A 70,760-nucleotide genomic window follows, 5' to 3' on the forward strand; every position below is an offset into this window, starting at 1 on the left:
TCCCTCGGTTGGGGAGAGAAAGAAATGGCAACCCGCTCCAGTATCCTTACAAATCTCAGGGACACAGGAGCCTGGCAGGTAAAGTCCATGTGGTCCCAAAGAGTCGGACACAACCGAAGCGACTGAGCACGCAGGCACCCTCTTATCAAGTTTCCAGCATACAGTGCAGTTTTGTTAACTATAGTCACAGTGTTATACATTAGCTTTCCAGAATTGCTAAGGGGTTGATATCCGTAATAGGCAAGGAACTCATACAATTCAACAGCAAAGACAGTAAACAGCACAATTAAAAAATGTACCAAGCACCTGAATAGACATTTCTCCAAGGAAGACACACAGATGGCCAGCAGGTACAGGAAAAGCTGCTCAGCGTCACTGATCATCAGTTTAGTTCAGTCACTCAGTCATGTCCGACTCTTTGTAACCCCATGGACTGCAGCACGCCAGGCTTCCCATCACCAACTCCCAGAGCTTGCTCAAAAACTCATGTCCATCAAGTCGGTGATGCCATCCAACCATCTCATCCTCTGTTGTCCCCTTCTCCTCCTGCCTTCAATATTTTCCAGCATCAGGGTCTTTTCCAATGAGTCAGTTCTTTGCATCAGGTAGCCAAAGTATTGGAATTTCAGCTTTAGCATCAGTCCTTCCAATAAATATTCAGGACTGATTTCCTTTAGGATGGACTTATTTGATCTTGTAGTCCAAGGGACTCTCAAGAGTTCTCCAACACCACAGTTCAAAAGCATCAATTCTTCAGCACTCAGCTTCCTTTATAGTCCAACTCTCACATCCATACATGACTATTGGAAAAGCCATAGCATTGACTAGATGGACCTTTGTTGGTAAAGTAATATCTCTGCTTTTTAATATGCTCTCTAGATTGGTCATAACTTTTCTTCCAAGGAGCAAGCATCTTTTAATTTCATGGCTGCAGTCACCATGTGCAGTGATTTTGGAGCCCCCAAAATAAAGTCTCCCACTGTTTCTATTGTTTCCCCATCTATTTGCCATGAAGTGATGGGACCAGATGCCATGATCTTAGTTTTCTGAATGTTGAGTTTTAAGCCAACTTTTTCACTCTCCTCTTTCACTTTCATCAAGAGGTTTTTTAGTTCTTCTTTGCTTTCTGCCTTAAGGGTGGTGTCATCTGTGTATCTGAGGTTACTGATATTTCTCCTGGCAATCTTGATTCTAGCTTGTGCCCCATCCAGCCTGGCATTTCCCATGATCTACTCTGTATAGAAGTTAAATAAGCAGGGTGACAATATATAGCCTTGACATACTCCTTTCCCAATTTGGAACCAGTCTCTTGTTCCATGTCTAACTGTTGCTTCTTGACCGGCATACAGATTTCTCAGGAGGCAGGTCAGGTGGTCTGGTATTCCCATCTCTCAGAATTTTCCACAGTTTGTTGTGATCCACACAGTCAAAGACTTGGGCGTAGTTAGTAAAGCAGATGTTTTTCTGGAACTCTCTTGCTTTTTCGATGATCCAACGGATGTTGGCAATTTGATCTCTGGTTCCTCTGCCTTTTCTAAATCCAGCTTGAACATCTGAAATTTCACATTTCATGTACTGTTGAAGCCTGGCTTGGAGAATTTTGAATATGACTTTGCTAGCATGTGAGATGAATGCAATTTTGCAGTAGTTTGAACATTCTTTGGCATTGCCTTTCTTTAGGATTGAAATGAAAACTGATCTTTTTCAGTCCTGTGGCCACTGCTGAGTTTTCCAAATTTGCTGGCATATTGAGTGCAGCACTTTCACAGCATCACCTTTTAAGTTTTGAAATAGCTCAACTGGAATTCCATCACCTCCACTAACTTTGTTTCTAGTGATGCTTCCTAAGGCCCACCTGACTTCACATTCCAGGATGTCTGGCTCTAGGTGAATGATCACACCATCATGGTTGTCTGGGTCATTAAGGTCTTTTTTGTATAGTTCTGTGTATTGTTGTCACCTCTTCTTAATATCTTCTGCTTCCCTTAGGTTCATACCATTTGTGTCCTTTCTGTGCCCGTCTTTGCATGAAATGTTCCCTTGGGATCTCTCATTTTCTTGCAGAGGTCTCTAGTCTTTCCCATTCTATTGTTTTCCTCTATTTCTTTCGCTGATCATCAGAGAAATGCAAATCAAAACTCACACCTGTCAGTATGGCTATTATCAGAAAGAGGAAAGGTCACAAGCCTTGGTGAGGTTGTGGAGAAGATGGATTGTTATTGCTTTGCTGCTAGGTCGTGTCCAACTCTTTTGCGACCCTATGGGATCACCAGGTTCCTCTGTTCATGGGATTTTCCAGGCAAGAATACTGGAGCCATTTCCTTTTCCAGAGACTGTCCGGTTTGCGATGTCTAAATATTTACTATCTGGTCCATGGATCTAAGAGCCTGGCAGGCTACAGTCCATAGGGTCATAAAGAGTCAGACATGACTAAAGCAACTTAGCACACCTTTACAGAAAAGTTTGCCAACCCCTCTTCAGAGCCTGAAGGGGTCTGGTGGACAGTGACGGAGGACTGTCCTGTGCCTGACCCAGACCTGTGCCCTCCACACCATCACCACATATTAAAGAGGAAGGGTGGGAGCAAAGAGGCATTCCTGGGTGAGGACTGCCTGCCATCCAGCACCCTTAGGATATTGCTGAACAAGGAGCATGAGATCTGAGTTCCCACCCCCCCAGTGGGGCATCCAGGTTGGGTGGGCTGGGGATTTTCCACTGCTGCCTCTTTCATGACCCAGCTGTGTTCAGCTCTTTTTGACCAGCCATGGCCTCTGCTTATCTACCCGGGTAAACAAGAGCCCTGCACACAGCCCCTAAAGAAGGAGCCGAGACAGCCAATTCTGGGGTTGACAAGTCACACAGTGCCCGTCTTGCCATGTGAACACAGCATTCAGTTCTGATACTTCAGTAGAAAGGGAGGCATTGTAGCTACTTGGCAGGGGGAAGGACCCCTCATTCGTTCATTCACCCACTCATTCGTTCATGCATTCTTCACTTGTGGAGTGCCTGCTGCGTGCTTGGCCCCACGTAAAGGACACAGTAAAGGTACTGTCCTCCTCTCTTGAGTCTGACAAATTTTGGGGTGACTATCAAAGAAGGAGTGATCACCCTAGGGAAGCCTAGGGGCAATTTGAATCTGAAAGAGGCACTTAACCTGTCCTGGGGTGGGTCAGATAAAAGACACTAAGCCCTGTTCATAAACCATGAATCTACTCTGTTCCCCTCCTTTTAACAGAAGTGCCTTTAAACCCTTAGATCCATCCCTAAATGCTCTGGCATCAAATCTATGCTCTGAACTTCATATCTCCATGAGACAAGCCCTCTGCTCCTGAAACTGATCAGGAACCTGTGGAGCCTTCCTCGAGACAGACCACCCTCTGTGTCCCCTGTCTCTTGTAGAAAAACTTTAGCCTCTTAGGCCCTCCCTAAGTTCCAAAGAACAAATTTAATCAGAGAAGTGAGAAAATGCAGAAACAAATGGAAATAGTCAAACAAAACCAAACCATATAGTTTAGCTGAAACACAAAACCAAGGATCTTAATGTCCTTGAATTATTTTGTAGCTACTAAAACCCACACCAGGTAGAAGAAGTTAACTGCATGCTGACCACCAGCACGTGGACCCCAGGATGGTTGGAACCAGGTTGATCATGTTGACTCCTGAAATACAACATGGTGACCTCACCACCAGTCAGTTAGGGGAATGCACACGAGGTGATCAGACACCCTCAACCCTCTCCTTCAACTTGCCTTGAGAAACCCTTTCCCGAAAACCCTCAGGGTAGTTCCATCTTTGAGCACAAACTGCCTGTACTCCCTGCTTGGCACCTTGCAATAAATGCTGCATTTTCTTTCATTGCAACCCAGTATCAATACATTGGTTTTGCTGTGTTTCTGACAAGTGGACCTAAGTTTGGTTTGGTAACATCCCCACAGCCTTCCTCCTGTTTCTGTTGCACAAACCATGAGAACACCAGGCTGCTTGCAGTGACTGAGTTGGGTGGGTGCAAGGTTGCAGATTCTGTGATGTCACCTACTCCAGGCCCCCTGCTGGCTGATCCTCCTTCCCTTTCTCCTGGCCCATCTCAGTCTAAATCAGCTTTCCCAAGGCCATCACAAACACTTCCTCACCTGTAAAGGGTGTCGGTAGTATGGGTTGGGAGTAGTTTTGGTTGATTGTTTTATGTGGGGGCAGTTTCAGGACCATGCAGCCTTCATCTCTGGACTCTTTACAGGCTCACCTGCACCATGCCTCCCCTGAGGTTCTCAGCAAGTCTCAGAAGTGAAGGAATGAGTGGGCTCCCAACACGATAGATGTGAAGGACCTAAGGAAGCAGGTGTTGTCCAGTTCTTGTTCTTTACAGCTGACTGACACCTTACAGTTTGCAGTGTACTTTGAAATCTTACCTCTTTAATCCCCCAGATGTTGTGAGGTCAGCAGAGTAGGTGTTATTTCTCAGAATTCTTCCGTGGCAAGCAATGGAAGGCCTTCCCTGGTGGCTCAGATGATAAAGAATCTGCCTGCAATGCAGGAGACCTGGGGTTTTTTTTTTTTGTTTGTTTGTTTTTGAGACATGGGTTTTATCCCTGGGCTGGGAAGATCCCCTGGAGTAGGAAATGGAAACCCACTCCAGTATGCTTGCCTAGAGAATTCTGTGGACAGAGGAGCCTGGTAGGCTACAGTCCATGGGGTCACATAGAGTCAGACACGACTGAGCTGCTTTCACTTCACCTTCAAGCAGTGGAAAATGGCTTTGGCTCATTAACTCAGAAAGGACAGGATAGGGGAGCTGACTGATTTAGTGGAAAACTGAAGGACCAGCTCTCCAGAAGGACCCTCCAGAGCAGGAGCAGGGCTCTCTCCAGGGCGGCCCTATAGATTGAATGGCCCTGTGTCCTCTACTCAAGGCTCCAAGTCCAGGGACGGTGTCTGATGGGCTGAGTGAGGACAGGTGCCCCTGAGTGAGACAGTGTGCTGGACAAAGGGCCCCATGAGGTTCACAGGCATGGCTGACTCACAGTGTCCAGCCCTCGGCTCATTCTCTCCACCTGCTCTGCTTCCCCAAACAGTTTGCCAGGTCTGCATCCTCCCCCGGCCTTTTCCCAGTTCAGGTATTGGTACCTCTGTCCTCCTGGCTACCCACACTGGGAGTGGGGAGCCCTCCCTCTTCTCTTCCAGGCCTCCAGCGTGGTGCTGACTTCACCTCTTTTGCCCATGACCTTCCTCTCCATTCCTACGAGCACAGCTGAAGTTCAGGCCTGTGGCATCTTTCCTTCTGCTGAAGGCTCGGCCCTCGGGTCTTTCCCACATGCAGCCAGCAGCAGGGGCCTCTTTGAATATCGCAGACCTGATCCTGTCACCCCTGTCCTTGCTCTGCTGTACTGTGCTTAGTCACTTCAGTCAGGTCTGACTGTTGGTGACCGTGGGATTTTCCAGGCAAGAATACTGGAGTGGGTTGCCATGCCCTCCTCCAGAGAATCTTTCTGACTCAGGGATCGAACCCTCATCTCCTGTATTGCAGGTGGATTCTTTATGGATGAGCCGCCGGGGAAGACCCTCTCCTTCATAAAGCTTCACATGGTGCCTTTCTGCCCACAAGCACAGCTTTCAAAGTTCTATGACCTTGACCTACAGGAAGAAATTTATTTTACATTGCAACTGATTTTACAATGCACTTATTTGTATAACTGAGGCAACATTTTCAAGAGTCATTATTTACCTGAGTTCCCATATCACTTTTAAAACTTCTGGCCAAGACCCACTGAACTGATTTCACCATCCACTAGTGAGTGCCATCTATGGGGTCGCACAGAATCGGACACGACTGAAGCGACTTAGCAGCAGCAGCATCAGTGAGTTATGATCTGTTTGAAATTCACTGGCTGGGAGAAACAAGCAGAGCTCCCTGGGAATGGCACAGAAGGCTCTTCAGTGACCCATGTCCTGCCCAGCTCCCAGGCCTCACCTCTCCCCAGTCCTGATGCAGATTCTTGTCGGTCTCTGGTCTCCATTTCTTTGAGTTCCTTTGTACATCCCATGCTAGGCCTCACTCTGGTGCTTTTTCTCACGCTACTCCCTCTGCCTATATCGTCATCGTCCCTGTCGTCACCTGCCCCCGGCCCTTGTAATTCAAGCCTCAGCTCATCCCTGTGTATTAGGTTTGTTAAGTCAGAGCCTCCTCTGTGCCTGCAGTGTACAGGGTCATGGCACCTGCATAGGAACCACTGCCTCAGCATCATGAATGTTCCCCATCATAGGCTGATTGGATCAGAGTAGTGTGGCCTGTCTGCATTGTTACCTAACTACCCGGGTTGATTCTTACGCATATTGGCATTAATGTTTGACAACACTTTCTGGTCTGGAGACCGTCAGTTCCTCCAGGCTGCAGGCTCTGTTGCTCACTCACATACACCCTGTGGAATTGGCCGTCCAGCACCTCCCCCTCCATATGTTTGGAGGATTTTTGACCATCTTGTCCTGATAGAAGACAAAGCCCACTTCCCCACAGAAGCTGAAAGACCCAAGTCCTGCCCTCCCTGGCACAGGGACATGGGCATGCGGACTCAGCCAAGCAGTTTCACTCTCCTAGTAATTTGAATTGGAAGCTAGTGACCTGAAGAAGCAGGGATGGGGGCCGGAGTGGGGGAGGTATTTGGGTGGTGGCCCCTGTAGAGGCGATGGTGAAGCAGAGCAAGCTGGGGAGTCCGGGCTTCCGGGGACAGAAGTCATGTGACCTGCTCTTTGGCATGATTTTGGCTCAACCTCCCTCTGAGCTGCCCATTCCCAGAACCTGGCTTCCAGGGCTCATGGCCATTTCACTCAATGTCCCCTCAATAATTACTTTTCTCCTTAAATAAACCAGAATTGACTTCTTTTGCCACTTGTGTGTACAAACCCTCACAGACGCACCAGCACCTCTCAAATAATAAATATTTGCTGATTTGCTTTCATCCTCATCTCTTTCAAGGCCATCCTTGGTCCTCACCCTGAGCACTCGGTGATCAACCCTTGACCTTGGCCATCTTTCCAGCCAGTGAGCCCTGAGGTCGTCAGAGACAGAGCTTGTGTGTCTTTCTCTGGGAGACAGGGTTCATCCCAGCCTGTCCTCAGTGATGGCTGTGGTTAAGGGTGTGACAAGCTGGCAGGCTGGTGGGGTGGGGAGAGTGCTCCTCCCCTTGGAACGGGGATAATGGATTCAGGCTTTCAGATTCCCATGCAAAGCACAGAAAAGCAGCAATTAGAGTGTTCTCTGGCTCTGGCTTGTGAGCGGAGTGGATCTGATTATCCTTTGGGGGCAGGGATTCTTGCAGAGAAAACACATTTTCTCCTCACTGATGATCATCTTCCCACTTGCAGAGATCACAACCCAACCAGCTGAGAGCAGTGAATAACGCTTAGGGGTCCAACAGAGAGAGAAAGAGCCCAAAAGTTGAGAAAGACTCCCTGAGGTAGTGGTCGGGGGACAGTGAGACGATGAGGACAATGGGAGTAACAAGACAGTATCTGCAGGTCTGACCGGAAATGATTATGTCACCTGTGGGGCTTGTTACAGGGAGTAGTTCCCAAGGTGTGAGCAGCATTAAGAGAAGTCAGTGGGGAGAGTCAGTGAAGCCCCCAGGAGCATATCCCTACCAACCCCGGCCTGAGAAACTGGAGAGGGGCATTGTGGGAGAGGGGCATTGTGGGAGAGGGGTATTGTGGGAGAGGGGCATTGTGGGAAAGGGCATTGTGGGAGAGGCCTACAGGGGCCATGGCCTTACGTGGAGGGACTTGGCTTGGTGGCCACGCAGGACAGAGGGGGATCACCAAACACCCTGCCCTGTCTCTGCTCCCACCCTCCGGCTCTGTGTCAGCACTTCTCATTGGTTGAAGCCAACAGGAAGCCGGAGGACAAGGGAACCATTGATGTGGTCCACAAAGGCCAACCTCCTGGCGGACAGAGTGGGCCAGAAAGAGTGGAGAGTGGGGCAGGAGGGGCTGACAGAGGAAATCCAGCATGGGAGCTTCCATGTCACTTCCTACGAGCATTATGAGCACACAGTATACAGAGCAATTCATGTTGGCATGTATGCAACTGGTGAAATTCTCAGAAATTCTAGGGTCACACCATTTTACAGATAAATAAAATGAGGCTAAGTAATTTAGTCAAAGTCAGTGTGGGAGTAGCTGCAACTCAAATCCAGGCCATCTGAACAGGCTTTTATGTTCTTTACCACCACATTGAGTTATCCAGTGAGGTGGCCAGTAGCTACACATGGCTGTTTAAATACAAATTAGTTGAACTTAAATAACATGAAAAATTCACAAAGTCCCATGAGCCACATTTCAAAGACTCACTACCCACATATATCCAGTAGCTACCACATTGGACAGCACAGATGAGAAACACATGCATCCTCTCAGAAAGTTTGGCTGGAGAGCTCAGCAAAGCCCTGGACACTGTGACCCGGACCCTTTCAACCCCCTAATCCCTTGCAACACACATACACACATACACACACTCCTCCCAGTAGCTGTGTATTTCTGGGGCGGACATGACAGGGGTCACACTGATTTGAAAAATTTTAGGCCATTTCATTGCCCTTTTGATGGCTGTCAGATAATGTGGCCTCAGCACAACTCAAATAAGAGATAAATTTGAGATGGTTTGATGTAGGCCATGCCCTTTCTCACATTCTAAAATCCCTTTTCTGTTCTGCCCCCTATTATTGCAGTACCCAGGACATCCCATAATAAGCAGCAGCATTTATATCAAAAGAGGCAGGAGAAATGGCTGGCTCTCAACCCTGCCCCATTTCACAGATCCTTGTCCTCAGGGCTTACGCGATGCTAGCTTGCTGTGATCTACAGCATCCTTCCACCAGCTCCCATGAGACAATTCTCAGTTGGATTTAATGATCTCCACATGTTGACACCAATATATCAGCTCCTAAAGGTCCAGAATTAGCAGACAAGATGAATCCTGAAGATGATATAAATCCTACCTATCAAACAGGCTAAAGGTGAAGTCTAATTCTGTCTGGACTGTCGGGACATTGTGAAAAGGAATGTGAGCCATATCATATGGCTCATATCTACACATAAAGAGATACAGGGTCTTGGGAGTCTACAAAAACACTTTCTGGGAGAGAAAGCAAAAAGGTATAACTCTAAACCACCTGGAATTCTACCTCCTAGCAAACATTAGTACTGGTGTTATATATATTTTTTCTCTCACGTGATCCATTATACGTTGACATGAATGATTTTGCTGTGGACGATCTTCTTTGTTCAGTGTACTTGTGGACATTTTTGCATCTCATTAGATATATAGTATATAATATAGTGGTAGCTACCCTTGATTGCTGCTTATTATGTGCTGAGGTCTGTGCACTTGACATGTATTATCTCAGTTCTCACAATAGTGATTGTAAGTTAGGCATCATTATTGTTTTTAATTTACAGATGAGGAAACCAAAGCACAGAGGGATCAAGCATCTTGCCTAAGGTCACAAGACTAGTTTACTGGCAGAACAAGGACTATAACTAGATCTGTTTGATTTCCAAACTCATGTGATTTCTGCCAGGATGCTATTCTACAACAATGTTATGCAAACTTCTTTAGCCCTGGAATGCATTCCTTCAGGGACTTCTTCTGTAAGCCTAATATGTAAAACAAAATGGACTATACTGAATAGGAGTGGGAAGCTCTCAGTCTTACCTGTTCCTGTCCCTTGCTCCTCCCTGGCTGATAGTCCCCCCATACAACCCTCACCAACCAGAGGCAACTGCTGAAGCAGCCCAAGGAACCCCTTGGAATTGGGAAAGACCAGTTTGGAAAACACAGTCTGCATATTCTTTTAACAGACTTCACGGGATTCACTTTTATGGATATAGCATCATTGATGCAACCAGCTGCCTCCTGCTGTGAAAAGCAATCTTGATGATGCATTTTATACATAATCATGATTTTTTTTTCCTGGATACATTTCTGAAACTGAAATGTTTGGGTCAAAAATATGCCAATTTTGATACCAAAACCCCCTTGGGAAGATAAAACCACATAAATTCCCATATGCAAAACCAGGTTCTGCACATTCTCCCCACAACTAGATGCTACTGCTTAAAGCCAATTTTTGTCAATTGTATATGCAAAGGTACATTGCAATTGTTTTAATTTACATTTTTTGAGTTACTGAAAATATCAGACATTTTAAAGTTTGTTGACTAACTTACTTTCCTTCTTTTGTGCATATCCAGTTCATATTCTTTGCCTTTTATTTTTCCTCTACTGGGGCAATGGTCTTTTATTTTCTAGTTATAACATCTATTTTTAATGTAGCAATATATTAATCCTTCATATGTCACATAGAATATAAACTGTTAATATATTAATATACATATAGAATATGTCACATTGAATTCTACCTTTTATTTATGCTGTTTTTTTTAATTTAAAAGTGTTAATTTTTAGACCATAGGAGCAGATAAACATTCTTCTATATGTTTTAATTCTTTGATTTTTAAAAAATCTGAATTCTTTAGTCTGCTTGAAATTTAATTTGTTACATTATATAAGGAAGTGAACTAACTTCCTTCTATAACTAACTCACTGTATTTAATTTTCTTGTCTTATTGCAATGATTAGAACCTACTAGACTTATACTATATAAACTGCGTTGCATTATATATATTTTACCTGCAGAGATATGACTTGGTGTGGTGGTTCTCAACCTTGAGTGATGTTACCTCCTCAGGGGACACTTGGCAATGTGTAGAGACATTTTTGGTTGTTACAACTGTGGTGGGGAGGAAAGTGTGTGCTACTGGCATCTAATAACTGGTAACCAGGGATGCTGTTAAGCATCCTACAGTGAACATGACATTCCCCCACAACAAAAAAATTACTGGCCCAAAAACGTCAATAGTGCTGAGGTTGAAAAACCTCATGTTAAATAATAGCAGAATTAGCAAATCCCTTTTGCTTTTTGTACTTACTCCATTGCAAAGCAGAGTTTTACTTGTTAATGACAGCCTGCCTTATGGTCTCTGTGATGATCCCTCCGGAATGCCTCTGTAGATTTACTCTCTACCTACAGAAGAGAGATGCAGACAGTGCTATGAAGGATGTAGATGCCTCGGTCAACGCTGAGAAAAGGAGAAAAAAAAGCAATGCAGTCACGAGTAACACATGAGCAGTGTGTAGTGTTGGTTTTCTGTCTTGAGACCTCTGTGTTCCTCTGACAAGGATGAATAAGAGCCTCTTCAACTACCCTCCTGTTGGTTCTCTCTAGGGACTCACAACTTCCATCAGTTAGAGATGCATTCTTCACCTTTGTGTAGATGCTCTTCATGAAGACCTGAGTTCAAAACCCCAACCCCCTCACTTGCTGGCGGTAGGTATAAGACCCTGGGCAAGGTCCCTTCTTTGCTGAGCCTCTGAGCCTGTTTTCATAAAACATAACCTGGGATGCCATGAGGTGTACTTTCAACTTTATAAGTAGATGTCTGGCTCAGTATCTAGAATATATGTATGCGTGTATTTAGTCGTTAGGTCATATCTGACTCTTGTGACTCTACAGACTGTAGGCTCCCCAGGCTCCTCTGTCCATGGGACTTCCCAGGCAAGAATACTGGAGTGGGTTGCCATTTCCTTTTCCAGGGGATCTTCCTGACCCAGGTGTCAAATCCATATCTCCTGCATTGCAGGCGGATTCTTTATCATTGAGCCTCCAGGGAAGCCCCATCTGGAATATAGTGAATGCCTATTATACCTCCCCCTGGAGTCCCAGCCATGGGCAACTAATGCTGCTGATCTCTTCGTTCTTGGTTCTGAGAAAGGCAAGAAAAGCAACCTGTAGGCTGGTGCTCTGGCACAGCCCCTGGGACCCCAGAAGCCAAGAGGGACAAGTTATAAGCACTTGCACAGAGTGTTATTTTTTATATCTTTGCTGTAAACTATGAGATATGTCATTTCATTATTACCCTTTTCCAGATAAGGAAACCAAGGCACATAGAGGTTAGTACTCTGGCTAAGGTCACTGAGTCCTTAGATGGGGAAACAATGGAAACAGTGACAGACTTTATTTTCTTGGGCTCCAAAATCACTGCGCATGGTGACTGCAGCCATGAAATTAAAAGACGCTTGCTCCTTGGAAGAAAAGCTATGACCAACCTAGACAGCATATTAAAAAGCAGAGACATTACTTTACCAACAAAGGTCCGTCTAGTCAGAGCTATGGTTTTTCCAGTAGTCATGCTTGGATGTGAGAGTTGGGCTATAAAGAGAGCTGATGCTGAAGAATTGATGCTTTTGAACTGAGGTGTTGGAGAAGACTCTTGAGAGTCCCTTGGACTGCAAGGAGATCCAACCAGTCCATCCTAAAGGAAATCAGTCCTGAATATTCATTGGAAGGACTGATGCTGAAGCTGAAACTCCAATACTTTGGCCACCTGATGTACAGAACTGAATCTTTGGAAAAGACCCTGATGCTGGGAAAGATTGAAGGCAGGAGGAGTAGAGGACGACAGAGCATGAGATGGTTGGATGGCATCACCAACTCAATGGACATGAGTTTGAGCAAGCTCTGGGAGTTGGTGATGGACAGGGAAGCCTAGCGTGCTGCAGTCCATGGGGTCGCAAAGAGTCGGACACCACTGAGCAACTGAACAGAACTGAAGGTCACTGAGCTAGTGAATGGTGGAGTTGGGTTTTTATAGCTTGCCCATAATCAGTGGTAAAGAATCTGCCTGCCAACGCAGGAGACGTGGGCTCGATCCCTGAGTTGGGAAGATCCCCTGGAGAAGGGAATGGCAACCCACTCTAGTATTCTTGCCTAGGAAATCCTGTCGATAGAGGAGCCTGGTGGGCTACAGTCCTTGGGGTCGCAAAAGAGTCAGACATGACTTAGTGACTAGACAAGACCACATAATCACTTAGTCACGCTGCCTCCCCACCCTTCGTAGCTCCCGCCCCACAGCTGCTGGGCTGAAGGACCCCAGTCCAGCTACCCTGCCTCCAGGGTTCTTCCCATGACTCCTCTGGAGCCCCGAGCTTTTAGCCTGAAGCTCGGGAGCAGTGCTGAGTACGGGGTGGCTGCTAAGAAGAAGAGGATGGCATTTCATCTGAAGTCCTTGCTCACAGCAGCTGCCCGGGCTGCCACCAGTTGACAGAAAGAGTCCTCTGCTCAAGCGCCATCACCAGAGGGCCTTACGCTTCCCAGCACCCTGGAATGGCCCCACAGAGCTCTGATGGCAGCCTGCCTGGCTTCGCGGTCTCGGAAAATGTACTTAAACGCTCCATGCCTCAGCTGGCGTCTGGGAGGAGATTCAATTACATGGTAATGAGCCTGAATCCTGCAGAGCCTGCCTCTTAATCACCAGCTGGAAAATGCAACCATCTAAGACACAGGCAGGACACCCTGGCCACGACCTCACTAACCTAATCCTGTTAGCCTCCTCCGCTCCCCTTGGCTCAGCTGCAGGACTGCTAGGGTGACCTTCCAGGACAGAGGTTTCCTTGTCCAGGGATGCTGCATCTGGGTGGGCCGTGCTTTGGGCGTGGTGCAGGCCTGGCCATGGCAGGGATGGGTGGGGCAGGAGCTCTCCTGGCTGGACCTAGAGAAGGCCAGGGAGAAGGCTACATGCCCAGGTGGTACCAGCCTCCTTTTCTGCAGGAATCCCATTGTAGGGTGCTGTAGGGTGCTGTCTCCCTGGGTAGGGGAGTAGAGGCTGAGTTGGAACACACAGCTACCCCAGTCCCAACATCACTGGCTTCAACACAGGTGTGCAAGATGCCAGACAGGTGAGGGAGATGGGAGGTATCTGACTGTAGACTTGACTCTTAACCCAGTCTCCACCAAGCACAGAAAATGTTGTGTGATTTACCAGGTGACACTCTTAAGTTCAAGAAATCCAGTTGTTCCAGCTTTCTGTGTGGATGGCTCTGTGGTAGCCTCTTCCCTTGTGCCATTAATGGCTTGACCTGAGACCTTTCTGGATGCTGTAGTTCTCTGAGCTGAGAGAGCAGGAAGTGGGCTGGGGTCTGGCGGGTTTCCTGAGTTCTGATTTCTGCGATGATTTCAGTAAATGCAGAGGAGTCCCATAATCCTGGAGGGGCTGTAGAAAGCTGGGAATCTCCTGTTTAGGTTTGGGTATGAGTTAGTTGGAAAAGGGGAGAAGCCAATGACAACCCGCTCCAGTATTCTTGCCTGGGAAATCCCATGGACAGAGGAGCCTGGTAGGCTACAGTCCATGGGGTCACACAGAGTTGGACACGACTGATGTGACTTAGCAGTAGCAGTAGCAGTAATTGGAAAAGAGGGCAGGTACTAATGTGTTCCTTTGTTATTCAATTGTCAATTGTGTCTGACTCTTTGCAACCCCGTGGACTGTAGCACACTAGGCTTCCCTGTCCTTCACGATCTCCTGGAATTTGCCCAAGAATACATCCCTTATATTGTGTCAAGTCATCATACGTGTGTGTCTGTGCCTGTGTGTGTCTGGGTGTGTGTGTCTCTCTGCATCCCTGAGTATGTGTCTGTCTGCAAGTACCTGTGTGTGCTGAGGAGAAGGGCCTCAGAGGGCCGACTCTGGCCTCTGTGATGTTCAGAAGTCTTTGGTGTGTCTGGCGTTCTAGTGGCCATAAACTCTCTGAGATTGAAGCATGATGGCTTTCTCTCCTGCCGTGTCATTTCTCTAATGCCGTGGTTCTCAATCCTGGCTGCACGTTACTTCACCTCACCTGGAGAGCTGTGTAAAATACCGATTCCCCGGGTATCACCCCACACTGGTTAAATCAGAATTTCCGGACTCAGGACCTAGGCCCCACTGTGTGTCTGAAACTCCGCAGGTCACTCCAGTTGCAGCCAGGCCTGGGCTCCCCGGCTCGGAAAGCAGGGGAGCTGTGTGTCAGGAGGCTTCAGTGAGACAGGGGGACACAGTTTTGAACTTGGAGCCGGGACAGAGAGGGGGGCTGCCTTTCAGAGCTGGTTCCCTCGTGAAACCATCTAGGCTATTTTGTCTTTCTGGTCCTTAGTTTTTCCTTCATGGTAAGACAGGGATCATTACAGCTTCCTGCCTGCCTCCTCTCTGTGGTTTGAGGTCATTTATGTGAACGGGCTTTGAGATTCTGAAAGGTCACCCAAATGCGAGGAAACATTATTAGCATTATTTGTGTTAGCCCTTTGGAGAGATCGAAAGAGTGAGGCCAGAGGTGGGTGGGCAATTACAGCGAGATTGCAGTGAAAGAAACACTGCGGGCATGCACCCAGGTTGCTCTGTGATTTAGCTTTGCTGTTGTTGTTTAGTCGCTAAGTTGTGTCTGACTCTTTTGCAGCCCCGTGGACTGTAGCCCACCAGGCTCCTCTGTCCTCGGGGTTTCCCAGACAAGAATATGGGAGTGGGTTGCCATTTTCTTCTCCAGAGGATCTTCCTAAGCCAGGGGTTGAATCCGAGACTTCTGAACTGGCAGGCAATGCTTCACCATTGAACCTTGGATTTGGCTACTTGCAAGGCTTCGCTGGTGTCTCAGATGGTAAAGAATCTGCCTGCAGTACAGGAGACTCAGGTTTGATCCCTGGGTCAGAAAGATGCCCTGGAGAAGGGAATGACAATCCACTCCAGTATTCTTGCCTGGAGAATTCCATGGACAGAGGACTCTGGCAGGCTACAGTTCATGGGAGGGTGAGGGGGGCGGTGTCTCAAAGAGTCAGACACGACTGACTTGCTAACACACACACACACACACACACACACACACACACACACACACACACACACACACACACACACACACACACACACACACACACACACGGGAAGCCTTGCCAAGTAGTCAAATCCAGTTAACACCTGTGCTTATAATTCCAGGAACTGACACTAGGTGGTGCCTGATCTATGAGGTGAACAGGGAGGGTGTCATTTAGGGCTGGGTTTTGCCCCCTTTGATTACATTTACTGACATAATCACACCAGGAGAAGGGCTTGAATGCCCTTCTCATACTGTCATTGCACAATCAGGTGGTGGTCTTCAGTCTGCCCAGAGGCGCCTTCTTCGTTTCCTCCTCTCCTGAAACTTCTGGTAGCTGCAACACCGGCCCTCATTCCAGGGCCTGGAGTTGGCTCTGCCTGCCCGCCCAAGCTTCAGAGCTACATCAAAAAGCTTCGCTTGCTGGCAGCATCCCAGGGAGAGGCCCTCTTGGCTCCTGTGCAGACTTAATTAGCTCTTGAGCTGCTCCCCTGTCAACCTGGCCTTCTCTGCTCCTCCCTCCCCGCTGGCATTCAAGGGGGGAGAATCTTATTTCGTCTCCCAGGGGCCCGTTCCTTGCAAGTCGCTTTAGCTTCCTTTCCTCTCTGTGATCAGGAGAGCAGGATGGAGGTATCAAGGCGGTAATTGTAGAAGCTGACTGACACTTCTTCCTGAAGTTAAGGAAGAGCGGCTTTGGAAATGAAGTTACATCTCTCTTTCTCCCTGTGGTCTTTGAGCCTGACCTCTGGGTACCAGTTACTTTGCATAAAATCACTCAGTCCTTTCAGACAGCCAACCCAGTGACTTCCATCCAGCTTTCTTATAGGAACCTAGGTTGTTTGGGCTCCCCTCCACTCTTTCTTTAACAGTTTGAAAACACATCTGAAATCCACATTTGTGGATGTTACACATAGCTCGGCGTGGGTAAAAACACACAAAAGTTTTGGAACAGCACACTTGAGGCTTCCCTGGGGGCTCAGACAGTAAAGAATTGGGAGACCCGGGTTCAATCCCCGGGTCAGGAAGATCACCTGGAGAAAGGAATGGCTACCCACTCCAGTACTGTTGCCTGGAGAATCCCTTGGAAAAAGGAACCTGGCCCCAGGAGCCAGAGGAGTACATGGGGTCACAAAGAGCCAGACACAACTAAGCGACTAACACTTTCATTTTTCACTTTCACAGTGACTGCCTCTGGGGAGGGGACTATGTGTTCAAGCTCGTCTGTGTTCTCTTGTGACATCTCCCATGACAGGAAGGCTCGGGGGTTCTTTGGCTGATTCAATGCAGTCTTACTTCACTCCATCAGACCCTAAAAAAATAGAAACAGAAGGAAGAGGATGCCCCTTAATCCACTGTGTCACTCCCAGCCCAGATCCCCTGTCACCCTGCTCTTAGGCTTATGGGAGCTTGGAGGCACAGAGCGTGGTTTTTCCAGATGAGAAACTCTGATAGGGACAGAGGTGAGAGGTCACTGGGAAACTGCTGGGTGCGGTCAAAGTGAATTCCTCGCTGGCACCTGTGAGAGGAACAGCCCGGGTGGAGGCAGGGAGCCTGTGCAACCTCTGGAGTCCACGAGACCTTTCACAACAGTCTTTGCCAGGTTCTCTCCCCGCCCCCAGCTCTTCCCAAGTGCATGCAGTCTCTGTCTTGGTCAAATTCCCCGGGACCTCGCCCAGCTTCCTGTCAATCCCCTCTTTACTCCTGCCTCTCCTCCCTTCTTCCTCAAACCTCCTTCAAAGTCTGTGAGGAATCCTTCCTGTCTCCAAAAAGTCAAGTCTTTTCACTGTAGACTGAGATGGCCCATCAGGCCTGATCCTCAGTCAAGGAAATTTCCGATTTCTGGACCGTAGGTCTTCTCAGAAGGCAGAGATAAGGAGCCAAAGCAAAAAAGCATTAAAGTTTCATCTAACAGTGATCTGGCCATTGATGAACTGGTGATTGAAACCTCTTTGTGTTTAAACACAAAGTGCCATTGTTCAGTTGCTAAGTCATGTCCAACTCTTGGAGACCCCATGGACTATAGCACACCAGGCCTCCCTATCCCTCACTATCTCTCCGAGTTTGTCCAAGTTCATATCCCATTGAGTCAATGATGCCATCCAACCATCTCATCCTCCGCTGCACTCTTCTCCTTTTGCCTTCAACATTTCCTAGCATCAGGGTCTTTTCCCATGTACTTAACAGAAGTACTTAATGTATTTAAACAGAAGTACATATGAATAAAATAGAAGGCAGCCCAGTGTGCTGAAGTCCACGGGGGTCACCAAGAGTCAGACACAACTTAGTGTTGGAACAACAAAAAAGTCAAGGTTCACTAGCTCTGCCTTTTGTTCCAGCCACAGCGGGCATTTCTCTGCAGCAGGCTCTGCAGCTCCACCTCCAGAACTGGGCATGCACTTTCCCCTCTGCCTGGAGCACATTTCACTGCCTCTTCACTTTTCTGACCCCTGTTTTTTTTACAGGGATCCCTTTGGGCATCCTGGCATGTCTTCATCCCATAGAAGCATCATAACTCTGACAGAGTTATTTCTTAGCCTGTGCCAAACTTTCATTCAACTCATGAATGAGGTGTGTGTGGTAAGTCATTCCAACAAGGTCTCCAGTTCATCCACGCCTCCCCATATCAGTACTTCCCACCCTGCCATATAACAATGACACGATAGCAAAGAAAATACTAACAGAGACTGGAAAAGTATGTGCCTAGCAGTGCTTGCCCTCACTTGCTGCTCTTGGAATCCAGCCACTGCCGTATGAAAAGCTGGGCTTAGTCTGCTGGGTGACTGGAGACACAGTTACGGTTGTCCCTCTTGCTCCGCTCAGCAGCTGGCCAATCACCTGGCAGGGAAGCAAGGACATTTTAGATCACTCAGGGGCCGGGTCCCATTTCCATAGTATAGTGGTTATCAAGTTTGCCTCATACTCAGGGTAGGCAATGGAGAAGGCAATGGAAACCCACTCCAGTACTCTTGCCTGGAAAATCCCATGGACGGAGGAGCCTGGTAGGCTGCAGTCCATGGGGTCGCTAAGAGTCGGACACGACTGAGTGACTTCACTTTCACTTTTCACTTTCACACATTGGAGAAGGAAATGGCAACCCACTCCAGTATTCTTGCCTGGAGAATCCCAGGGACGGGGGAGCCTGGTGGGCTGCCGTCTGTGGGGTCGCACAGAGTCGGACACGACTGAAGCGACTTAGCAGCAGCAGCAGCAGCAGGGTAGGCAAATGCTGTAAGGTGTTCTGCCAGCTAACTATAAGCACATAATCATGTCCAGTAGAGACCACTTGTCCATCCCAGATCAGAAGAACTTCCCAGCCAACATGCAGAATGATGAGTGAAATAAATGGCTCTTGTTTGAAGCCATTCAGTTTGGAGTTTTGTTGCACAGTTGAAGCTACTTGATACATGAGGGGATTAACAGAAAGAAAAATGTCTGGTTCACTAAAAGATATGAGAAATTGGGATTTATACAGTCAGTGGGAAAAAAAAAAATGCTGGAAGAAAAGTACCATTTCACTTTTTGCAATTCAGTGTAAAACTGGTTAATATTCAACCGGGCAATAAAAACATCACCCATTATCTTCCATCAGAGACTCAGAGATGATAGTGTTTAGGAAATGAAAGAAAAAGTTTACCATCAAAGATGTCAGGGAGTGAGACTTCAGAAGCGCTGACTTGCCAAATATAAAACATAATGAGCCCTTAGAGAAAAAAAGAAACCTCTGTAAAATCACCAAGGTTATCAAGTTTAAATTAGCCTTTTCATGATGAAAAACACCAACTTTCTCCGATCATTATCATAATCTCAAAGGTTAGAAAGTGTAAGTGATTTTTATTTCCACACTTGTGACTTCTGTGGTGGCTCAGATGGTAAATATTCCTCCTGCAATTCGGGAGACCTTGATTCGATCCCTGGATTGGGAAGATCCCTTGGAGGAGGAAATGGCAACCCTCTCCAGTATTCTTGCCTGGAGAATCCCTAGGGTTGCAAAGAGTTGGGCATGACTGAGTGACTAAGCACAGCACTTATTTACTGGACAGAAAAAAAAAAAAATTGTGTCTCTGTTTTATAAAAGGTAACTTCTAATATTATGCATGAGTTCTAATTAAGAATTTGTCATAAATACATTCTCTTAGAGGGTCAGATGACCCTTCAGCGGACTTTTTTGGAGAATGCTCCATTGCTAAACAATCTGCCTGCAATGCTGGAGATGTGGGTTCAATCCGTGGGTTGGGAAGATCCCCGGGAGAAGGAAATGGCAACCCACTCCAGTATTCTTGCCTGGGAAATCCCGTGGACAGAGGAGCCTGGGCGGGTACAATCCATGGGGTCGCAAAAAGTTGACACGACTAAGGGACTAACACATACCAGCATCGCTTTAAATTCCAAGTCATGGATAATTTTCCCAAACACATAAGTCTCTGATGCACAAGTCCAGGTCAGGTGCCCTTACGAGTGTTGTCACAGCACCTGGACCCACTTATCACAGTCCACTGTCATATTGTAAAACCGGCTTGGGAAGGCTCCTCTAGACTCTGGCCTTCCTGACGGTGGGGACTTTCCCAAAGTCTAGCACAGGGCCTTGTTTAAACCTTGTTGAATGAATGGGTCAGCAGATTGTTTCCTCAGAGACCCAAGGACAGTGTTCCCCGTACTTGGTGGCCCCAGAATTGCCAGGGGTGCTTTGCTAAGCAGCTCCCCAGATGATGCCCATGAAGTGATGGACTGGAGTCACCTGGTTCCGCCTGGTGAGCGCTGACTCTGGTGAGCACATTTCCTCAGGACTCTGGTTCAGTGACGTCACGTTGGTTGTCTGACTGGACCTGGTGGGAGCATTTACACCGTGAAATTGGCAAAGGCTGCCAGTGAGGGTTTTGGTTTATGACAGCCGGCTTACCAGCATGTCACTGACCTCCTTCCTCTCTGGTCCAAGGACTAATGTTTGAGAATCGTTGACCTAGGATAGGGTCAGTCAATGGCAGCCAGTGGGCTAAATCCAGCCAGCTATCTACTTTTGTGCTGCCCATGGCTGGAACAGTTTCTACACCTTTAGAAGGTTGTCAGAGGAGGAGGAGAATAAGAGAAATAGGAGGAGGAGAGGGAGGGGAGGAAGCAGTTGGGGGAGGGGGGTGTGTGGATAAGATTCTATATGGCCTGCAAAGCCTAAAATGTTTCATATCTGGCCTTCTATGGAAAAAGCTTGCTGACCCCTGACCTAGAGAAGCTTCTTAGCCCTGACTGCACTTTAAAATCACCTTGGAGACTTTTAGCACGTTTTAATGCTTGGATCCCATAACACCCAGAGTGGGATCTGGGTGTCTGTGTATTTTAACAGCTCCCCAGGGGACTCACATTTTTCTGTCTGGAGTCCCAGGTTTCCTGGCTGTTTCCCCACCTTGCCTCTGTTCCCATTTCCAACCTCCTCCCAGCTACCCTGAGTGTTCCCTGTATCCCAGGGGAGGGTCTCTTTAGGGTTGCCTGGCATCTGAAAGGCATTTCTTTTGCCTGGAAACGAGTGATGGGGGTGGGGCTGGGAGTGGGCAAGGCTTCCAGGTGAGCGCAGCTGAAGACTAGAGGTGTGAGGAGGGTGCTGACAGCCGAGCTGTTCTTCACTCACCATCTTATTCCCACTCCAAATCCTGGAGCTCGCCAAACACATTGGGCAGAAATATTATTCCTCGTTTGGGGTAAACTGGGTGGGGGAGAAGTTGTTAATCTTCTATGTCTGAGTCAGGGATTTGACTTGCCCTCTCACGCTCACTGAGCATCCTTGAGAAGGAAGGGGATGCAGGATTCTGGAAGCTGCACCCCTCACCTGTCACCCAGGTGTCTGCTTGCTTTGAGGTGTGACTCCAAAGGAGTGAGGTGGGCGATTGTTAACCAACATACTGGCTCCAACAGTACATCTCTGGGGCCTTGGGTAGAACACATCATCCCAGAAGACTGCCGTTACCCAAGCAGTTGGGAAACTTTCTTGGGAGTTACTTCCAGAGCCTGCAGCAAGTTCTTCTGAGTTTATTCTGTGTTGGTGATTTTCTTTGGAGGAGAGCTTACTTTTTAGGAATCACTAAGATCCAATTGGAGTAAAATGGATCAATACAACTTGAGGTTAAAAAATAATCCAACAATTTGTACAAAAGAAAGAAATTGAAAGTACCAATAGGTGGCCTAGCTTCATGGTTAAGAACATGGGATCTTGATCATTTGGGTTCAAAGCCAGCCTCTACCACAGCCACTGCTAGCCCCACAAACTTGATCAGGTTGCTTAAACTTTGTGCCTTACTTTTTCTCATCTGTAAAATGGGATCCTACCTCACAGAGTTGTTGTGAGGATTAAATTATACGTTAATACAATAGAAAGGGCTCAAATCTTCATTGTTAGTGTTGGAGTCCTTGTGCAGCCCGTACTGGCTTGGAGGCTATTAAAAAAAAGTTCTAGAAATGTTTTGGACCATGGCAGTGGCATGATAATATCAAGCCTACAGCTTCCCAACTTGGCTGTTTCAAGTTATGTATTTGGATGTATATATGGGGCTTCCCTGGACGCTCAGAGGGTAAAGAATCTGCTTGTAATGCAGGAGACCTGGGTTCAATTCCCTGGATCAGGAGGACGCCCTGGAGGAGGAAATGGCAAACCATTCCAGTATTTGAGCCTGAAGAATTCCATGGACAAAGGAGCCTGGTGGGCTACAGTCCATGGGGTCAAAAAGAGTCAGACATGGCTGAATGACTAACCCTTTCACTTTCACATTCATGGTTACTTTAAAGTGGGTTTCCAAACTTTACCTTCTTCTGATCACCCAAGGAGGATGCTAGCCTAGCCCGTTTTCTCCCCACTGTCATTGCAGGTCCTCCCTTACAAAGTTTCTTTTGAATTTTGTAAGGCCAATTGGGAAGCAAAGGGAGGGAAGGGAGGTCTGAGGGCAGTTTGTTGTTATTTAGTCACTAAGTCACGTATGACTCTTGCAATCCCGTGGACTTTAGCCCACCAGGTTCCTCTGTCCATGGAATTTCCCAGGCAAGAATATTGAAGTGGGTTGCCATTTCCTCCTCCGGGGGATCTTCTTGGTCCAGGGATTGAACCCACATCTCCTGCATTGGTAGGTTGATTCTTTACCACTGAACCACCAGGGAAGATCCTGGGGGCAATAGCCTGCTCCATTGTTTCCGTGTGGGAAGAGCTTAGGGGTGCCAGAATGATTGGAAATGGGAAAAATGAACCTGTACTTGACATTGGACATGTCTACTGCCAATGCTAAAGACTGAGGGGAAGTTCACATTCCCCTGATCCCCCTTGGCACCCGCAGAGGGACGTTTGGAGTACAGTTCTATGACTTTTAACCCATGAATAGGTTTGTTAGCCACCACCACAATCGGGGGTGGGGGTGGGGTTTCCAAGTGGCTCAGTGGTAAAGGGGCTTCCCTAGTGGCTCAGACAGTAAAGAATCTGCCTGCAGTGCAGGAGACTCAGGTTCAGTCCCTGGTTTGGGAAGATCACCTAGAGAAGGGAATAGCAACCCACTCCAGTATTATTGCCTGGAACATTCGGGGTTGCAAAGAATTGGACACGACCGAGTGACTAACACTTTCCCTTCCCTTCAGTGGTAAAGACTCTGCATGCCAATGCAGTAGGTGCAGGAGACATGGTTCAGTCTCTGGGTTGAGAAGATCCCCTGGAGGAGGAAATGGCAAACCGCTCCAGTATTCTTGCCTGGATAATCCCATGGACAGAGGAGCCTGGTGGTCTGTGGGGTCAAGAAGAGTCCGACACAACTGAGCACATGAGCAGCAACAATGACCATCAGGATACAGTGCGGTTCTATCACCCGAAACCCTCCCTTGAAATTCCTTTGAAATCACACCCTCACCTCAGCACTAACCCTGATAAGTACCTATCTCTTCTCCATCTCAGTGGGTTTGTCTTTTCAAGCTTTATCTACAATCACACAGCCTGTAACCTTTGAGACTGGCCTTTTTCACTCATCACAGTGCCTCTAAGATTTAGCCAGGTTGTTTCTGTAACATGTTTCTTTTTTTACTGAGTAGTATTTCACTGTATGGCTGTACCATAGTTTGCTTATTGATTCACTCCTTAAAGGACATTTGAGTGGTTACCAGTTTGGGACCATTATGAGTAGAGCTGTTATAAATATTTGTGGTTTTGTGCGAACATAACTTTCCATTTTTGTAGGGTAAATGCTCAGGAGTAGGTTTTTATCTGGAAAGTGTGTGTTTAACTTTATAAGAGGTTGTCAAGTGTGGAAAACAACTTATGGTTACCAAAGGGGAAAGGGAGTGGGGAGGATAAATTAGGATTATGGGATTAACATATAGACACTACTATATATAAAATGGGTTTCCCTGGTGGCTCAACGGTAGAGAATCCACCTGCAATGCAAATGAGGGAGATGCAGGTTTGATCCCTGGGTAAAGAAGATCCCCTGAGAAGGAAACGGCAACCACTCCAGTTTTCTTTTTTGCCTGAAAAATTCCATGGACAAAGTAGCCTGGTGGGCTACAGTCCAACTGGTTGCAAAGAGTCAGATATGACTGACTAAGCACATAGTAATAAGTGTGTAGTAATGTCTTGAAGTGGATTTAATTTACACTTTCCTCAGGCCTACTGATGTTGAACATATTTACTATCATATGGTGAACTTTGGTGAAGTGTCTGCTAACTCTTTGCCCGTTTTCAAATTGGGTTTGTCAACTACAAGTGCCATGGGTGCTTGCCATCTGCCTCCACAAGGATTAAATCAGATGCTGCTGCAGCTCTGGATTTTCAACACCCCTCACAGGAGTTCAGGGTGAAGAGCAGAAATGTGCTGGGGGAAAAACTGGCAGAACAGGTCTTCAGATAGATATTTTCAGGAGCCTACTTTGTGAGCTCAATTCTTGTATCTCCTCATATCTCGAAAAGCATTAAAAATCCTTCATGGTGACAACTGCTCCTCATGACTCACAGCAACCTTGTACAAAAAATACGTGCTTGATTGCATGTGCTCTCCCTTCCCCTAAATCACCTGTATACTGATCTTCCCCCCTGCCTCTTTGGAGCAGTTTCTCAGAGCTATCTGAAATGCTGTCTCCTAGGCTGCAGCCCTCATTTTACCCCAAATAAAACTTAACTTGCGACTCTCAAGTTGTGAATTTTTTTTAAGTTGACAGGTTGTTTTCTTATTACTGAATTTTGAGAATTCTTTATATGTTAAATTCTTTATATATTCTGGATGCAAATGTTTTGTTGGATATGTGATTTGAGAATCTTTTCTTCCCAGTCTATAGATTCTCTTTTCATTTGTTTAATAGTGTCTTAGGCAGAAGAAAGGATTATAATTTTGATGAGGTCCAATTTATCAATTTTTAAGAATGGATCATTCTTTTGGTGCCATGTCTAAGGATTTTTTTGTCTAACCGGCCTCGCATTCCTGGGATAAGCACCATTTAGTTGTGGTATATTGTTCTTCTGTATTGCCGAAATCAATTTGCTTACATTTTACTGAAGCTATTTGCATCTATGCTCATGTCACCGAGGCCTCTCTGTGTGTAGTCTGGGCCTTCAGAGACATGTCAAAGCAGCTGGTTTTAGTTTTAAAAAAACAACTCACCTGAGATTTGCCCTCAGAAGCTTTCCCTTCCTGGTAGGTCTCAACGCTGGCTACACATTAGAGTCACCTGGATACTTTAGAATATGTGTGAACATGCTGCCCTCTCCCCCACCTCCCATCAGAGGTTGATTCAATTGGTCTAGGAGGTGATAGATAGGTAGATAGGTAGGTAGATAAAACCACCAAGAATTGTTCAAGTAAGAATTATTTTGGTGGCAGAGAATGCAAACATGCAAATTGAGATAAAAGCACCCAGTAACCGAAAAGTCCATATCCCCCACGTCTGCTTCAGAGGATTTTGTCCTCTCACGGCTGTGCAAAGAAATTCCCCACACAGCTTTCTGTCAGCATCATTTTCAAACATACACAAAATAGAGATAGCCCAGTTCTGATGATTATCAGCATTTCATCCATCTTGTTTCATCTTTTCTGCCCCCACCCCGTTTTTTGTGTTGGATCATTTTAAACAAATCCCCAATATCATGTTATTTTTCACTGGCTTTTAAAAAAAAAAATCCTCCCCAAGTGATTTTAATGTCAGCTGAGATTTGAAATGCATGCAGCAAAGCCTCTTAAAATCATGGGCAAATGTTTAAGCCATTTAGGAGACCAAATCCTTCACAGTGCGTGGTAATCAAATAAAGCCTCAGAATCCGGCTGACACGAATGTAATGCATGTGTAGCTTCTCATGTGCTGAGTAATCCCGCATTAACGGTAAGTAGCTCATGTAAGTAGGTAATTAGCACCATTTAGCTAAAATGAGTTTTCATAAATTTTTCTCCCTGCCTTTGTTCTCCAAAATCTATAAACAATATTAATGCAGTTTAATTTTCATGACATACTCATAATCACAAAAACACACCACTCTACAGACCTTTCTCCCCAAAAGCCAGTGCGGAGGGTCCCTGGACCTGCCTGGGACCCAGAGATCTGGTCCTTTCTATTTAAACCCCTCCTGTCTCCCCTAGACTCCATACTGCCATGACCTAAGGTTGTAGGTAAGATACATCCAGTGGCTTCCAATTTACCTGATTTGAAATCATTTGCAATACAACAGTAGGCTGTGAACACATGATATTAGATTGACTCTGCTCTCAGTGGAAAAATAGCTAATAAACAATGGAAAGACAAATGGTCTTTTGATGGGAAAAAAGAGAAAGAATTATTTAGAATGTTAATCATTCATTCCTTCCGTGAGTACTTGCTGAGAATCTGTGCTGTGCTTAGTCGCTCAGTCGTGTCTGACTCTTTGTTAACCCATGGTCTGTAGCCCTCCAGGCTCCTCTATCCATGGGGATTCTCCAGGCAAGAATACTGGAGAGGGTTGCCATGCCCTCCTCCAGGGGATCTTCCTGACGCAGGGATTGAACCTAGGTCTCCCACATTGCAGGCGGATTCTTCCGTTTGAGCCACCAGGGAAGCCCAAGATTGCTGGAGTGGTAGCCTATCCCTTCTCCAGGGGAACTCGCTGACCGGAAATCAAACTGGGGTCTACTGACTATCTGCTGCTGCTGCTGCTGAGTTGCTTCAGTCGTATCCGACTCTGTGCGACTCCATAGATGGCAGCCCACCAGGCTCCTCTGTCGCTCGGATTCTCCAGGCAAGAACACTGGAGTGGGTTGCCATTTCCTTCTCTGATGCATGAAAGTGAGAAGTGAAAGTGAAGTTGCTCAGTCTTGTCCGACTCTTAACGACCCCATGGATTGCAGCCTACCAGGCTCCTCCGTCCATGGGATTTTCCAGGCAAGAGTACTGGAGTGGGGTGCCATTGCCTTCTCTGACTGAGTATCTGCTGTATGCCAAATATTGTTCTAGGTGTTTGGAATATATCAAAGAGCCAAAGAGACAAAGATCCCTGCTATCAGGGTGCTTACCAAAGGAATTGTATTGCACCTCCCCAGAAAGAGCCCCACGATCTGCCTTGCCCACCCATCAGCTTTGTTACTCCTGTAGTCAGTTGTTGCCAGCACATTCCTGTCGCAGCCTCCTTGTTCCAGGAGGCCGGCACCATAGAAAGCATCTATAGCAAGGGGAGGTGGGCAAGATGTGGAAGGAAGCTGGACTTGGGATGGACTGACACTTGGGCAGAGAGGATGAAGAAATTAGTGTCAAAAGCACAGACAAACCCAACTGATCAGTTATCTGATGGTGGACCAAGGAGAAGGACTTGGGATGAAGTTGGTGGGTGTTGTACATATCTGTAAATTGCAGGAAAGCATTGTGATCAACTGACAATATCTGCTGTGGACTCTGGAATGGGGTGTAAAGGAGGTAATTACTCTCATAATCCCTGTGCTAAAAATTTGAAATCCCTCTCTCCCTAACTCCCTTCCCTCCTGCCTTGCCTCCAATGATCTGTTTTCTTTTCTTGTGGCTTAGTTTTCTTGAGTTTTATACAGAGGAAATCATACAAAATCTGTTCTTTTATAAGTTCATCAGTTTATAAGTTCAGCAGTTTATAAGTTCATCAGTTATAGGTTTCTTTCACTCCGTGTTATAATCTGGAGATTCATCCTCATCGCTGACTGTATCAATAATTAATTATTGCTGAGTAGTACTATTCTGTTGTATAATATGCAACAATTTGTATCTCTGTTGACCTGTTGAAAGATTGATGACTATTCCAGTTTGGGCTATTACCAATAAAGTTGCTATAGTCATCTGTGTACAAGTCTTTGTATAGATGCAGATTTTCTTTTCCCTTGAGTAAATATCTAGGACTAGAATGACTAGATTACATGATAGGGGTTTGTTTTACTTAAGAAGCAGCCAAGTGTTTTCCAAAGTGGTTGTACCATTTCACATTCCTGTCAGCAATGCACGAGACTTGCAGTCACTCTATATCCTGGCCAATGATTGGTGAGGTCAGTCTTTTAAATTTTAGTTCTCTGAATATGTGCCAAGGGATATTTAAATCAGTATTTTAAAAACAAAGTTTAGGTTAGTAATCTGAGACTTTCTTTTCTAATACAAGAATTTAAAACTATAAATTCCCTCTGAGCTCTGCTTGAGCTGTATCTCACAAATTTTAAGTTGTATGTACTTTTTATTTAATTCAAAAATGTTCTGATTTTCCCTTTGAGTTATGGACTCTTTACAAGTGTGTTACTTAGTTTCCAAATATTTGGAAGATTTTCTAGATATCTTTGTGTGAACGGTTTCTAATTTAATCCTATTGTGATGAGATAATATGCTTTGTATAATTTCAGTCATTTAACATTTATTGACACTTGTTTTATAGCCCAGAATATGATTTGTCTTGGTGAATGTACTATTGTTGTTAGGTGGACTGTTCTATAAATGCCGGTTGGTCAAGTTGGTTGGTAATGTTCCAGTATTGTATCTCCCTGCTGATTTTTTCTCTCTACATTTTTTTTTATCAACTATTATGGCAGGGTGTTGAGATTTGCAACTGTCACTGTGGAGTTGTCTCTTTCTCATTGCAGTTCTATTAGTGTTTATCTACTACATGTTGAAACTTTTTTATCAGGGACATATGTGTTTAGGATTGCTATGTTATGAATCCATCCATTTACCATTATGAAATGACCTTCTTTATCTGTGGTCATATTCTTTGCTCTAAAATCTATTCTGTCTGACATATTGTAGCCACTCCAATCTTCTTTTGAATAGTGTTAACATGGAATATCTTTTCCAACCTTTTTGCTCTTAACAATTTGTGTCCTTAAAGTACATTTCTTGTAGGTGGCATATTTTGGTCTTTTTTTTTTTTTTTTTTTTAATCAAATCTGACAATCTCTGCCTAGGAGGTGTTTCAACCATTTATGTTTAATTTGATTGTTGATATGGTAAAGTTTATCATCTTATGATTTGTTTTCTATTTGGCCCATCTGCTATTTGTTTTCTTTAGCTTTACTTTTTCTATCTTCTTTTCAGAAAATTGAATAACTTTATTGCCCACTTACCTTTTCTTTGCTGGTTTATTAGCTATAGTTAGTTCAGTCGCTCAGTCATGTCTGACTCTTTGTGACCCCATGGACTGCAGCACGCCTGTCCATCACCAACTCCCAGAGCCTGCTCAGACTCATGCCCATCGAGTCAGTGATGCCATCTAACCATCTCATCCTCTGTCATCCCCTTCTCCTCCTGCCTTCAATCTTTCCCAGCATTAGTGTCTTTTTCAGTTATTAGCTATAAAGTCTGCTATAAAAATCTATTTTCAAGTAGTATCTATCACTTCATGTATAGTGTGATTATACTTTAATTTGTCTCCTCCTGGCCTTTATACAATTTTTGTCATGTATTTTACAAGCAGGTAAAGTATATAATTTGATCATATTGAATTTTGCTTGTAAATTTGTTATGCAAGATCAGAGTAGTATTTAGTCTAGAACTAATGCTCTCCACTACTGAGGCAAAAGCCTTCTGAGTACTCTGCTTAATGCATGACTTATGTGAGTTTTCAAAGTGGTTTGTGGGTCCAGGCTCTGTCAGTTGCTGGTGGCATGGCCTTGGACGAGTCACTTAGCATCCTGGACCTCAGCTTGCTCACCTCTGCCCTGAGATGCTTCAGTTGACCAGTGTCCCAGGCAATGAGAGGCAGGCCCATCCAGCCCGAAGCAGTAGGACAGTCTTAGTCATCAGAGGGGAAGAGGGATCCATCACCGGCCTTCGTCTCCAGTCTCCCATGAATTCGTGTCTGAACAGGGGCTCTGTAGGCAGCAATAGGAGAAGTCATTTCTTTCTCACCTAGAAACGCAACTGGGTTCAGAGATGACCTGACTGAGGGGAGTAGGCGATTATTCCACAACTCTGTCACAGCTGTCCCCTTAGCCTTGCAGCTTGTAGGGGCTCCAGTGTGTTTAACGGTGGAGACTGAAGATGACTCCAGTGTTTGCAGGAGGAGGAGGGTCTGGGGGTCTGCCATGGTGGGGGTGGGGTAGGAGGGAGCAGAGACCGTAGCTACTGGCCAAAAGCCTCTCTGGACTAGGGCTGGCTTGTTCATGAATCTGTAAGACGCCCTTTGAAGAAACCCAGAAACAGGGGTGGGGTGGGGTGGAGTTCCCGGAGGGGGCAAAGTCCTGAGTGACTGCAGCAGGAGCCTGCAGGCGTGTTGTTGACTGTCTCACTGTTTACTCCTCCTGCCTCTGTTCACTCCGGCAGCGGAGGTCCGGGATCTCTCATTTCATCTCTTCTTCCCCAGGTCCCTAGGGGTTCACAGTGGTTGTAATGGATTGTTTTAAATGTTTCAAAAACTCTAATGGAAACCATAATACATCTGTTTTCTGCTTTTTGCAGATCCAGTTATGGATGCGTTTGATTAATAAATAATGGGGAAATGAATTAATTATTCCTTAATGATTAGTCTCTTCAGCAGACAGCCTATGTATCAAGACAATATGGGAGAAATGGGAGAAAAATAATAAAGCAGGGTCTCAATATTGAATCGGTCAGAAAGTAACACAGGCTCAGAGGCTCCTTAGGGTTCTTTCCAGGCCCAAAACCCTTCTAGAAAAAGGCTGCATGGTCCAGAACTGCCCAAGGCTGGTGGTAGCAGTGGTCTGGGGGAGTGAGGGAGGAGAAAGGCATGTTAAGCTATTTCTTCCCATCTCTGCAAATCGGGAGGTTATTAGGCCAAGAGTTGGTATGTATGAGAAGCATGTCAGGACTCTCTTCTGAGTCACCATATCCCAAGCAGAAATTCAAAAAAACACTGAAACTCAAGATCAAGGCGAAGTCTGCCTGCTATACTAGGTTGGCCAGAAAGTTCATTCGGATTTTACTCTACTATCTTATGGAAAACCTGAACGAACCGTTTGACCAACCCAATAGAAATATTCAGCCCAGTGGTTCTCAAGCTATAATGTGCATCACAGTTACTAGGAAGACTTTTTATTTTTCCTTCTCTTCCTTTTTTAAAAAAAAAAATTTATATGGGAGTATAGCTGATTAGGGCTTCCCTAGTGGCTCAGTGGTAAAGAATCTACCTGCAAGGCAGGAAGACTCAGGAAACTCAGGTTTTATCTCTGGGCTGGGAAGATCCCCTGGAGGAGGAAATGGCAACCCACTCCAGTGTTCTTGCCTGGAAAAGTCTCATGGACAGAGGAGCCTGGCGGGCTACAGTCCATGGGGTGGCAAAGAGTTGGACATAACTGAGCACGCGCAGCCAATTAACGATGTTGTGGTCATTTCAGGTGAACAGCAAAGGGTGGGAAGACTTTTAAAAACACAGATAAGTGGGCCCAACTCCCAGAGTTCCTGGTTGCAAAGGTCTGGGGCGGGATCAAGAATTTCCACATAGAACATGGTCCCAGGCCAGGCTGCTGCTGCTGGTCCAGGAAGCGCACATGAGCAGCACTCATTTCCCACTTGCTCTGACTCCCTCAGGGCCTTATGCCCTTTCCCTCTGGACTCTTCTCCTGCCTCTTCCCTCCTTTATTGTCCATCTGCTTCAGCAGCTTCTCCCTCTTGACTTTCTTCTGAAACAACAGGCAACTTAAATGTCTTAAAAACTGAAATGCAGAAGAAGCAAGAAGAAAGAAAAACCACCCCTGGCCAGCAAGGGACATGAGTGGCAGCTGACTCAGGACAGCATGGGCTGGCCAGGATGTGAGGTCCCTCAGAGCTGACAGAGCCACCCGGGGCTGGTCCCGCCCGGCCAGGACTCCATGCGACAGTGGATGAGGCAGCGGTGGAGGAGATGGGGGCAGCTGGGGGGCAGCCTACTAGCTGAGCTTCGGAGCTCCTTCCCCAGAGAGCATCCAGGACTTGAGTGTGCACAAGAATCCCCAGGACTTGGAGAGTCTGGCTGCAGGGCCCTGTCCCAGCGGCCTCTCCGTTCAGGTCTGGGATAGAATCCCCAATGCAGGAACACCGGGATGAGCTGGTCACCCAACCAGGGCTGGAACCTCACCCTTCTTAGAAGTTCCCAGTGAGGCTGACCTTCTGGTCCCAGGACCGCACCTTGAGATTTCCCCCTCATTGCTCCAGGCGACTGTGGAGGCTAGAATGGCTGCAGTAGCCTGGACTCTTCAGAAGGGCAAAAGGAGAAGGGGGCGACTGAGGATGAGATGGTTGGATAGCGTCACCAACTCAATGGACGTGGATCTGAGCAAACTCTGGGAGATGGTGGAGGACAGGGAGGCCTGGCATGCTGTAGTCCACGGAGTCACAAAGAGTCAGACACAACTGAACGACTGAACAATGAACAATATTAGCATCTCCTGTGTCACTTTTCTGCCAGATATCATTGTGTTTACCAGGAACCAACACAACCCAGGTCTGTGCTGGATGTGCCCGAGTGACGATGTATGGGCCTTGGTATCTTATACAGGGTATCTTATATATACCCCAAGCTTTGCCTGATCCTTCTTACAGCCCTTCTTCCCTGAGAACAAGCAGGGGTGTGGGGAAAGGCAAGACACTGGGCATGCCTGTGTGAAGTAGTTGCTGCTGAACCACACTTGTCTGCCTGACTCTCTCTTCCCTTAGTTAGTGTTAATCACTCAGTCTTGTCTCTTTGTGATCCCAGGGACTGTAGCCCACCAGGTTCCTCTGTCCACGGGATTCTCAATGCAAGAATACTGGAGTGGGTTGCCATGCCCTCCTCCAGGGGATCGCTCCAATCCAGTGATCGAACCTGGGTCTCGTGCCTTGCAGGCAGATTCTTTGCCATCTGAGCCATCAGGTCTTTACCCAGAAGGTTCTTTGGTCCTTCACCTAAATACATTTTGGAACCGGCCTCCACCTTGAAGGGCTCAGCTTCTGATCCACCTCCTCCACGACACTGTAATTTTACTGAGAGATGAGTTGACTCAGAGGGGCTTTAAGGCTGTTGATTGGGGGTGGGCTGCAGAGCTGAGATGGGCCAACCCTGCCTCCCTAGAATACCCATCTGCCCTGACTTTGTGGGTCCCTGTGGGTCCTGTCTGCAGTAAAGATGGAAACAAGGTTGTGTGAAGTGTAGACTTATTAGTGGCAGTCTTGACTGTAAAAACCTTTACAGGTGACCGGTCCTGCAGTCCTGGAGTCACTAGGAGTCTGAGGAGGTGACCTAAACTTCATAGCTCTGCTTTGACTTCGACAAAAGGGGAAACGATACTCTGTGAGGTGTTTACATTCAGGATGTTGTGAGTCTCAGAAAGCCGGCACCGAATGACACCTGGTCCTGTGACTGTGATGTCATTATTGTTGTAATATTATCCCCGAACAGGCTGGGGTCACCTGGAAGGTCACTCAGCTTGTAAGTGGCAGAGTGGACTGAGTCAGGTCACTGAAAAAGACCAGTCGTCTCTTCAGGGAACAGATAGGGAGAGGGGCCACGAGGGCAGTAGGAGGCATTGCACGGCTAGCCGACTGGGAGGACAAGCCCTGATCAGACCCGGCCCAGCTCTGTGTGGCCCTGTCTGGCGGAAACTCAGCCCCTCCTTGTCCTCCTTGCTTTCCCTCTGCTTGCCTTGGGTGGGGGGTGCTCATGGGCTCACGGCCCTGTCACCTGCAGTGACACAGAGCCGCGTGGAAGCCTGGTCAGGGTCACGTTCCTGGTGCGCGGCACAGCCAGGGTGAAGCCGGTTCATGACTCACCTGCAGCGTGAGGTGCTCACCTGCGCTGGCTGCTGCCCAGCTTGCTCCAGCTGCCCGGGGCTCCGCAGGGCTTGGGAGAGTCTGTCAACAGCTTAGGGTGGGGTGGGGAGGGCGGTCAGAGAGGGCTCACAGGCAGCCTGCAGACCTGGGCCCAAGTCCTGGCTCTGCCGGCTCTTCAGCTGCTTGAATTTGGGAAACCCAGGTCACCTGCAGGCTTCAGAGTCCCCTTCTCTAAATGAACAGGGTTATTCAAGGTCCTCACTCTTCAAAGTGTCTTAAGGACACTTTAAATGCAGCAGTGATTCTGCCTGGTGCCTGTAAGAAATGGAAGCCCTCCCTGAATTGGAGTCTTCTTTCAATGAGACCCCCAGGGAATCTGCATCCCGTCGGCAGGGTGCTGCTCCCATCATCTCTGAGATGGAGTATGGCGCTTGTGGCCTCTTCTTCTGTGCCATCAGGGATCCCTGAGATACTGTCCTGCCCTGGCAGATGCTCAGTTGCAGACCAAGCCTTGCCCTATGGGAACACCCTGACATTGCACACACATTGCCTAAGTGTGCCTTCTCAGTTCTGACACTTAACCTGGGTCCCCAGGTGCGTGCATGCGTGCTGAGTCGCTTCAGTCATGTCTGACTCTTTGTAACTTTATGGACTGTAGCCTACCAGGCTCCTCTGTCCATGGGGTCTCCCAGGCAAGAATACTGGAGTGGATTGCCATGCCTTTCTCCAAGGGATCTTCCTGACCCAAGGATCGAACCTGGGTTCTCCTACCATTGCAGGCAGATTGTTTACCGTCTGGGCCACCGTCTGAGGGGAAGCTCTCAGCTTCCCGAGTCCAGCCTAATTCTGAGAAGCCAGGCTGGTGGCCTAGCACAGAGCTTCCAGAAGCTTCCATGGTGTTAGGATAACCCGTGTACTGTCTCCATCCACCCCGTTCTGTGCGTTTCTTCCCAAGAGGTGCTGAGCTGAATATATGATTCCAGGATTTGCACAGAGGCAGGTGAAACAAATGAGAAGAAGTTGCCCTAAAGCTGGGAGTTTGGGTATTGTTATGGAACCACATAGACTCAGAAGCAGGTTGTGTGTGTACATGTGCGTGCTAAGTTGCTTTAGTCATGTCTGACTCTTTGCGATCCAATGGACTATAGCCATCCAGGCTCCTCTGTTCGTGGGATTCTCCACGCAAGAATTTTGGAGTGGGTTGCCATGGCTTCCTCCAGGGCATCTTCCCTACCCAGAGATCAAACCCATGTCTCTTATGTTGCCTGTATTGGCAGGCAGGTTCTTTACCACTGGTGCCACCCGGAAAGCCCCAGAAACAGGTAATGTCGAGTTAAAACAAAAGGCCAGTTGACTCTTTTATTTAGGTAACTACCTCACACCATAAAAGATCCGAGGCAGCTTCCAAGAAACACATACATGGTTAGGGTGAGAAATAAATAAAAAGTACAAAATTATACCATGGAAAATATAAATTAGTGATGATGAGGTTGTGAAGATTGACACCCCCCCGCCCACCGCCCCGAATCAGGTGCTCTAGTTGGGTTGCACTGAATTAGATGCAGTTGAATCAAGATAAAAATAGAATACTGCTCTTAGGATCAAGAAATGAGTGACTCAAGGACAGTGCAGCGGAGCCCAGCTTGCTTGTCAGAAAAACCCCAGAGGGTTTCATTTGACCGAAAGCTTGACGTGAGCCCCCCCACCACGGTCCAGCTGAGCAAGTCGGGGGCAGTATTGGTGGTTCCTGGTGTCCAGAGCCGAGGAAGTGGGCCCCTGCCCTCAGCACTGGCTCTGCATCTGCCTTGTCAGTCGGCAAGCTGAAATATACACCCATGTGCTGACTGGATGACATGGAAAGATGAGTGAGGTAGACCATCTAACAGCAGTCTATCTGAAGAGCCGAGGGAGCAGCAATTCCACACGATGCGTGCTCGCAGAAATCTCGTTTGGACTTCTATACTTGGTTCCTATATATATATATATATTTTTTTTTTTTTTTTAAAGGGACATTAATGAGAGGAGCCTTGGAAGACGGGGCTTCTCATTGACTGCCCAAGCTCACAGTGGAGTTATTGCCATAAAACCCCACTGTGCCAATGTTAGGGGCTCTCCAGACCCTCACAGACAGTTGGGACACCAGTGGCAGTCAGCCAGTGGCCAGGGTCAGGGGTTCGGGTGTCTTGATGGAGCCTGGCCCTCATAGCCATCCCTGGACATCCTGATGGGTGTTTTGAAAGCCTCTGGCTTCTGTGGGTTCTGTTACAGGTGGTGCTGCAGAGACAGGGCATCTGTTTGCTGCTTCTCCATCAGATGGCACCTGGGCCGAATAAATGAAGACGAAATAGATCAGTCTGAGACTTGAACCTGTCAACTCAAGCCTGGACAGGGTGAAACAAGCATGGTTCTCAGAGCCTGCTGGATTGGGGTGTGAATTCTAGTGCTGGCTCTCGACAGTTTCAGAGCTAGTCCTGAAACTACCTTGAGACTCAGTTTCCTCACCTGTAAAATGGGGATCTGAACCCCAAACCCACAGAGTTGTAAGCATCAAATGAAGTCTTGAAAGTAAGTGACGAGCCCAACGAATACTGACCCACCTTCCTTTCCTCCGCCATCCCACCTGCTTCAATCCTGTCCACAGTCCTGTCTTCAGCCCCTGCCTCCAACTCCATGTTTGAGCCCCTTTCTGAGTGAAAATTCTGCACATTCTAGGCCTGTTGGGCAGTTCTGCTGATCGGTATCCCCTGCACCCCCAGCTCTGCATGTGCAGAGGAAAACACCAGATTTTGAGCAAGCCCGTGCCTTCCCCTGACCTCTCCTGATTCCATGGTGGGAGTGTTTTCTGAAGCCTGTGACACGACCACTCCCTCTCCCCCTTGAGGGAGACTGGGATGTCTCCTGGGTGTCTGTTGTCCACCCACGGGGTCTCTGTCCCTCTTCCCTCCTCCCGGCAGCCATCACTTTGGTTCAGTTTCTTGTTATTGCCCCTGCTTTCAAATGCCATCCCCCACCCCGCCCCTGCAGTCTACATGCCTCTCCTCCCCAGCCCCTGCTGCAAGTGACACCAGGTTGCTCTTCCTGAATCAGAGCCTAGCCAAGTCACCCTCCAGACCACGGAGTCATTGAAAGTCCCTCCTTGCTTTCCAAGTGCCAGGGTCCTCATCTGGCTTTCAACGTCCTAAAGTTCAGCAGCGAGGACCCCGAACCCTGGTCCCCGGCGTCTGCATACCCTTTCTGGGCCACCCTCTTCTTCCCTTCCTTTCCCTCTGGACCTTCCCAAGTGCCGGCTCTGCCCGGCGCGCGCTTATGGGTTGCTCAGGACCCAGAAGCTGAAGCCACATGTCACCCACCTTCTCCCCCAGCCCTCTTCTTCATCTGGGCTTTCAGGCCCCTGTGAGACCCTGCTTCTTCCATGTACATTTTCGAGGCCCTGTGTACTTGCTTGCTCTTTCCTTCTAGACTAACATTTCCCCCAGGACTTAGAGAAAGTTTAGCTCTTCCTGCAGCCCCAGAGCGCGAACTGCACAGGTGGGCAGGCCTTTCCAGCTGGCTCTGCTCTGAGTCGACCTGGCAGCCTCATTGGCCCCACCAAGGCAGAGAGGAGAGCCTGTGAGCAGGAAGAAGTGCTCATCCCAGGGCTCGGGGCTGGGCGCCTTTCCACATCTTTCGGCACTGGTTGCTGGGGGTGGAAATGCTTGTTGCTGTGGGGGTGTCTTTCTGGCATGTGCATGGCAGGGGTGAGGGCCTGTTTGTGTGTGAACAGGGCAGATGGGATGTGGAAGCCATGTGATTGTGAGGTTTTTACATGTGTGTGAATGTGTGTGTGCAGCGGGTGAGGGACATGTGACATGTGTGCGTGCGTGGGGTGTTGATGTGTATGGAAGGTGTAGGTGAGGAATGTGGGTGTGTGTGGGTGTGTGGGGAGAGTGTATCGGGAATAGTTTGTGTGCGAGTTGGGTGTGTGTGATGGGAGAGGTTGGCATGCATGTTGAGTGTGTGTGCCTGTGGGCATGTTTATGAGGGGACGCAAGGGAGGTGTACATTGGGAATGTGTGCAGAGGGTGGGGATGTGGGTACATGTGTGTGGTGTGTGTGTGCACATTTTGGGGGGAGTGTAAACTCACCCCCTCTTGTGAAAGGACGCGTCCTCCCCTGCCTTTGTGGAAACTTTATCCACAAAAGATGCCCAACCAGGAGAGCATGGAGCAAGCAAAGCTTTGGAAAATAGAGTGACCGAATTATAAAACCACTTGGTACATAGTCGAGGGATAAAAACGAGCCACTCATCCCAAAACTCCTGGAATGTCTTGAAGGTTTTAGAGACCAGGTGACCCTGCCCCATCCTGACTGCTGCCTGGGGGGCGACCTGCTTGCTGGTCTCTGGGTGGGTGGGGTGGGGGTGTCCTAGCAACCACCCCACCAAGCCTCTCGGGTATGCACTCTTCCCTTTGCTCCACTCCAAGGACTGCAGAACTGGCTGAGCCAGTTATAAACTGCCCATAAATTGAGAATATGGTCAGAGAGAACATCAGGGACACAGGTCACAGAAAGGAAGTGGGTGGGTCGAGGTGTTTCAGAAATATCTTTTAGCACCAAACTTGGGTTCAAATTCACGAAGTCTTATGTCAAAGTCTAGTATGAGCTTTCATACTGGACCCCATGGCTCTGGTGTGTGGGGTAGATGGACTGTGAACGTTCTGCCTGCCTGCTGCCACCCCAGCCCCCAGCGGCCTCTGCAGAAAACCATCTGAAACCTTTCCTGGGGACCAAACCTTCTATTCCAAGAGGGACGTCAGATAACTTGCCCGAGGTCTTCCAGGGGGTGGTGAGCAGCCCCTGAACAGTGGGTCCCGGCCGGCCACAACCTGTAACTCTGGGCGGCCCCAGATACCCTCAGGGATGCAGGGTCCAAGCTGAGCTGGATGGAAGGGCCAGCTGACTCTCAGGTCCTGTAGAACTCGGAGTTTGGGGACTGAACCGGTGAAGGAGATATTTGCCTGATTATGTTCAGTAAAACCACAGTGGACCCACAACTTTTGATGTCCCTTTGAGCTCAGACAGAAGTCTGGAGTTCTGGGGCGACCCTCACCCATATCCACTGGGGAATCGTAACACCATATGCTGCTGCTTGAGGAATTGGTCGGGAAGGCTTCAGGGATGTCTGTCTCCGAGGAAGGTCCTACCCCGCTGTAATGGGCTGGCTACTCGCATCAGGACACAGGTTTATCAGAGGGCCCCTTGTTTCATCAACTATCACTCGTATGGTGCTGTACGCACATGAAATTAATCTCTGCAGCACCCTTATGAGGGTGGGGATATCATTAGCATCATCTCTGAAATAGAGGCTATTATTAGCACGCTCTCCATTGTCCAGATTTGGAAACCAGGTCACGGAGTCATAACTAGTTTATAACTAGTCTGTAACTTGCCCCGGGTCTTGTAGCTAGTAAGAAACAAGACTGGATTCAAATTTGACAGTCTGAGTCTTGACCAGTGGTCTTCATCACTGGGTTATTGAACTACTTTCAATTCAATGAAGGGAGGATGTGAAGGACAAGGAGACTGAACTGGGGACCCCTTGTTGTTTAGGCAAGCGACTGAACTCCCCAGATGGGCTTGCACGGGTCACCATCATTGTCATCCGTGCCTTTGGCCAAGGTGGTCTTTTGGAAACAGATCAAATTATGTCAAGTCCCTACCCCTTCGTACATCTCTTTAATGACTTCTTGTTCTTGAAATCACAACTAAAAAGACTTTAGGCCCTGCCTGGTCTGGCCTCCCCCTGCTGCAGGGCCCTGACCCTCCGCTGAACTTGCCACCTGTCCTTCAATCAATCTGCTCTCTTCTCTCTCCTGCTGCCCCAGGATCTTTGCTCAAGCCACCTCCTCCCTCTGTAAGACTTCACCTTCTGGGTCAGTTTCTCTACTGAACATTCCCAAGGAGCAATATCCCTTTTCTTCCTAATCCTCACCAGACTGTCATTGTATTGATGCCTCGTTGGTCAGGCTATTTGACTCATGTCTATCTCTCACCTGATGGGAATTCCCTGAGGATAAAGAGCTTGTATGTCTTACTCTTCACAGCATCCCCAGCTCCTTGCACAGTGCCTGACACATCCTTGTGTTGCAACAACAAGGGCAGGTCATTATCCCCAATTTACAGGTGGAATTGTAAATAGGGAATACTGAGGCGTGATGCCTCCTGAGCAAACAAGTGGTGCTGCTGCGAGCAGGACCCAGGTGCTCTGACTTCTCATTTCTGTCCTTTCACCTGCCGGGGACAGTTCAGCCTCCCCTCCTGAAACCTCTCCAAATCACTGTTCCCTCTCCACCTTCCAAGGGTCAGGTAGAATCCCCCAGAAAAGACACAGTTATTATTGCCTCCTTCCAACCCGAAGATGACCTTTGCTTTCGCATGCAGCTATCAAAAGGGAGTGCCCAGCTGTGCCTAGGGGCAGGCTCCAGCCCACCTGGAGGAGGAGATGATGACCAAACTAACCAGGACCCCAACTTCAGTCCTCTGGGGAGAGCTACCCACTTCTAGTTCAGGGTTGTGGGGGCCAGACCAGCTCTGTCTTTTGCATTCCATGTTCACGTGAAACACCTTACAATTATCTGCCTCCCTGGTTACACATGGTCAACCCAGTGCTGGCCCAGCTGGGATGAAATGGTCAGTCACGGTCCCTCGGCTTCCAGGTCTCTCAGGCTGGCTGGGGTGGGGGGTGGGGTGCTGGCTGCCTGGGAGCATGGGGTGGGGGCACCACTGAGAGAGGAGGCAGGTGCGCTGAGAGGGGACGTGGAGGCAGGTCCTGACCCCTTCCAAATGTCCCATCTGGGCAGGTGCAGGAGGAAGGAAATGAGAAGGGCCATCCTGGAAGGTTCTGCTCCACTTCCTCCTACAGCAAGCAGCCCTCAAGGTGAGGGCATAAGCAGCCATCAGGGAACTTTCCATCCTCTTGCAGCGCTCAAAGTTCTCCCCAGCAAGCATTCTCCTAAACAGAGAGTCCAGGTGGGCTCCTTGCTCCACGTTCTAAGCTGAAGGGATAACTTCCTGTTCCACACGGCAGGACCATTGTGGTGGATCCGAAGTAATAGTGTCTGTGGAGACCCCCTTTCCAGTTTCCGTGAGAAAAGGGGTCCCCAGGGAGGGAAGTGCCTGCCGCTGGAACCCAGGTGGACAGAGTCCCTAGCCGCGAAGCGGTCCTCAGGCCACCTGTCCCTTCAGTCTCCCCTCTGTTCGGTCCAGCCTCCCGCCAGGCCTGCAGGCCAGTCAGGGGCACTCACCTGGTCCTTGGCTGGGCAGCATACCTCTGCTCTCCTCCACCTGCCAGGAAGCTCATGTCCTCCTCCTCTGCCCACGGCCAGACTACAAGTCCAGTTTCTCAAGAGGCACCTCAATGTTGAGGGTGTACCAGGCGATCCAGAAGAGCAGGCTGAAAGCCAGGATCAGGGACCCCGTGTAGATCAAGAAGTCCCAGAAGTCAAGGGAGGCGAAGATGCCCACAAGCAGAAGGCCCAGGCCCACAACGTCGAGCAGGAGGGCCAGGCCGAAGAAGAGAGCACAGCGTCCAAGGCTACACGTTCCCCACAGCTTCCCCAGGAGCATCGCTGGGAAGGCAGGGGCGGGAGGGGCCCGGCCTTGCTCCCCGGGCCGGCCTGCATGGGCAGGGGATGGTGCTGCCAGCCGCTGCCTTCTCTCCCCGCTGGGCATGAGCAAGTGAGAGAGAGAGAGCCGCCCTTTCTGCAGCCACACGGAAGTACAGGTGGATGTCCCTTTATGAGTGCGGCAGCCAGTGGGGCAAGATATTTCTTAACTGTTTCATAGCTCAGGTATGACCCTGATGGAAGCAGCCTGACATCACCGCTGGTGCAGCCTGACATTGTCGTCCCCCGAGGGGCTGAACAAATGGCGTGGCAGGGGAGGGGTCTGGGTGCCCTTGTGGGTCTGGAGGAGGGGCTGTCCTGGCCCCTGGCCTCTCCAGTCCTGGGGGGGTCCCTCCTGGGCTCCTGAGATGTGCCGTCAGCTGGGGGCTTCCCCCCACCCCCACCCCGCCTTCTGCCCTACTCTTCTGGGCGGGGACGGGAGGTTTCGTGTAAAATTTAGAGAAGAGGGTTTGTCCTTGTAAATAGATCTTGAAATTGTGCTGTAAGAAGCAGTCCATGTCAGCAACAGGAAAAGCCTGTGTGTCTTGTAGATTCTCTGCTCTGAAGCCCCCCAGGCCTGAGCTGCCTGGAGTTGGGCTGGTTACAGCCCTTTGGCCTGAAGGCAGATCCTGGGGAGGGGTGGCGATGGAAAGGACGGGGAGGACGGGGCAGGGACACCAAGGAGGGCGGGGACACGTGGCCTCAATCTGGGTGGGCTGGGTGTGGGCCAGAAGGCAACTCCAGGCCAAAGTCAAGAAATGTTTACCTGGTTCTCTGGCAGTATGTGTTTTCCTGACTGACTGACTCCCCGTTTGCTTTCTGTGTTGGGGCCGCTGCCCGTGATCCTGAGGGGTTATGTGTGAAACAGGGGTGTCTTATCACCCAGCCCCTCCCAGGGTGTGGTGGAGAAGCAAGTGTCAGCTGAGAAACACGCTGTACTGAAATCGTTTCTACATTTTCTTTGACCTTCTCCTGTGGATGAAAATGGTTTCCTAGATGGCTCTGGGAAGATAAAAAATCTGCCTGCAATGCAGGAGATTCAAGAGACACGGGTTCGATCCCTGGGCTGGGAAGATCCCCTTGAGGAGGGCAAGGCGATCCCCTCCAGTGTTCCTGCCTAGAGAATCCCACGGACAGAGGAACCTGGTGGGCTACAGTCCATGGGGGTCACAAAGAGTCACACACGACTGGAGTGACTGAGCACATGCTCGCATGTGGATGAAAATAAATCTAGGGGGGTTCAAATTTAGTTTCCTACGAGTAAACTAAGCAGGATGAGTGAGAAACCTTCAGGTAAAAAGCATCACGGAGAAGAGAGAGTATTATAAGTTATAGATTCTAAGATCTGAAACACAAGACTTGACCAAAGTCAGGGAGCCAGTCCAGAACATCAACATCTCGAGAAATTGCTAAAGCCAAGCCCCCACCCTGTATCCACATTGTCTCCCCAGTCTGTCCTCAGGAGGGATTAGGTACCTACCCCAGAACACGTCCCAGGACACAAGAACACCTCCCAGGGCGGGAGAAGCAGCGGCTCTTCCTGTCTGCTGTCCCCAGCTTTGACTAGAGAGTCTCTTGGGAAGACTAGCTGAGGGACAGCCCTGCCCTCTTTAGGGACAGGAGAAGGGCCTCTAGGGTGGGGGTGGGCAGCCCCAGGCTGGTGTCCCCGCCTGCCTGTCCACAGGTTCCCAGACTCCTGGGCAGCATCCTGTGGACGTGTGTGTGAACAACAACTTTAGTGGGAAAATTTCTGGCTGCCGGGAGGTCTCTGAGTCCTGGGCCACCCAAATGGTTGCTTACCATTCTTCTGTCTGACATGTGGGGTCAAAGGGAAGCTGGTGTGGGGAGGGTGGGATTGGGGGTTGAGGAAGAGTAAATTAGGAGCTTGGGTTCACAGAAGCACACCTGTGTTCTCTGTTAGTTGTTCAGTTGTGTCTGACTCTGCGACTCCAGGGACTGAAACCTACCAGGCTCCTCTGTCCAGTGAATAGTCAGGCTTGATTTCCTTTAGGATTGACTGGTTTGATCTCCTCGCTGTCCAAGGAACTCTCAAGAGTCTTCTCCAGTAACACTGACAAAGGCATCAATTCTTTGTTCGAGTGATAAAATATGATGGAAAAAAATTACAAAAATGGGGAAATGCAAGACAGCAGGCATCTGTTATTCTTTCTGAACCATGAGTGTGGTATGTAGGACACAGCTAGATGCCTGAACCCCAGCCAGTGACTCTGAGTGCTGGTCCCTTAGGGCCCTCTCCCACCCCTCCACTTCTGGGAATCCTTGGGGCTACAGCCACCCCTGCAGCTCAGAGAGATCTCTGTTTCTGCTGTCACCACACAGTCCTGCCTCCTCTTGGCAAGGGGGACCCGGTCACTCTCTTGGCAAAGTCACCACGGTCTGTCATGCCTGTGACGTCACACCTCTTCATGACCTGGATCCTACAGGTCAGGCAGAGACAGGGACAGGCCAGCCAGGTTCTGAGCTGACCCAGAGCCACAGTTTTGGGCCTGACTCTTTGAATGACAAAGGCTCAGTCACTGCCTGAGTGGCAGGGCTCAGGTGCTGAGCAGGTCTGACTACACGAGCCTGTGCCACTCATCAGCTGTGTGACCTTGGAAAAGTCACTTGCCTTCTCTGGGCCTCGATTTCCTCGTTGCAAGATAATCCCTTATTTCACAGGATTACTGTGAAGATTAAGTGAGTTCATAGGTGTAAAGTGCTTGGAACCTGCACGCTGGGACACAGACAAGTGTTACCATGTGGTTGTCACTGGTGTCTTTTATCACATCCTTTCTGCCACAGTGCTTCTGTAGGGAAAACCCCAGGTTGGGAGGGACCTGCCACCGACTATCCTGCACCATTCTCCTCTCCTCTTTATCAGTCTTGGCTTCACCTGGGGCAGCTCCCTGTTCCCTTGTCCCCCTGCCCCCACACCCCACCCCCACTAGGTCCATGCTGAGCCCTCCCTCCATCCTTTTTTATTATCATTTACTGACTTGTGGTTGTTCTGGATCTTTGTTGCTGTTTAGTTGCAGCGAGCAGGGCTACTCTCTAGCTGTGGTGCAATGGCGTGTCATTGCGGTGGTTTCTCTTGTTGCTGAGCATGGGCTCTAGGGTTCTCAGACTCAGTAGTTGTGGTGCACGGGCCGAGTTGCCCCAGGGCATGTGGAATCTTCCTGGACCAGGTATTGAACCTGTGTCCTTTGTGTTGGCAGGCAAATTTTTGGCCACGGGACCCCCAGGGAACACCCTGCTTCCATTTGTGATGGCTACAGATTCATCCTTGATGAAGCCATTGGCCTCGTGAAATGCTTTTCCAGCCCCGAGTCTCTCATCTCTACTGTAGCTGCTCTTTATCGTCATCAGTCTCAAATCCCTCCACTTGCCTACTCTTCAGTTCAGGTCAGTTCAGTCGCTCAGTAGTGTCCGACTCTTAGCGACCTCATGGACTGCAGCACGCCAGGCTTCCCTGTCCATCACCAACTCCCATAGCCTACTCAAACTCATGTCCATTGCACTGGTGATGCCATCAACCATCTCATCCTCTGTAGTCCCATTCTCCTCCCGCCTTCACTCTTTCCCAGCATCAGGGTATTTTCCAATGAGTCGGTTCTTCACAGCAGGTGGCCAAAATATTGGAGTTTCAGCTTCAACGTCAGTCCTTCTAATGAATATTTAGGACTGATTTCCTTTAGGATGGACTGGTTGGATCTCCTTGCAGTCCGAGGAACTCTCAAGAGTCTTCTCCAACACCACAGTTCAAAAGCATCAATTCGCTGGCGCTCAGCTTTCTTTATAGTCTAACTCTCACATCCATACATAACTATTGGAAAAACCATAGCTTTGACTAGACGGATCTTTGTTGGCTAAGTAATGTCTCTGCTTTTTAACATGCTATCTAGGTTGGTCATAGCTTTTCTTCCAAGGAGCAAATTTCTTTTAATTTCATGACTGCAGTCACCTTCTGCAGTGACTTTGGAGCCCCCAAAATAAATTCTGTCACTGTTTTATTGTTTCCCCATCTATTTGCCATGAAGTGATGGGACCAGATACCATGATCTTAGTTTTCTGAATGTTGAGCTTTAAGCCAACTTTTTCACTCTCCTCTTTCACTTTCACCAAGAGGCTCTTCAGTTCCTCTTTGTTTTCTGGCATAAGGGTGGTGTCATCTGTGTATCTGAGGTTATTGATATTTCTCCCAGCAATCTTGATTCTAGCTTGAGCTTCATCCAGCCCGGCATTTCACATGATGTACTCTGCATATAAGTAAAATAAGCAGGGTGGCAATATACAGCCTTGATGTACTCCTTTCCTGATTTGGAACCAGTCTCTTGTTCCATGTCTAGTTCTAACTGTTGCTTCTTGACCTGCATACAGATTTCTCAGGAGGCAGGTTAGGTGGTCTGGTATTCTCATCTCTTGAAGAATTTTCCACAGTTTATTGTGATTCATGCAGTCAAAGACTTTGGCGTAGTCAATAAAGCAGAAGTCAATGTTTTTCAGGAACTGTGTTGCTTTTTCAGTGATCCAACGGATGTTGGCAATTTGATCTCTGGTTCCTCTGCCTTTTCTAAATCCAGCTTGAACATCTGGAATTTCACAGTTCATGTACTATTGAAGCCTGGCTTAGAGAATTTTGAACATGATTTTGCTAGCGTGTGAGATGAATGCAATTGTGCAGTAGTTTGAGGATTCTTTGGCATTGCCTTTCTTTGGGATTAGAATGAAAACTGACCTTTTCCAGTCCCGTGGCCACTGCTGAGTTTTCTAGATTTGCTGTCATACTGACTGTAGCACTTTCACAGCATCATCTTTTAGGATATGAAATAGCTCAACTGGAATTCCATCACCCCCACTAGCTTTGTTCGTAGTGATACTTCCTAAGGTCCACTTGACTTCATATTCCAAGATGTCTAGCTCTAGGTGAATGATCACACCATCATGATTATCTGGGTTGTGAAGATCTTTTTTGTATAGTTCTTCTATGCATTTTCTTGCCACCTGTTCTTAATATCTTCTGCTTCTGTTAGGTCCATACCATTTCTGTCCTTTATTGTGTTCATCTTTGCATGAAATGTTCCCTTGGTATCTCTAATTTTCTTGAAGAGATCTTTAGTCATTCACATTCTATTTCTTTACACTGATCACTGAGAAAGGCTTTCTTATCTCTCCTTGCTATGCTTTGGAACTCTGCATTCAAATGGGTCTATCTTTCCTTTTCTTCTTTTCCTTTAGCTTCTCTTCCTTTCTCAGCTATTGTCTCTGCCTTGTCAGACAACCATTTTGCCTTTTTGCATTTCTTTTTCTTGGGGATGGTCTTGATCACTGCCTCCTATACAATGTCACGGACCTCCATTCATAGTTCTTTAGGCACTCTGTCTATCAGATCTAATCCCTTCAATCTATTTGTCACTTCCACTGTATAATCATAAGGGATTTAATTTAGGTCATACCTGAATGGTCTAGTGGTTTTCTCTACTTTGTTCAATTTAAGTCTGATTTTGGAAATATGGAGTTCATCATCTGAGCCATAGTCAGCTCCCAGTCTTATTTTTGCTGAGTGTATAGAGATTCTCCATCTTTGGCAGCAAAGAATATAATCAATCTGATTTTGGTATTGACCATCTGGTGATGTCCATGCGTAGAGTCTTCTCTTGTGTTGTTGGAAGAGGATGTTTGCTATGACCAGTGCGTTCTCTTGGCAAAACTGTTAGCCTTTGACTTGCTTTGTTTTGTACTCCAAGGACAAATTTGCCTGTTACTCTAGGTATTTCTTGAATTCCTACTTTCGCATTCCAGTCCCCTATAATGAAGAGGACATCTTTCTTGGGTGTTAGTTCTAGAAGGTCTTATAGGTCTTCATAGAACTGTTCAGCTTCTTCAGCATTAGTGGTCGGGGAATAGACTTGGATTACTGTGATATTGAATGGTTTGCCTTGGAAATGAACAGAAATCAGTCTGTCATTTTTGAGACTGCATCCAAGTACTGGGTTTTGGACTCTTTTGTTGACTATGAGGGTTGTTCCATTTCTTCTAAGGGATTCCTGCTCATAGTGGTAGATATAATGGTCATCTGAGTTAAATTTGCCCATTCCAGTCCATTTTAGTTCACTGATTCCTAAAATGTTGATGTTCACTCTTGCCATCTCCTGTTTGACCATTTCCAATTTGCCTTGGTTCATGGACCTAACATTCTAGGTTCTTATGCAATGTTACTCTTTACAGCATCGGACTTTATGTCCATCACCCGTCACATCCACAACTGGGTGTTGTTTTTGCTTTGACTCTATCTCTTCTCTTCTCCAGTAGCATATTAGGCACCTACTCTTATGTTTGTGTATGTGTGTGTGTGTGCGCGCTCAGTCATGTTTAACTCTTTGCAACCCTGTGGACTGTAGCCTGCCAGCCTCCTCCATCCATGGGATTTTCCAGGCAAGAATACTGGAGTGGGTTGCCATTTACTTCTCCAGGGCATCTTCCTGACCCAGGGATCGAACCTGGGTCTCCTGCACTGAAGGCAGATTCTTCACTGTCTGAGCCACCAGGGATGACTAGTTCCTTTCTTAATCCCATTTAATTAAAAATTACTTTAAATGTGTAGTGTGACATGGACCGTTTTTTAAAAGTCTTTATTGAATTTGGTACAGTATTGCTTCTGTTTTATGTTCTGGGTTTTTGACCTTGAGGCATGTGGGATCTTTATCTCTGCAACTGGCGATAGAACACATACCCCCTGCATGGGAAGGTGAAGGCTTAACCACTGGGCCACCAGGGAAGTCCCTAAAAAATTATTTTTTGAAGTTATTTAATGGTAGTGAAATATGCACAGCATGAGCTTATCATTTTAACTATTTGTACCTGCACAGTTTGGTGGCATTGTTGTGCAACTATCACTACCCTTCCTCTCCAGAACCTTTTCATCTTCTTCAAATCAAACTCTGTCCCCACGAAACAACTCCTCATTCCACTCTCCCCAGACCCTGGCAGTTACCACCCTTCTTTCTGTTTCTGTGGATCTGACTGCTTTAGAAAACTCACATGAGAGGGATCTCATTATATGTATCTCTTAGTAAGTGACTTATTTCACTTAGTATAATGGCTTCAAGTTTCCCCCACAGTGTAGCATGCATCAGGATCTCCTTATTTTTTAAGACAGAATAATAATACTCCACTGTATTATGGACCACATTTGGTTTATCTGCTCATCTGTTGATGGGCACTCATATTGCTTTCGCCCTCTAGCTATCGTGAATAATGCTGTTGTGAACAAGGGTGCACATATATCTGTATGAGTCCCTACCTTCAATTCTTTTCAATACATACCTAAAGGTGAAGTTGCTGGATCATAGAGGAGCCACTCTTTCTTTTGAGAAACTTCCATTCCACTTTCAGTAGAAATGGCACTGTTTTCCATTCCCACCAGCAATTCATGAGGGTTCCAATCTCTCTGCATCCTCACCCACACTTGCTGCTTACTGTTCTTTTGATTATAGCCACCCTAATGGATAAGAAGCAGATGCCTGTTTAACTGGATGGTTACTTTTATAGCACCTGGTACATTTATGGAGGTAATTTGTTGAGTTTTCCATCTTTCTCACTAGGCTGGGCATCCCTTTCAGTTGGGAAGCAGCTCTGCCTTCCTGTAACCCAGCGCCCACTGTTTATGACTAGATTCATTTTATAACCCTGGGAGCCCCCAGCTACTGGGAAAGCTGAGAGTGACTCACCAGAGTTCCCCAAGTTCTGCACAGATCCCTTCATTGTCCCTTTGCAGTTTTCATCTCCTGCTTCCTCCCTGTTTCTGAGGAATTAGTGCTCCCACAGCTCCTTCCAAAGCAAAACACCTTCAGAGGACACCCTAAAGTCTTATCATATGGCAGAAATGGTCTACTGGGCTGCTAGTTTTTCTTTTCCATGCCCTTTAGGTTTGCCATCTAGTAAGTATATTATGCTTGCACAATCACTTCAGTCATGTCTGACTCTTTACCACCCCATGGACCGTAGCCCGCCAGGCTCCTCTGTCCATGGGATTCTCCAGGCAAGAGTACTGGAGTGGGTTGCCATTTCCTTCTCTAGGAAGTATATTATGCTTACACTATAAACTATGGTGTTGGTCCAAAAAAAAAAAAAAAAAGGGAATAAATTTTAGTGGATATGAAGGCGTTTCCACAAACTCAGGTCTACAGAAAAATTTCACAATGCTTTTTTTTTTAAAATCAAATTAAATCAACCTTGAATATTAAGTTCAATTTTGATCTTGCAAAGCTGATAGAAAATCCAATCAGTAAATACTAGAATCTGTTGTCATCAGGGCTTGCAAAGTCCCCAGCCGCCTTCTGCAGAGTACAACCTTTAAGGAGAGCCCTCGGGAGTTCAGGCCACACCAGCCATGCTTAAGAAAGGTAGTTGCCCAGAGCTTCATGACATTTTTTGCTCAGTGACTCAGTTGTGTCTGATTCTTTGCAACCAATGGACTGCAGCACACCAGGCTTCCCTGTCTTTCACTCTTTCCCAGAGTTTGTTCAAACTCATGTCCATTGAGTCAGTAATGTCATCCAGCCATCTCATCCTCTGTTGTCCCCTTCTCCGCCTGCCCTCAGTCTTTCCCAGAATCCGGGTCTTTTCCAAAGAGTTGGCTCTTCTCATCAGGTGGCCAAAGTATTGGAGCTTCAGCTTCAGTATCAGTCCTCCCAATGAATATTCAAGGTTGATCTCCTTTAGGATTGACTGGTTTGACCTCCTTACATTCCAAGGGAATCTCGAGTCTTCTCCAGCACCACAGTATGACATTCTGGATGTCAGCAAATCCAAAGGCATCATTCCAATATATCCACTGGATTTGGTGCTAGAATCTTCTGTCACCATTTTTCTTGCCTGCCTCAGGAGCAATTACCTGCAAAGCCTGCTTGCAAGTGCCAGGGTGAAGCTGCACAGGTCTTAAATGTCCGTGACCCTCTTCCTCTCCCAGTCAGGCCCAGGGCCAAGCTCTCGGCCTCTGCTTGGGTGCCTCTACCCACAGTCTCCACGTCTAGCAGCCTCTCCACCTGGGGCTGAGCTCAGCTCTCTGGAGCTATTGAGACTACTTTCCATGTAAAGTCCGCTAGAAGTGAGCAAGGGAAATGTAGCAACTGCCTGCAGGGAGCTTCAATGTGGTGTTTCTGACCTTCATGGCACTTTCCTTAAGGTCATAACCAGCTCAGGCCTTTCTAACAAAATACCATCGACTAGGGAGTTTATACAATAGATGTGTATTTCTCACGGTTCTGGAGGCTGAGAAGTGCAAGATCCAGGGAAGATGAGTTCCTGGTTTGCAGATGATCACCTTCTTACCATGTGCTCATGTGGCCTTTCCTGGGTATGTGGGTGTAGAGAGAGAGCTGTCCTGTTTCTTCCTGTATTTATGATGTCATTAATCCATCCTGAGGGTGTCACCCTCATGACCTCATCGGAACCCGATTACCTGCCAAAAGCCTGCCTCCATATACCATCTCCTGGGGGGCCAGGACCTCAAAATATACATTTTGGAGGGACACAAAGATGCAGTCTGTACCATTTCCCTTGGTGACTCGGGTCCCAGCTCCTGGCACATAGTGGCTCCTCCTTCCAGAGCTGGGAGAATAGGCCTGCTTCCTATTAGATCTGGCCCAGCAGAGTCAGTGCCGCTTCTGCTCCCATGAGCCTGTCATGTGGTCACAACCGGACCCCAAGTGTCCCTGGACGTATGGACCTGATGGGCCAGCTGCTTCACTCCCACTCTGAGGGGGAAACATGGATTTTTCTGGGCAGTGAGCTGCCTAGGCCTCAAATGAATGGCCATCCTTGAGAGATAGAAATTGCAGGCTTTGATTACGGCTTCCCAAGTGGTGCTAAAGTGATCCAACGGCATCTGGTCCCATCATTTCATGGCAAATAGATGGGGAAACAGTGGAAACAGTGAGAGACTTTATTTTTGGGGCTCCAAAATCACTGCAGATGGTGACTGCAACCACGAAATTAAAAGACACTTGCTCCTTGGAAAAAAGCTATGACCAACCTAGACAGTGTATTAAAAAGCAGAGACATTACTCTGCCAACAAAAGTCCATCTAGTCAAAGCTATGGTTTTTCCAGTAGTCATGTATGGCTGTGAGACTTGGACTGTAAAGAAAGCAGAGCACCAAAGAATTGATGCTTTTGAACTGTGGTGTTGGAGAAGACTCTTGAGAGTCCCTTGGACTGCAAGGAGATCCAACCAGTTAATCCTAAAGGAAATTAGTCCTGAATATTCACTGGGAAGGACTGATGCTGAAGTTGAAATTCCAATACTTTGGCCACCTGATGGGAAGAACTGACTCATTGGAAAAGACCCTGATGCTGGGAAAGATTGAAGGTGGGAGGAGGAAGGGAACAACAGAGGATGAGACAATTGGATGGCACTACCAACATGATGGACATGAGTTTGAGCAAGCTCCGGGTATTGGTGATGGACAGAGAAGCCTGGTGTGCTGCAGTCCATGGGGTCGAAAAGAGTCGAACATGACTGAGTGACAGAACTGAACTGAACTGGGAAGTAGCCCTAGAGGTAAAGAACTGTCCGCCAATGCAGGAGACTTAAGAGACATGGGCCTGATCCCTGGGTTGGGAAGAATCCCTGGAGGAGGGCATGGCAACCTACTCCAGTGTTCTTGCCTAGAGAATCCCCATGGACAGAGGGATCTAGTGGGCTACTGTCCATGGGGTCACAAAGAGTCATACATAACTGAAGCGACTTAGCAGGCACACTTGGTTGATTGGGAGGGATTGTAGAGCAGAGGGGAGGCAAGAGTCAAAAAGGTCAGAATGAAAGTATTGGCTGGTGGCATCAGGCTCCCAATCATCAGACAGCACAGTGCACGGTGATCCCCTCAACTCAATTCTCTTTTCCCAATCAGCTCACACTTTGTTGTACAGACTTGCATTCTTTCCTTATGTAAAACCATTCAGGAGAATATACTGCCTGGTGTAGTCCATTAACATTAATAATGACTAATATTTAGGGCTTAATACATAAAAGCCTTATGTGGATTATCTCAATTAATGTTCAGGAAGAGGCAAGCACTTTTATTAACCCCATTTGCAGTTGTGAAGATGGGAGTATGGGTGAAAACAAACACTAATCCCAAAAGATATCTACACCTCCATGTTCATTCTGACATTATTTACAATAGCCAAGATATGGAGACAGCCTGAATGCCCATTGGTGGATGAATGGACAAAGAAAATGTGGTATATATGCAATGTAATACTTGTTGTTTGGTTACTAAGTCATGCCCAACTTTTTGCAACCCCATGGACTGAACCTGCCAGGCTCCTCTGTCCATGGGATTATTCAGGCAAGAATACTGCAGGGGATTGTCATTTCCTCCTCCAGGGGATCTTCTTGACCCATGAATTGAACCCATGTCTCCTGTGTCTCCTGCATTGGCAGGCAGATTCTTTACTGCTGAGCCACCTGGGCAGCCCCTAAATTATTATTACCTCAATAGAAAAATTAAAAATAAATGAGCACACACACACTAAAATGGAGGCTTGCAGAAATGAAGTAAGCTGTTCAGGGTCAAAGACCTGGCAAGACGAGATGGGACGTGAGCCCAGGTGGGCTGTCTCTGGAATCTGTGCTCCTGACCAATATAGAATCCTCTGTGTTTGTGAACTTGGGTCACTTTAGTTTTGACAAATGCGGAGATTGAAACCTGAGAAAAAGAACTGAGTGTCTAGGTGTCTCCTCCCATTAATGATTCTAGGTTATAGAATCCTCTATAAACCAACCACCCTCTCCCACCCACCCCTGCCTCAGCTCTTAGAGTAGGTGGGGCAGCCCGACTGGTCACAGAGGCTTGTAGGTGCCCTGTGTGAACCCCACTCTTTCCATGCCCACCACGTGATGCCCAGGCTGAGGGAGGTCCCTGATCCCCAGAGACAGGGGGACAGGAAGTCTAGCCCCGTCGTGGTCTTTCTGCTCTGGCTTTCCCCTCCCATGTCTCTCTCCTTAGAGATGTCGTGAATCCTGGAAGGATTTGGAGGAAAGATACACTGTACTGACTTGGTTTAAGTCTTTGTTTGTAAGATTTGTGAAAGTCTTTGTTCTAAATACATCAGTTTTGGGTCTCATCAAGTAGTGGAAGAAAAGAACATAGAGGCTTAGAGGAAGAAAAGAACTCTGTTCTCAGACTTGTTACCTGTGTGTAAATAAGAATTTTATTTGGCTGCAAGTAATGGACCCCAAAAATAGTGGCTTAAATGAGATGTTATTTGTATTTCCTGTAAGACATGGTGCCAGGGAGTCCAATCTCTTCCCCTGGACCACTGATTCATTCAGGAAGGTTCTTTTTCCATCTCTCAAGACCAGGCTTGCGGGGAGGGAAGCAGGAGCTTCTGTTCTGTCTGGTCTGGTTTCAGCATCTCAGAGTGGGGTCATCAGCTCCCATGGGGCCCCCGAGGAACCAGACATGAATCCCACACAGTCCCGTTTCTCCCAGATAGCACATTGCCGGGAAGGGCGTGTGGTGATGGGGTAGGGTGGGGGGCATTTTAGAGGAATGAATTAGTGGAAGAATTTGCAATTCCTGATGGAACAGAATGAAAACACAGTGGACACTGTCAAACAGGATACAATTTAACATCCCATCAGTTTTTTCAGCACTTAGATTAAATGGAATTCTCCCAAACAGAACAGCTATGGGTGGGATAATATAATCCAGTAGCCAGACGCACAGATGCTGGTCCTGACCTTGCATCCATGGCATGGAAGGAGGCTTGGTGGGGATGTTTTTTGCCAGAAACATGGCATCTGACCAGGCAGACGCATTCCTCAGAATTCCGTGTGGCAACGGTCTTTGGCAAAAGCCCCTCAGCCTGACTCAGGCATGCTCCTTGGTCCACAGTCATACGGGGAAGCCCAGAGGAGAGAGGTGGTGAATGATGCTTGGAATCTTTCCTCATTCTTCTTACTGAGAAACTAGCTTAAGAAGCAGGGAATGTGGGCGAGACTGCGGGAGCCTTCCAGGTAAGTCCAGACCTTGGATGCCTTCTAGAGTCTTGTGGTCCCCAAACTACCCTCTGCCAAGACAACAGGTAGTAGCAACATGCACCTGGCCCCCGTCCCATGGCAATGCCCAGATGACAAGCTTGCAAGGGGAGGAAATGAGACTTGGGACATGTGGATGACCATCAAGCCAGCCAGGAGTCCTCCCTGCTTGCTCCCAGGTGGGAAAGCATAGAGGACTCTGAGAGTGACAGGGTAGGGCTGTTATGGAATCTGCTTTCATGTCAGAAACCATCCGTAAGCCACCTGAGGCGCTGGGACCGCAGTGAGTGACATAGTGAGTGGTGAGGCCCCATGATGGGCCCTGACTGCCTGTGTGCGGGGGCCAGGTGACCGTGTTGTCTGAATGAGAAACATGGTCATTCTGGCTCGAACTCCCCAAACTCTGGGTCCTTGGGTGGGCGGGGCAGGGGAGTGTCCCCCTGTCACAGGTACCTGTCACTCTCAGAGTCCTCTATGCTTTCCCACCCAGGTACCTGCCTCCACAGAATTTCCCATGATGCAGAGCGAACAAGGTGGTGTCCTGACTCTGCATATGGAACCACCACCATAAGGATGGAAACACCTGGAGGCCTGTTACAGAGAGGTTGCCATAGTGACGCAGTCCAGAGCCAAGGTGGAGGCGGGGGCAGAAGGCTGAGGTGACCCTTCCCTGGTAATTAGATGCTGTCCACTGGGCCACAGGCCTGTGGGAGCCTGGCTTCCTCACAGGCACCCTCCTGGTCTGGCCACCTCTGGATGCTGCAGGACACCCCTGGTTTGGGGAGCACTTACCTCACGGGTGATTTCTGTATGGTTAGCCCCGGGGAACCCCCTACCCAGTCTCTGCCACAGACCCAGGAGGGCCTCAAGGAGAAGCTGCAGTGAGGCACTTGGGGAAACAGGAGGCAGGGTGAGGAGCAGTCCAAGGGAGGAGCTCAGGCGGCCATTCCAGACCAGGGAACTTGCTCCACGGTGTCCCAGTCATGTCCTGCTCCCCTCCCCCAGCTCCGCACACTGTTCCTGCCAAATGCTTTCCCTTCCTGCCTGTGCCCGTTCTTCTCTTTCCCCCGCTTCTGTTGGTTCTGTTGGCTGAACAGCCTTCAGCTAGAGCAGACCGCCCCCCGCCCGCCCGCCATGTTCCTGCCCCCACCCTCACTGCCCAGAAAGGACTCAGCACCAGTGTCTGGCCACCTGTTGGCCTGGCCGTGTCTTTCTCTTCGTGTGGAAGATGAATGCAGGGACCAGCTGTCTGTCTAGCTTGCTCCATCCTGGGGCCTGGCCCCGAGCTGAGCCCTCACTGAATGTCTGTGTGTGGGTGGGTGGGGGCTGGGAGAGCAGAAGTCAGGACTTTCTGAAGTAAAAACCGTCTCTGGAAACCTCCAGACACTCAGCTGTGGAGTCGAATCTCTGGGTTGTGATTCTCAATGGGGGTGAAGCAGAGCAAATGCTTACTGCAGCCCTCCGCAGCGGCTTTCCACCCGGCTGTTCCAGAATCATGGGGTAGAGGCCGGGGTCAGGGGAGAAGGAAGTTAGGGCAACATGCGCTTGCCCTTGGCTAAGTGTCCAGTTCAGACGGAAGAGTAGTCACAGAGAAGGAGTTAGAAGGTCAAGGGGAGACTGTGATAGCCCCTGGCGCATGCCACCACCTCTGGTGTAAATACTGTATAACTGAGGGTTAAATTGCTTCTCCAACTAACTCCCAGAGCCATTTCCAGGGGAAAATGTGCCTTCTTGGAAAGTGTTTCTCCCAGCCACCCTTCACTTCTCACTCTTTGGAATGTTTGGTACTTGTGACTTATCTGATCTCTTGAAATACAAGCCAGTATCTCACCCACAGAAAGAGCTGGAGTGGGTAAGCTCGATGGCCAGGATTTCCCTCCTCTGTGCAAAGGGCCTCTGCTGGTCAGTCTGGGTTCTAGAAGGAAGCAAATGCAGAATCCAGTTCAGGCACTCAGAAGTGTAAGCAGGAGGTTCTTCTCGGGGGATAGTCCATCTCAAGGAATTTCCCAACATGCATAGCGCTTGGCAGAGCACATTCATTAGATGAGTGACACCTGAATGCACAGGCCGGGGTGACAGCCATGGAAGGCAACGGCTGCGGCCAGGATCTTGGGGGAAGCGTCAGACATAACAAAGACTAAATGAGATCATCCAGCGGTGCCTCCCAGCCACACAGAGGGTGCAGCCCTGAGCTTGCTTTTTCCCATGGGGCCCAGAAGAAGGTTTGCCTGCATCAGTTTTATGGCAGACTCCACCACCCAAGAGACCAAAGATGTTGGACTTTGGCCATGACACCTTCTCCTGGACAAGGTGTCGGGGTGGTGGGGAGGACAGAGGGCAAGGTTGCCATCAGCGGTTCAGGAAGAAGGACTTGAGGTTCTGGAAGAACACTGACTTCTGTCTCTGCTTCTGTTTCTTCTTAATAATGGGCACCCAGACCAGCCCACACACCAGCATCATGAGTCCCAGAGACAGGAAGGCAGGCCCCACCATCTTCAGGACCTTGAGGCTCATACTGCCCAGGTTCAGGGTGTAGGCCAAACAGGTGATGACCACACCAAAGAGGAGGATGGCACCACCCACGGACATGATAATGATGGGTTTACGGTAGATTTCCCAGTTACTCCGAGGGGTGGCGGTCCAGACGGACTCGCTTCTGGAGCTGATGCACAGGGAGCTGGCCGTCTGGCTGGGCAAAAGGTCCTTGGACTCGGGAGACTTCTCTTCGACCTCCAGGGCCTTGGGGAGGGCCTCCATGGTCACCGTTCCTATGGCCTGGGCTCCTGGTACTGGCAACAGTCAGAAGCAAGGGCGAGGACTCCTCACACACCGTTCCTGTTCTCAGCATCCGTCTCCAGCTTGGTTCTCAGTGCTGAAGTCAAAAGGAAAAGCAGATGAGATTTACAAAAATAAGAAGCCTCTCAAGCTGTTTTTTTTTTTTTTTTTCCCATGTGAGAGACAAATGGGCTTCCCTGGTGGCTCAGATGGTAAAGAATCTGTCTGCAATGCAGGAGACCTGGGTTCAATCCCTGGGTTGGGAAGATCCCCTGGAGAAGGAAATGGCAACCCACTCCAGTATTCCTGCCTGGAGAGTTCCATGGACAGAGGAGCCTGGCGGGCTACAGCCCATGGGGTCGCAAAGAGTCAGACACGACTGAGCGACTAACACTTTAATCAACTGTTCTTATTATTTAAATCAGGGAACAATGATGTCCTTTAAAAGAACAAATGAAAGCTACAATTTACGAAATGGCATCTTATTTTCAGACTCAACCACTTTCTAGCTGTGTGATCTAGACTGAGTTACGGCCCTGGTCTTTGGTCTCCCTTCCGGTCCCCGCTCCTGGTGCCCCACATTTTTCCTCTTCCTTTGTGTTTCCTTTTGGGGCACCTCAGGCCCCTCTCAAACAGCATTTACTAATATCCCTTTTTGTGAGCAGGATGGGAGAGATTTCTGTACACAGCAGTGAATTTACTGGGAAGGTGGGCTGTGTTGGATGAGGACTGAAGCCCTGAGGGGCTGGGCTGGAAGGAGTCAGTGGAAGGTCTGGGGTGTGGGCCTCCCAGACTCTCCATGGATTTGCGTGTTGGTTCAGCCCCCAGGGGAGCAATTTGAGAAGGGAGATGGAGGTCCTTTTCCCTTGGAGGCCACTTCTGGGGTGTCAGGAGGCAGGTGTAGCGCATGGAGATGTATCCATATCTGTTGCACAGAACTAGGGAAGGTCAGGCTGCAGGCTGGTGCCAGGATGGAACCCCGGCCTGAGGCTCCAGAGCATGAGGAGAGGATGGACCCTACGTCTGTCTGTGCAGGACCCCAAACATGAGCAAGAGAAGCCAGATGCTATCTTCCATTTACAGAAGATTCAAAAACGTGTAAGACCATCAGTGCTGCGTAGTGGTGACCTTCAGTTGGGGTGGTGACCGGAAGGGGGACAGACGGAAACTTCTGGAGTGCCATAATGGTCCAGCTCTCTATCTGGCCACAGACGGTTACATGAGCTGTTTACTATGACATGACTACTCTCACATGCACGTGTTAAAGATCAGTAAAATGGCATGGACCTAGAGATGGTCATACCAAGTGAAGCAAGCCAGACAGAGAAAGAAAATATCATATTGTTTATGTGTGGGATCTAAAAAAGTGACAGAAATGAACTTAAATACAAAATAGACACTGACCCATCAGCGTAGAAAACAAACTTATGGTTAACAAAGGGAAAAGGGGGAGAGGGATTAAAAAAAAAAAAAGATCAGTAAAATATTTCAGTAAGGAAAAATTTTAAAATATAACTAAATACAATATGTTCCTTTTCTGGATTCTGACTAGAAGAAACCGACCGGTACATTTTGGGATAGTTTTAGGGAAGTTTGGCTTTGGTTTGGATGTTAAATGTCACTAAGGATTTAAAATGTGTATTTGGGGGCTTCCCTGGCAGTCCAGAGGTTAGGATTTGGTTCTTTCACTGCTGTGGGCCTGGGTTTGATCCCTGGTTGGGGAACTAAGATCCCACAAGCCCTTTGGTGTGTCTAAAAAAAATACCTTGTATTCGGTATAATGACGATACTGTGGACACAGAAGGAAGCGTCTTTAATGAGAATGGAGGTACATCTTAAAATCACATACAGGGATAAAATGTCTCGATGGCATGATATACATGAAAACATGAACCTCCATATCAAATATGACAGAATGTTAAAGGTTATAAAATCTTTTTATGGAAGATGGATGTATGGAAGTTGATTATCTTACTATCTTACTTAAGTTGTTTATTCTACTATAACATGTTTGCAAATGTCTGTAAATAGATGAGACACTGAATATACAAATGGTCAACAGTCAGACATGTATAAAAGCAGAACTCTGACCCAGAACTTGCAGCAACCAGCCTGAGAAACCACCAGCCCAGGAAGCCAACCCTCTCTCTGGAAGTCAGACTTTCAGGAAATCACACCACTATTCCTAGTAACCAACCCCACAAGCCTAACAGTAACTGCAGACAACTACTTTTGACAAAAACACCAAAACTATTCCATGGGGGAAAGGGAAGCCATTGCAACCAGTGGTGCTGGAATAATTGAATATTCATATAGAAAAAAATGAAACTTGTCCCCACCTCATACCATCAACAGAAAAATGAATTTGCGATGGATCATGGGCAAAACCTGAACATAAAAGTGAAAATCATAAAGCTCTTAGGAGAAAAAAATAGGAGAGTATCTTTGTGACCTGGAGGTTGACAGATGGCAATAACCGAGGAAGAAAAAAATCAATAAATTAGATTTCATCATAATTTAAAACTGCTCATTAAAAGCTACCAGAAGAAAATGAATAGGCAAGCTACGGACTGGGAGAAAATTTTAGCAAAATATGTATTGTCAAAAGATTTGTATCTGGAATATGTAAAGAACTAGGACATAGGATTAATATCAACACAAACAGCACAATTTGAAAAATGAGCAAGAGATTTTAACAGATCCATTACAGAGGAAGACAGATGAAGAAGAAATCCATGAAATAAAACCTTGAGATTGCCATGCAAATTAAATGAAAGATGAAATGCAAATTAAAACCACAAGGAGATTCAGTCAATCACTAGAATGGCTAAACTTTAAACATTTCACAGCAACCAGAGCTCTCATGCTGGTGAGTTGCTGGTGGGAATGTAAAATGGGATAGCCACTTTGGAACTAGGTCAAATAGTTTCTTACAAAGTGAAGCATTCACCTTCCCTTTGAGCTAGCAATTCCACTCCAAGATAAATGGAAACCTATGTGCACCAAGACTTGTTTAAGAATATTCATAGTAGCTTTGTTCATAGTAGCTCTAATCCAGAAAACAACCCCAATATCCACGAACAGGAGAAAAGATAAACACACACTGTATGTTCATAAATATACAAAATACTAATCAACAATAAAAAGGAACCACCTTTGGATGCACACACAACTTGGATGAGTCCCATAGATGTGGTGAGTGAAAGAAGTCAGATATGAATGAGCACATATAGTATATGTTTCCACTTACATGATCTTCTAGAGCTTTCTAAGGACTAATCTAAGGTGACAGATCTCAAAACAGTGGTTGTAGGGGTGGGGAGGAAATAACTGGGACTTTCTGGGGTCAATGGAAATGTTCCATCTCTTTATGTCAGTGTGGGTTACATAGAGGATCCATTTGTCAATGTGGTACACTAAGATTTGTGCATTGCAATGTGTATAAATTATACCCAGTGAAAAAGAACTGTAAAAGTCATAGTAGTAAGAATCAAGTGGGTCAGTCTAGGGAGCAGGTGAAAGTGTAGTTAAACCAGGAACAGGGGAGTGTTGATAATGGTTGAAGTCCTATGATGGAAATCGGGATCCAGGGTAGAGGTGTGGGCAGGAGGCACGTTGCCCCAGAAAAGGAAAGTAGGGGTATGGGCAGGGGGAAAGTGACCGCAGAATAAGACAGAGAAGGAAATCTATGAGGTGAGAGTGTCACCTGACTCTCATAGGAAACCTCTATGCTGATTCTGAGAAACAGGAGATCCTGAGAGAAAGAGAAGGTACATCTTTGAGAGACTGGGATTTGGGGACAGAAGATGGACGTGGAGATGGAAGTGGAGATGGAGGTGGAGATGCAGACAGAGGTGGAGATAAGAGATGGAGAGGACGACAGAGATGGAGGCAGAGATGAGAGCGGATGATTGAGGCAGAGGTGGAGCTGAGAGATAGAGGGAGAGAAAGAACAAGAATTTTACTGTTTTCCCCTCATCTCTGGAAAGATATGCTCAGACAGTAAAGTGTTTGCCTATAATGCGGGAGACCAGAGTTCAATCCCTGGGTCGGGAAGATCTTCCGGAGAAGGAAATGGCAACCCACTCCAGTATTCTTGCCTGGAAAATCCCATGGACGAAGGAACCTGGCAAACTACCATCCAAGGGGTCGCAAAGAGTCGGATACGACTTCACTTTCACTTTCTTTCTTGAAGGAAAACTCTTTCACAGAGCCACAAGGCCCTGGACAGAGCAAAGACAGGGTTTGGTTGGCAGAACTAGTGTCCAGAAGGGACTGTCTCTAATCTTGTTAGAGCTTGTGTCCTTATCTGTGGCTATTTGTAATGGACCAGGTATTTGGAGAGCCTGCCTGTGAATCTCTTCAGTGTTTGCCCTTTGACCTGTGTTCCCCAGGTTGCTCCACAGCTCTCCCTGACACCGCACCCAACTCTAGACGCGGAGCCACAGACAAAACTCAAACCATGTCCCTTTCCGAGGAGGAGCTCTGGGTGTCCACATTTCCTGGCTTAGCAGCATCTCTGATGAACGAGGTAAAGTGACATCTCAAATGAGAGGGGAGAGAATGCAGGGACTTTCTGGCTCTTTCTCACGCACTCATAGGTTCATTCCCCAGTGGGCGGTTGCGTGGGTTGCATGGATCGTGCAAGCTCATCGGTGAGCGATGCCGAGTGTCCAGGATAGTAAGGACCATGTAGTTTTCCCTCCAGTAGATTCTCAAGTGTCAGAAATGCACCCCTTAATGGACAGCAGTTGAACGTGAAATAAGTGGGTCACTGGAGGTGACCAGAGGCGTGTCTGTTCTTACAGGGCTGGACGTTCTCCAGTCCCTCCCCGAGTCCTTGCAGGGCTGGGCCTGGGGCTCCCTCAGCTTCCCGTGCCCTCCAGCAGGTAGCTCAGCACCTGGCTGGGGCTTGGGGATCACCAGTCATGTGTTAAATGACTCACTAAGCAGCGGAACTGCGACGGGAAGACTGAGCATCGCAGGGTCAAGTCTCCATTGCTGTTCCTCCCCATCCGTCACTTGTCCCCTTTGCTCTTATAGGGGGCGGAAGGATGGGACTGACTAACTTGGGGGCAGGAGAGGCAGCTGTGAGCAGGGGGACCCTCTGACTGCCCCCCTCCCTCCTTGGTCTCTGATGGACAGACCTCTCGCCAAGACTGGGTGCTTTCTGCTGGCTGGCCTTCCTGAAGTCTCCAGGGTGCCCCAGCGGCTTCTCCAAACAGAAGCAGTACCTGGTACATCAGGGGGGTTCGACACTTCATATAATAACAATAACTGTCATTTCTCCGACTCTTACTAAGGGCTGAAGACTGGGCTGAGTGCCTTTTCGGCAGTGCATCATTTCCCTCTCCTGACAAGTCACTGAGGACGGGACAATTATCGTCCCATTTTGCAGGTGAAGAAACTGAGGATCAGAGAGGTTAAGTGATTTACCCAAAGTTACTCAGCAGGTGTATAGAGAACCAGGCTAGAAATGGGAGTTGTGGATCCTGTTTGGCTGCGGAGCCTGGGTTTGAGTCTATTCTGCTCCTTGTTGGGAAGGTTTTGAAGTTTTGGTTTTCTTTTTAAACTATGGGAGCGGTGCGTGGAGAGCACATTTGAAATGGGGGCAACGGGCTGTGAACAGAATCGCAAGGGGGCTGCTTCACGTGAGGCATCAGGCTGACACTGCTGGGTGAAACTGCTGAGGATGTGTGAGCTGGAGCCAGGGGCCTTGAGCTGCAAGTAGCAGAGCAACAAGAGGCCTGTGACAGTGGCCACAAAGCCCTCCCCTAGCCCCCACCGCCATCATCCCAGTAGAGCACAAAATGCCTGGTACCTGCCACTTTCTTCACCTGGAGCATCTCTTAATAACTCCAAGAGGTTATTGTTGTTGTTTAGTCGCTAAGTCATGCCCGACTCTTGTGATCCCATGGACTGCAGCACACCAGGCTCCCCTGTCCATGGGATTTCCCAAGAATACTGGAAAGTGAAAGTGAACATGTTGGTCACTCAGTCTTGTCCGACTCTTTTCGACCCCATGGACTGTAACCCAACAAGCTCCTCTGTCCATGGAATTCTCCAGGCAAGAATACCAGAGTGAGTTGCCATTTCCTTCTCCAGAGGATCTTCCCGACCCAGGGATCGAACCTGAGTCTCCTGCATTGGCAGGCAGGTTCTTTACCACCAAGTTACCAGGGAAGCCCCAGTTCTATGAGGGTGGTACTGTTGTTATCATTCCCATTTTACAGATAAGGAAACTGAGGAGCTGCCTAAACCCAAATCCTGGTCCTTATACTCTACTGTGTTTGCTCAAGGAAGAAGCCTGCCCTTCTGCTTCACTTAACACTGTCAATATTAATAGATTCCCTGATTTGGCCAATAAAATGTCAAAATGCCCAGTTAAATTTGCATTTCAGATAAGCAATGGATGCTTTTACTTATAAGAATGTTCCAAAGGTGACCTGGGGCATCCTTATACCGAAAAGCATTTGTTGTGTGTGAGAAATTCAAAAGTAGCTGGCATCCTTGTTAATATATCTGCAACCCTGATATGGTAAGAGGCCCCATTGTAACTTGGGGCTGGAGTTATCAATCCTTTCTCAAGCTTCTCATCCCTGATAGGAGCTGGACTATTCTGGGAACTGCAGGGGCTGAGAACAGGGGAGGCAGGGCTCATGTCTCCCAGCCAGGAGGTGGCCCAGAGGGAAGGGTCCTCTGGTGGGACAAGAGGGGAGGGCAGGTTGCAAAACACAAGTGACAGAGAAAAGAGGATTCCTGAGAAAGACGCAAGCATGAGTTTCTGTTTGGAATTCCTGAGACATGGAGGGTCTAGCCTCTCCCCACTGGGGTCCCCACAGTACCCCCACCCAGCTGTCACTGCTGGCCACTGGCCACCCCCAACCAGACATTCCATTGGCGACCCTGTCCCGATGAGGTGAGTGGTGCCCTAGGGCTTTAATTGATAAGGTTTCTGAATCCACGGCTGCTGTCCCCAGGGCAGGGCCACCCTGCTCCCAGGGCTTCTAGGAAGGGAAGTTCTCCAGCTCCATCTAGACAGGGCCACTCACCTCACGCTTCACTCCACGCAGCCCGAGTACAGGCCCTGCCCGGTAACAAGGTGGAAAAACAGCTCAGGTAGTAACATCTGCTTTTCCCTGGGTGTGTGGTCCCCAAGGCACACATCTCCCCTGCACGTTTTGTCTGTGTTTATATGGGCCAGCCTGGTTTCCCCTTCCAGACATGGAGCCTGCCCAGCCCCTGCCCACACCTGCCCTGGGCGCCTGCCACACCTGCAGCTGGGAGGGATGGACTAGCAGATGCTGAGGTCTGATGGGGATGCCTAGGTCTAGTTCTGAGGTCCCTCTGTGCCCTCCGGGACCCGAGGACGCCTAGCACTTTGAAGTCAGGCTGTTGGGCTCACCTGAGTCAGCTCGGGAGTGTGGTCCCCGCCCACGGCTGTGGAGGGTGAAGGCTGGTTGCCCTACTACAGGGCAGAGGCAGCTGCCTGCGCCCAGCTTCCCCTCCCCCAGGTGCAGCGCGGGGTGCAACCCACCCCATCACCTCTCTCCCCGCTGCCTTCCCAGGGCGCAGCCAGCCCACCTCCCCTCAGCCAGCTGTGCGCATCTGCCTCCCACCTCCGGCTCACAGACTCACGGTGCTCTAAAGCAAAGTTAAAACCGGCTCCTTCCTCCAGTGAAGTGGAAGGAGGGGCAGAGGGCCAGTGGCCTCCTTACTTACTGTGCTCAACACCCCCCGGGGAAGATGGGGGAGACCTGGGGATCGCACACAGCTGGCGCCAAGAGGAAGCGGGCAGTGAGTTCCTGCTCAAGTCCAGCACCCCAGCCCCGGGAAGAAGCCTCCTGGGCCCCTCCAGGAGCCGCGTGCAGCGAATCCCAGCGCAGAGCCGGCTCCAGCGGGGTGAGCTCACCAGGATGTGGGCTAATGGGTTAACCCTTGCTGGGCCGCCGGCAGAGGCGCTTGTGATAGGGCTTTGGCTCAGCTCTGCTCAGCCTCTAGTAGATGAATCTGGTGAAAAATTAATGAAGCTTCTCTGCAGTTGGTCTTCAGTTTTCGGAGAGATTTGGATGAAGCTGGTGTGTGGGCGGGGCCGCTCCTCCCAACCCTAGGCTCCGAAATCTGAAGATGTGGGTCCCTGGGTCAGTGCAGTGTGTGACCCTGATGGTGGTGGCTGCCAAAAAGTGGATCACTCAGAGTCTACACTAGCTCGGTCCAGGGCAGGTCTTGGCCATGGGACCTAGGAGGCCTGTTTGTTCTGGATGTAGGAGAAAGCAAGTGTAGACTTTTTTTTAACATCCTTGGTTCCAAGACGGCAGGGGTACCTCTGGGAGCGCCCTGAGGCCTATGTGTGGGCACCCTATGTGACCCGAGGCCAGGAACCCACAGCTGAAGGTCAGAGGAGCACATGGGGTCCTACCCCACCCCCGCCCCGCCCCCACCCCCGGGCCCAGACATCTCTGAACTGGGGGCAAAGCAGCATGTTCACCTTCGCTTTCCCCCCTTTTCCTGACTGCACCCCTGTGCTTTTCATGTTACTTATCCTGGTGATAAGAAGCCAATGAGGAATGTCACTGCAGTGGAGGGGCAGGGTTTCCATCTCTCTTAGCAGCTACCACATTGTGCTGTCAGAAGCCAGGTGTGAGGTGATGAAGAATGAATGCGAGTCTGCACCCTGAAGCCAAGAAAGCTAGGCGGACCCTCCGTTCTCACATCAACTCCAGGAGGATAAGCCTCTCTTCTCCCTGGTTGGGAGCCCCAGGGTGAGGCTGGAGGGGTCCCTGCTAGGGTAACAGGACTGGGTGAGGACTCCCTAGGTGGCCTATAGGGGAGGCTCTCCTAGGAGGGAGCTGGGACGTGCAGACCAGGCAGGAGTGGGAATCTTGTGAGATGAAGTTTCTAGCGGGGGAAGGCTCTGCAGAGGTTGATGTGGGATGAGGGGCCTGAGAAGCAGAGGGCCGGAGGGCCAGCCGTCCACTGAGCCGCCCGAGGGGCTTGAGCTGAGGGGGCTTTTCCTCTGGCCTCCTCTGGAAGCTGAGCATTCTCTGTGCAGGGGCTGAGTGACCAGGAGACCTGGACTTGGAGGCTTTTGAGAATGTTGCTTGCTCTGCTTCAGCTGCCTCTGCAGTCCTACAGTCGGTTTCTCAAGCCCAAAGGCCTGGCTGGTGAAGAAGCCCGGGGGGTGACTTACTTTGCATGGCAAATAATCAGATCATTTCTTTTCCCCTGGTTCAGATTTCTCGGCTTTCCTCCACCCTCTGTAGGGTGTGGCAGGCAGTGGAGTAACAGCCATCAGAAAGACAAACCCTTGTTTAGCATTTCCTTTGTGTCAGGCACCAGTCTAAGTACTTTCTACGTACAGCAATTCACTGATTCCCCCACAGAATCTGATTGGGAGGGATGTGAGGTATATCACTATCCTTATATTTGGCTTTGCACAAATTACTTAAATTCTCTGAGCCTTAATTTTTTCATTTGTTAAGTGGATGTGATCATTGCTACCTTAGACAGCTTTTGTAAGGCTTGTATAAGAAAATGCATATAGCAAGGGCTTGATGAATATATCTACAGCTTCCCTGTAGCTCAGATGGTGAAGAATCTGCCTGTAGTGCAGGAGAGCTGGGTTTCATCCGTGGGTTGGGAAGATCCCCTGGAGAAGGAAATGGCAACCCACTCCAGTATTCTTGCCTGGAGAATCCCACAGACAGAGGAGCCTGGCGGGCTACAGTCCATGGGGTCGCAAAGGGTTGGACACGACTGAATGACTAACACTACTACATACTGTATATGAATAAGTAATCCACATATTAAATAACCATAATATGTAATATGTGATATATTAATCACATGTATGACTAATATATCACATATTACATATAATGTGTATATCATGTAGAGTGCATGTGTGTGTATAATATCAATGTATATATGTACACAAGTGTATGTATGTATGTGCATACACACACACACACACACACACACACACACACACACATACACAAGCACATCCACGACCTGGGGGGATCTGGGCCCAGGAACAAGTGTCCAGATACGAGCTGGGCTGTCTGCAGGCTCCTCCCTCCCTCACAGGACAGAGGAGGTATCACAGGCAGTTGTGGTATCGAGGGGGCAGAAAGCAGGCCCAGGTCCTGCCTGGGGGATATCTGTGTCCCCCCATTGCCCACCGTGTAGCTCACCGCTGCTCCAGCTCAGCTCTGCCCCCCTCACCTGGCTAGCGCAGAAGTCCATGTACCAATGGTGCAGGATGGCCAGCCGCCACCCACGTGACAGGGTATGACACGGCAGCCATGCTCATTCTTTTTCACTTGTCCCCCTTCTACACGTTTGTTTTTTTGACTGCCCCATGCAGTTTGTGGGATCCCAGTTCCCCGACCAGGGATTGAACCTGGTCCATGGCAGTGAAAGCACCAAATTCTAATCACTAGACCACCAGGGAACTGCCCCTCTTTCTACATTTTTTTAAAAAAGTAATTTAAAGCAAATCCAAGAATTTTTCCCTCAGTAAATCCTTGCAAGTGGAGATGTGTATGTCTAATGAGGACTTCCTTTCTTCCTCTCTTCCTCTTTTTTAAAACAATAACCACAATGCTATCATAAGCTCACTTGAAATGTACACATTCATTAATGTTAATAACCACCCCACACTCGCAGATCCCCAGTTGCCTCAGAGACGTCTTTTTATGGTCAGGTCTCCATGAAGAGGGTCGCTTGGTTGTCGTGTCTCCCAAGCTTCCTCTCATCTGTAGCCACCCCCACCTCAGCTCACACTGTCTAGTTACTGAAGATTTCAGGGCGTGCGGCTTGGAGAACCCGCATTCCAGACCTGGCTGGCTGCTTCAGATGACTGAAGACTTCCTGTAACAGAAGTGGAAATTGGAAACCACGCTAACTTGCAGAGCTTAAATGATGTCATCTCGCATTTTCCTCTTTTCTGCAAGGGCTGGGTCTGGACTTCTGCCTCTGCCCGGGATCCTAGGACAGGGCCTTGGCTAAGAGGTGCTGGTTGGTGGTCAGCATGGAATGAGCAGCCAAGAGAACATTCACAAGGTACCTTACAATTTATAGAGGCCGTTTGCCATACTAAGTATATCGTATATGAATACGTAATTCACATAATTATGTCCGTGACACTTGGTCCTCAAAGCAGCCCCGTGACACAGGCAGGGCCACACTTTGTGTCTGTCTCTCGGTAGGTCACCTCAATGGGAGAAGCCTTTTCATTTTTCAGGGCACGGGGAAGTCATGCCAAGCAATTGCTTAGATCAGGGAGTCCCAGGGAGAAGCCACCACCTTCGGCCTCCCCCTCCTCAGCCCCCACAGTGTTAATCTCTGCTTCCCTTCCTCTTCCATCAGAGGGGCCCTGGACAAGGAGCCGGGACTCTGGCCCTGAGTCTCTCTAGGTCCGACCCCTTGGTCCTCTTGACAAATTCAGTAAAGTCAAGTGTCCCCCTCACCAGTCTCTCTGGCTGGTCAAGCTTCTTCCTCTCTAAGCCACACAGTGCCCAGAGCTAGGTTCTTATAGCTGTTTCCTCCGGTGCTTCCATCTTTTGTTCGTCTCTACTTGTGTCTTGAGACCCTTTTTTCCCCTTGTCTATCTGTCTGTCTTCCTCCTGGGCTGCTTCTATTTCTCCTACATGACAGTTCTCAAGATGCCTGATTTCGCTGGGAGACACTCAGGAGACACTGCCTGTGTCTTTCCTAGTGCATATTAACTGAGCAGGTGGTTTGCAGCTGGGTTGGGTCCTTCATGAGGCATCGGATCGCCCTGTAGGCAACGGGAGTTTTATCAAGTGGGGGCTGGTGGGTAGAAAAGCGGGGACATGAAGGAGGAAGAGACTGGTGGCATTTATGAGAATAAATGAGAGTGGAGAGGGGCAGGAAAGAACATCTTCTGAGGATGTGGTTCCCAGGGTTATCAATACCTGCCAGGACCTGCCCTCCTCATCCGGTGATCTGAGATCCCTGAGCAGGACCAGAAGGTGGACAGCCCCGGGCAGGGCGTGGTCAGAGGGCAGGAATCGCCTGCTCCTGGGGCGCGGCTGCCATCTAGTGGTGAGATTCGGGTAGTGTTGCTCTCTGAAGTTCAATAAATCCATGCCCAGCAATAGGTCTCTGGCCTGGTGTTTAACACCGGACTTGGTCTGGTCCCATCACTTCATGGCAAATAGATGGGGAAACAATAGAAACAGTGACTGACTTTATTTTCTTGGGCTCCAAAGTCACTGCACATGGTGACTGCAGCCATGAAATTAAAAGATGCTTGCTCCTTGGAAGAAAAGCTATGACCAATCTAGACAGCATATTAAAAAGCAGAGACGTTACTTTGCCAACAAAGGTCCATCTAGTCAAGGCTATGCTTTTTCCAGTGGTCATGTATGGATGTGAGAGTTGGACTGTAAAGAAAGATGAGTGCTGAAGAATTGATGCTTTTGAACTGTGGTGTTGGAGAAGACTCTTGAAAGTCCCTTGGACTGCAAGGAGATCCAACCAGTCCATCCTAAAGGAAATCAGTCCTGAATATTCATTTGAAGGACTGATGCTGAAGCTGAAACTCCAATACTTTGGCCACCTGATGTGAAGAACTGACTCATTTGAAAAGACTCTGATGCTGGGAAAGATTGAAGGTGGGAGGAGAAGGGGACGACAGAGGATGAAATGGTTGGATGGCATCATAGACTCAATGGACATGAGTTTGAGTAAACTCCGGGAGTTGGCGATGGACAGGGAGGCCTGGCATGTTGCAGTCCATGAGGTCTCAAAGAGTCGGACATGACTGAGCGACTGAACTGAACTTGGAAACTTCAGTTTGAACTTTGGAAAAGTCAACTGGTCACAATGTTTGCCGATAAATACCTCAAATAGTCTCCACAGTTTCAAAGTCTGAAAAAATTATTTTCTAGCTTTTGAATAATTTAAACAATTCATGTAGTCATCATATCATCAATATTTACTGTAGGTCCATTTCATGCCAGCACTTCCCTGGTGGCTCAGTCGGTAAAGAATCTGCCTGCAATGCAGGAGACCCCGGGTTCGATTCCTATGTCAAGAGGATCCCCTGGAGAAGGAAATGGCAACCCGCTCCAATAGTCTTGCCTGGGAAATCTCATGGACAGAGGAGCTTGGCAGGTCCCAGTTCCTGGGGTCACAGTGAGTCCGCCATGACTCAACAACTAAACCACCATTACGAGCCAGGCCTATTTCATGCTAGACATTATAAATAAAGAGGTGACCTCGATGAACTGTATGACTTATGTGGCAAATGAAAGCCAGCTACACCAACGATTTCAATCTAGAAGGAAAAATGCTTCAATACAGATATGTCTGTGCTGTGCTTTGAGAATACAAAGGAGGGTTGTCTTAAGACAGGTTGGCCTAGAGTGGTAGCTGGGAGGGAAGGG

General features: G+C 48.2%; 2 protein-coding genes across 5 annotated transcripts; both read right to left on the reverse strand.

Annotated features, from left to right (window-relative positions):
- Window positions 1–16,916: 16,916 nt before the first annotated feature.
- TMEM238L (transmembrane protein 238 like) lies at window positions 16,917–41,662 on the reverse strand. Of its 2 annotated transcripts, XM_061143502.1 has the most exons (6): window positions 41,164–41,662; window positions 29,850–30,009; window positions 20,463–20,550; window positions 19,362–19,427; window positions 18,407–18,562; window positions 16,917–17,036 (listed from the first exon to the last, which is right to left on the reverse strand). In XM_061143502.1, the coding sequence occupies exon 1, from the start codon at window positions 41,588–41,590 to the stop codon at window positions 41,246–41,248; it is 345 nt and encodes a 114-aa protein (XP_060999485.1). In that variant the 5' UTR covers window positions 41,591–41,662; the 3' UTR covers window positions 16,917–17,036; window positions 18,407–18,562; window positions 19,362–19,427; window positions 20,463–20,550; window positions 29,850–30,009; window positions 41,164–41,245. The 2 variants fall into 2 exon arrangements, with proteins under 2 accessions (XP_060999485.1, XP_060999484.1); XM_061143501.1 differs by lacking the exons at window positions 16,917–17,036; window positions 18,407–18,562; window positions 19,362–19,427; window positions 20,463–20,550; window positions 29,850–30,009 and adding an exon at window positions 35,232–36,200 and having other exon boundaries at window positions 41,164–41,657.
- A 14,055-nt stretch (window positions 41,663–55,717) lies between these two features.
- Window positions 55,718–65,225, reverse strand: PIRT (phosphoinositide interacting regulator of transient receptor potential channels). Of its 3 annotated transcripts, XM_061143499.1 has the most exons (3): window positions 65,065–65,225; window positions 63,164–63,306; window positions 55,718–57,439 (listed from the first exon to the last, which is right to left on the reverse strand). In XM_061143499.1, the coding sequence occupies exon 3, from the start codon at window positions 57,322–57,324 to the stop codon at window positions 56,917–56,919; it is 408 nt and encodes a 135-aa protein (XP_060999482.1). In that variant the 5' UTR covers window positions 57,325–57,439; window positions 63,164–63,306; window positions 65,065–65,225; the 3' UTR covers window positions 55,718–56,916. The 3 variants fall into 3 exon arrangements, with proteins under 3 accessions (XP_060999482.1, XP_060999481.1, XP_060999483.1); XM_061143498.1 differs by lacking the exon at window positions 63,164–63,306; XM_061143500.1 differs by lacking the exons at window positions 63,164–63,306; window positions 65,065–65,225 and adding an exon at window positions 64,748–64,786.
- Window positions 65,226–70,760: the final 5,535 nt, after the last annotated feature.

Source organism: Dama dama, chromosome 5 (genome assembly GCF_033118175.1).
Source record: "Dama dama isolate Ldn47 chromosome 5, ASM3311817v1, whole genome shotgun sequence".
Taxonomy (NCBI): Eukaryota; Metazoa; Chordata; class Mammalia; order Artiodactyla; family Cervidae; genus Dama; species Dama dama.

Coding starts and splice junctions, on each gene's coding strand:
- PIRT (XM_061143498.1), bottom strand. CDS start 57,324: ATGGAGGCCCTCCCCAAGGCCCTGGAGGTCGAAGAGAAGTCTCCCGAG.
- TMEM238L (XM_061143502.1), bottom strand. CDS start 41,590: ATGCCCAGCGGGGAGAGAAGGCAGCGGCTGGCAGCACCATCCCCTGCC.